We start from the raw sequence: 72,089 nt of genomic DNA, 5'->3' as shown, positions 1-72,089 counted from the left end.
TCTCTTAAGAAGCTAAAATGACATTTAATCTTTTCACAAATAGTTTAATATTTAAACATTTAAATTGCACAACAATTCCATGTGATTCTGATAACTAGAATGTGTCGACTCAAGTTGAATAATATCATAGAGGGGATTGTTTTCACTGCTCCACATGTCTGGACAAGTTCAGACGTGTAGTTCAACTTTTGTACTGCTGGGGTCAGTCTAGGACAGGTCATCACATTCCATGTTGAATAATATCATGGCGGGGACTGTTTTCACTGCTCCACATGTCTGGACATGTACGGACTGGACGTGTACCCATGACAATATTAGTATCTTTTCTTTCCTACAGCTTACATGGATACATGAATAAAGGCAACAGTTCACTTTTGTACTACTGGGGTCAGTCTAGGACAGGTCATTGAAAATTCAAGTTGAATAATATAATGGAAGGGATTGTTATCCTTGATGTTAATTAAAGAAAGTCTCACTGCCTCCTTCTTACAAATCATCCACAAAATATACAAATGTAATAAAACTTGGTTCAACACAGTGGCGGGTCATTTTGACCCGAGGACAGCGGGAGGGTTAAAGAATATCAAGAAACATTCTGTGGGACCCTGATTTAGCCCACTGCAGTAATAAGTTAAATGAGATCAAATTCAATCGTTTCTCTTTTCAAATTTTGAAGGCATGGATGTCTCATGGTTTGGTGGGGTATGCAAAGTGGGTCAACTTTGAGCACCTTTATCTCCTGAATGTTTTGACAGGTCCAAAACATGTTTTTTAAATGCTCAATATGCCAGGTTAACAGAATATTTTTATATTTAAACCAACTTGACTGACTGGACCTGAATTTTTCTACCACTAACTTCACACCTGTTTTGAAAATATGATTTTTCCTGTTCTCCTTCATTTAAGATCGTTGTGTTGTACATAGTTTTGTTGTTGTGAATACTGTCATTAGTATTGGTAGTAAATTGTATACTCAACATAGGTTGATTGTCGTGTTATTCATGTGACAGTTACATTGCAACTTATTAATGGACAATACTTAAGCTGTTTTTAATGATCTGTTACATTAAAGGGGCAATCTGGGATTCAAAAAATAACAAAGCCGTCACCCTGCCATTCTTTGGGGGAAACAGCCGAGGGATGGGGTACGTTATATTCTTCAAGAAGCAATGGCTACAATATATATCATTCATTTAAAAGCCCACAAATGCATGTACCAATCACAGATTTATGCTTTAAATGTCTGGATATATTATGGCAGAAAAATCCCTCAAAGAAGCAACAATGTCATTAATCACTAATTCAAAATACATTTTAGATAATTTTGTCAGAAGTAACGCATTTATTTGATTTTAGTTACATGTAAACTTTATCAAAGATGATGCCTATATCTATATTTAATACATTAAACTCATTGGTTATTTGTCATCCAATCAAATGAATGCACATTAAAAGACACTTGATTCAATCATATAACTGTATTTACCTGTTTTCAGTGGGCCGCAAGTTACTAGACTGGTGAATACAGTATGTAACACCTATTACTTGTTGATCCTTTCATGCAGCTGTCTTCAAATGTATAATATGTTTACTTGGGTGAGTATTAATGACCTGTTAATACAACCTCACCCTATCAGTGGTCTACTCTGTCACCAATATAACAGGTTATAACGTCACCGTGGATGACTAGACCTGTTAATAACACTACCCTATCAGTGGTCTACTCTGTCACCAATATAACAGGTTATAACGTCACCGTGGATGACTAGACCTGTTAATAATACTACCCTATCAGTGGTCTACTCTGTCACCAATATAACAGGTTATAACGTCACCGTGGATGACTAGACCTGTTAATAATACTACCCTATCAGTGGTCTACTCTGTCACCTATATAACAGGTTATAACGTCACCGTGGATGACTAGACCTGTTAATAATACTACCCTATCAGTGGTCTACTCTGTCACCAATATAACAGGTTATAACGTCACCGTGGATGACTAGCACCTGCTCTGCCCTACATAATGGTACATTATAATGAGATTAGTGGCACCCCACCCTACGGGCTGGAAATGAATGGATCTAATCATATGATTCAATTGAATTTCATCTTTGAGGACTGCCCATCTCATTAAACATATGTTATGGTTATTTTGCTCACTGCCAATTGCTCAGGCAAAATGTCACCCTATGTAAAATAAATAAAAAATGGTTACAAATGTGCGTGAAGAGTCTTCACTGAGTTCAGACTGGCTGTTGCTGGTTGGATGTATGGCTGTGGCTGAAAAGTATGAAGTATAGTTGTGTTGGAGAAATGGAGGATCTACAAGGGGATTGCTTGTGATGGGGACAGTTACGTGTCTGTTAGTGATGAGAGTCCCTCTCTGGTCCTCCTCCCCCAGCCATATTGTCTCCCAGCAGTCCCTCTCTGGCCCTTCTCCCCCAACCATGTTGTCTCACAGCAGTCCCTCTCCGGTCCTCCACCCCCAGCCATGTTGTCTCCCAGCAGTCCCTCTCTGGTCCTCCTCCCATAGCCACGTTGTGACTTCTGAAGGTAATTGGTTGCACCAGATCTTATTTAGGGGCTTCATAGCAAAGGGGGTGAAAACATACGCACCCACCACTTTTAAGTTTTAAATTTGTTTTAATTTTTTGAAACAAGTAATTTTTTTTCATTTCACTTCACCAATTTGGACTATTTTGTGTATGTCCATTACATGAAATCCAAATAAAAATATATTTAACCCTCCCGTTGTCCTGGCCCTGATCACAGGGTCCCCGCTGTCCTGGGGTCAAAGTGACCCGGGCGCCACTACCAAAAGGTGTATGTTATTTCTTTATTTTGCTGTGTAGCATCTTCGAGAGGGAGACAGCGAGAGCTGGTGCAAACATCTCCCCACTGGTTGAACCGGTTCCGCCACAGCCACTGTGCTACTATTGTCATGGGTATAAGTGCTTGCGTACATGTCGGGACGTGTGGGGCCAATGACCAGGGTGATATTATTGAACGTGTGAAAGGCTGAGCCGTCCTACACTGAGCCCCTTGGTACAAGGGCAGAGTTCACGTAAAGCCATTCCCATAAGACATGTGGCTCAGTGAACACAATAGCCTACTGTCGCTCAGTGAAGCCAATGTCATCCTCCAAGGTGTTATCGAACCTGTGATTGGGCAACCTGTCCTACACTGAGCCCAGTCCAGTCCAGTCCCTACATGTCCAGAAACATGGTCTTCCCTAAGGGGGCTGAAGCCATTAGCGAGAGGTTCACTGCAGAGCAGGTCCTAGAACAGCTTTCTTCAGATGTCCAGCAAGACTACTCGGATCCCAAAGAAGAAGAAGATGTGTCAGAAGACGAAGACGGGGAGGAATACGACGCCGAGCGGGACGCGTCCTCTTCAGAGGAAGACGAAGACGACAACATCAAATGGTCTTCTGTGGCCTATCACAACCAGGCCAGGCTGGCAGAGCGTAGGGGCCCGGGCATGACCCGGGAACCCACAACCTACGCCGTGTCCCATGCCCGTGACATGGAGTCGACATTCTCCCTGTTCATCACACCGGCAATACAAAGAATCATCTTGGACATGACAAATCTGGAGGGGGTCCGAAAATACGGAGACGGCTGGCAAGCCATGGACGGCACCGACCTGCATGCCTACATAGGGCTACTAATCTTAGCCGGTGTATACAGGTCCCGAGGTGAGGCCGCAGCCAGTCTATGGGATGCCGAGAACGGAAGGGCCATATTCCGTGCCACCATGCCGCTCAAGCTCTTTCACACCTACTCGAGACTGCTACGATTCGATGACCGTGAGTTGAGACCCGCAAGACGCGCCACGAACAAACTGACAGGCATAAGAGAGGTCTGGGACAAGTGGGTGGAGCGGTTGCCAGTCCTCTACAACCCAGGGCCTGACATGACAGTGGACGAGCAACTGATTCCATTCAGAGGTAGTGTGTGTGTGTATATATAATAAAGGTCATTTTCCACTACTGACTTGTGTGGCTGTTTCTGTGAAACCGATACTAATCCACACCCATCATCATCGTCATCATCGTGCTAAGCTCTTTTTTCCGTTTCCAAAGTTCGCTGTCCTTTCCGGCAGTACATGCCCAGCAAGCCAGCGAAATACGGGATCAAGTCATGGGTGGCTTGCGACGCCAAATCCAGCTACGTTTGGAAGATGCAAGTGTACACAGGGAAGGCGACCAGCGGAAGCCCAGAGAAGAACCAGGGGATGCGGGTTGTCCTGGATCTGACACAGGGACTGAGGGGTCACAATGTCACATGTGACAATTTCTAAACAGAGATCCAGCATGTTGGTTGTGGTTAACACAGTAACAACTAATTATTGAAGGTCAATTGTTCTATTTTATTTATTATCTCTTAGAAATAAAACATTTACTAACAGACACATCCAAACAGTCAGGTGATTTAATGCATCACATGAACATGTAGTTGTGATTTTACTTTACTTTATTTACTTCGCCACCATGGCCTTTTATTGCCTTTACCTCCCTTATCTCACATCATTTGCTCACATTGTATATAGTCTTAATTTTTTTCTACTGTATCATTGTTTGTATGTTGTTTTACTCCATGTGTAACTCTGTGTTTTTGTATGTTGTCGAACTGCTTTGCTTTATCTTGGCCAGGTCGCAATTGTAAATGAGAACTTGTTCTCAACTTGCCTACCTGGTTAAATAAAGGTGAAATAAATAAAATAAAAAAATTGATATTTTCACCTTTTCTCCATGTAGTGGAACTAATAATAATAATAATAACAATAATAATAATATTAATAATAATAATGTCTCACATTCTCTTTTAATAATTTCAAATTGTAAAATAACCACAATATATGAACAATATGTTTTTGAATTTGACTTGCCTACGCCCAGCTAGCGCCATTTTGTATGATTGAACTGTCACATAACTGTCCCAGGTGAAATGGACTTTTAGATCTGAGTGTTTTACTGTCAGTCACTATACTAAAATAACACCATACATTTAATTTCTCTACACACTTTACAATAATCCCTGGGAAGATTCTTACCTTGTAGCCTGAATTCACAACCAGAACATGTCAAGTCATTGAGATATTTTCCGTTGTGCTGAGAGAGCAGCTTCCTGATAACAAGTGGCTCTGTATCTATGTTCTAGGTACAGTTGATCTTTGGATGCAATAATATCTGGTCAAAGTCTAGTGACGCAACACCATAGTATATCATAAACATAACAGTAGTTTAACCTTTGGCCAGTAAAGGCCATGGCATAATATAAAATGTAGAATCATTATGATGGATCCAGGTTCATACTATAACATGTAGAATCATTATGATGGATCCAGGTTCATACTATAACATGTAGAATCATTATGATGGATCCAGTTTCAGCCTTTACCCATTGCCCTTCATTCTCTAGACTTCCAGGTAATACATAGATCTCCACCAGGTGAATCTCCTTGCTGGATTCATGTTGAAACAGCTATGAACAGGTGATCTTGGTTGGCCACTTGTATATTACTCTAAATTATAAAGCCTGTCTTGTTGTTCTTCTCTGCTGCAGATATAATGTCCAGCTTCTTGGACTTCTGAGACACGTGTGCTGTACAATGTATCACTGTGGCTTTAAATGCCATAAAATCCACTTTCTACACAAAGAGTGTATCCCAGTGCCGGAATTATGACATATATTGGGGGGACACATCCAATATTCAAATATGCTCAAAATATCCCCCCAATATATTGATATAAATAATATAAATAAATAAAAGATTTGCTGTGCTATTTCATTACTTTCAAATGTATTAAAAAGTGTAAAACTAGAATGTAATATGAGTGTTACGTAGGCTATATCACTGTCGATTGTGATGTTTTAACGTCAACGTCAATACGTCATTTTGCGCTGGAACTGTAATTGTGGAAATAAATAATATTTTGCTAAAAAGTGTCAGTAATTGCATGGAGTGGAAACAAAAGTTTTTGGTGAAAATGGACCGATTTGCGAGTGCTAATCAATCAACCATCACTAAAGTTAGCTATCATAGCTAAGTTACCTGGAACGTTAATTATCCACACATTCACCTAGCGACCACTAACGTTAGCTATCATAGCTAAGTTACCTGGAAAGTTAATTAGCCACACATTCACCCAGCGACCAACAATGGTGCTCACGGACGTATTCAACTAACGTTAATGTCTTTATTACGTTCTATTGGTCAGAAAGCCCAGGTGAAGTCTGAGTAAAGTGTCAATCATTTATGTTGTGCTGCATCTGTAATTTATGTAGACAGTAGTAGCTTTAATTTATTACATATTCCTATAGTATACTGTATAGCTGTTCTGTATAACTGTACTGTATAGGATACTGTATAGCTGTACTGTATAACTGTACTCTATAGTATACTGTATAGCTGTTCTGTATAACTGTACTGTATAGTATACTGTATAGTGTACTGTATAGCTGTACTGTATAACTGTACTCTATAGTATACTGTATAACTGTACTGTATAGTATACTGTATAGCTGTACTGTATAGGATACTGTATAGCTGTACTTCCTTATGATAAATAGCATTATTAGTGTTTGTTTGATTAAAGTGAAATCAGTTTTATTACAGTCAGCTTTCATTCACAGTGATGTCATCATGAGGAAGAGGAAGGGTGGCAGTGACCTTCATCAGTTTAGTAGAACAAGAGATGAGTCAACGTTTCTATAATAATCACCTGTCAGATGATAGAAGTCTACAGTAGAACAAGAGATGAGTCAACGTTTCTATAATAATCACCTGTCAGATGATAGAAGTCTACAGTAGAACAAGAGATGAGTCAATGTTTCTATAATAATCACCAGTCAGATGATAGAAGTCCACAGTAGAACAAGAGATGAGTAAATTTTTCTTGATATAATAATCATTGCCGTTCAGATTAGAAATGGTTAGTAATCCATTCCACATCATGGCAAGAAACACCACTTGTTTACTGATAATAATTATTTCATGTTCACTCTGGTGCGTTCAGAGAAAAGAGAGAGAGGGAGAGAGAGAGAGAGCATGAGGATGGTGACAGGGCAGGGAGAGAGAGAGCATGAGGATGGTGACAGGACAGGGAGAGAGAGAGAGCATGAGGATGGTGACAGGACAGGGAGAGAGAGAGCATGAGGATGGTGACAGGACAGGGAGAGAGAGAGCATGAGGATGGTGACAGGACAGGGAGAGAGAGAGCATGAGGATGGTGACAGGACAGGGAGAGAGAGAGAGAGAGCACGAGGATGGTGACAGGACAGGGAGAGAGAGAGCATGAGGATGGTGACAGGACAGGGATAGAGAGAGCATGAGGATGGTGACAGGACAGGGATAGAGAGAGAGCATGAGGATGGTGACAGGACAGGGATAGAGAGAGAGCATGAGGATGGTGACAGGACAGGGATAGAGAGAGAGCATGAGGATGGTGACAGAACAGAGAGAGAGAGAGCATGAGGATGGTGACAGGACAGGGATAGAGAGAGAGCATGAGGATGGTGACAGGACAGGGATAGAGAGAGAGCATGAGGATGGTGACAGGACAGGGATAGAGAGAGAGCATGAGGATGGTGACAGAACAGAGAGAGAGAGAGCATGAGGATGGTGACAGGACAGGGAGAGAGAGAGAGCATGAGGATGGTGACAGAACAGAGAGAGAGAGAGCATGAGGATGGTGACAGGACAGGGAGAGAGAGAGCATGAGGATGGTGACAGGACAGGGAGAGAGAGAGCATGAGGATGGTGACAGGACAGGGAGAGAGAGAGCATGAGGATGGTGACAGGACAGGGATAGAGAGAGCATGAGGATGGTGACAGGACAGAGAGAGAGAGAGCATGAGGATGGTGACAGGACAGGGAGAGAGAGAGCATGAGGATGGTGACAGAACAGAGAGAGAGAGAGCATGAGGATGCTGACAGGGCAGTGAGAGAGAGAGAGCATGAGGATGCTGACAGGGCAGTGAGAGAGAGAGAGCATGAGGATGCTGACAGGGCAGTGAGAGAGAGAGAGCATGAGGATGGTGACAGAACAGGGAGAGAGAGAGCATGAGGATGGTGACAGGACAGGGAGAACAGGTGACATGGAGGTGAGGGAGAAAAGGAGCAAATATTGATGGTTAAGACTGAATAATGACATCACAACAGTCTAATCCTAATGTTAATTTAAACTGAGATATTCCTCTAAGTATGGCTCCTCGTGTGTTTCAGATAATACATTCAAGCAGAGAGAGAGAGTTTGAGACAATGAGAGAGAGAGAGAGAGAGAGAGAGAGAGAGAGAGAGAGAGAGAGAGAGAGAGAGAGAGAGAGAGAGAGAGAGAGAGAGAGAGAGAGAGAGAGAGAGAGAGAGAGATGAAGGTGCAGGACAGGGAGGGGAGGAGCTAGTAATGGTATAACGATTATACTGGTCTCCATTACAACCTTGTCAAATAGGACACTCTACTTTCAGGAGTAATGGTACAAAGATTATACTGGTCTCCATTACAACCTTGTCAAATAGGACACTCTACTTTCAGGAGTAATGGTATAAAGATTATACTTGTCTCCATTACAAACCTGTCAAATAGGAATCTCTGCTTTCAGGGGAAATGGTTTAAAGATTATACTTGTCTCCATTACAACCCTGTCAAATAGGACACTCTACTTTCAGGAGTAATGGTATAAAGATTATACTGGTCTCCATTACAAACCTGTCAAATAGGAATCTCTGCTTTCAGGGGAAATGGTTTAAAGATTATACTTGTCTCCATTACAACCCTGTCAAATAGGACACTCTACTTTCAGGAGTAATGGTATAAAGATTATACTGGTCTCCATTACAACCCTGTCAAATAGGAATCTCTGCTTTCAGGGGAAATGGTTTAAAGATTATACTTGTCTCCATTACAACCCTGTCAAATAGGACACTCTACTTTCAGGAGTAATGGTTTAAAGATTATACTTGTCTCCATTACAACCCTGTCAAATAGGACACTCTACTTTCAGGAGTAATGGTATAAAGATTATACTGGTCTCCATTACAGCCCCTCCTTAAACGGGGTCATCTGTTTCTATTGTGCTAAATACACTGCTCAAAAAATAAAGGGAACACTAAAATAACACATCCTAGATCTGAATGAATGAAATCATCTTATTAAATACTTTTTTCTTTACATAGTTGAATGTGCTGACAACAAAATCACACAAAAATAATCAATGGAAATCCAATTTATCAACCCATGGAGGTCTGGATTTGGAGTCACACTCAAAATTAAAGTGGAAAACCACACTACAGGCTGATCCAACTTTGATGTAATGTCCTTAAAACAAGTCAAAATGAGGCTCAGTAGTGTGTGTGGCCTCCACGTGCCTGTATGACCTCCTTACAATGCCTGGGCATGCTCCTGATGAGGTGGCGGATGGTCTCCTGAGGGATCTCCTCCCAGACCTGGACTAAAGCATCCGCCAACTCCTGGACAGTCTGTGGTGCAACGTGGCGTTGGTGGATGGAGCGAGACATGATGACCCAGATGTGCTCAATTGGATTCAGGTCTGGGGAACGGGCGGGCCAGTCCATAGCATCAATGCCTTCCTCTTGCAGGAACTGCTGACACACTCCAGCCACATGAGGTCTAGCATTGTCTTGCATTAGGAGGAACCCAGGGCCAACCGCACCAGCATATGGTCTCACAAGGGCTCTGAGGATCTCATTTCGGTACCTAATGGCAATCAGGCTACCTCTGGCGAGCACGTGGAGGCCCCCCAAAGAAATGCCACCCCACACCATGACTGACCCACTGCCAAACCGGTCATGCTGGAGGATGTTGCAGGCAGCAGAACGTTCTCTACGGCGTCTCCAGACTCTGTCATGTCTGTCACATGTGCTCAGTGTGAACCTGCTTTCATCTGTGAAGAGCACAGGGCGCCAGTGGCGAATTTGCCAATCTTGGTGTTCTCTGGCAAATACCAAACGTCCTGCACGGTGTTGGGCTGTAAGCACAACCCCCAACTGTGGACGTCGGGCCCTCATACCACCCTCATGGAGTCTGTTTCTGACCGTTTGAGCAGACACATGCACATTTGTGGCCTGCTGGAGGTCATTTTGCAGGGCTCTGGCAGTGCTCCTCCTGCTCCTCCTTGCACAAAGGCGGAGGTAGCTGTCCTGCTGCTGGGTTGTTGCCCTCCTACGGCCTCCTCCACGTCTCCTAATGTACTGGCCTGTCTCCTGGTAGCGCCTCCATGCTCTGGACACTACGCTGACAGACACAGCAAACCTTCTTGCCACAGCTCGCATTGATGTGCCATCCTGGATGAGCTGCACTACCTGAGCCACTTGTGTGGGTTGTAGACTCCGTTTCATGCTACCACTAGAGTGAAAGCACCGCCAGCATTCAAAAGTGACCAAAACATCAGCCAGGAAGCATAGGAACTGAGAAGTGGTCTCTGGTCACCACCTGCAGAACCACTCCTTTATTGGGGGTGTCTTGCTAATTGCCTATAATTTCCACCTGTTGTCTATACCATTTGCACAACAGCATGTGAAATTTATTGTCAATCAGTGTTGCTTCCTAAGTGGACAGTTTGATTTCACAGAAGTGTGATTGACTTGGAGTTACATTGTGTTGTTTAAGTGTTCCCTTTATTTTTTTGAGCAGTGTACCTTGCAACACAAAGTCTAAGCTTGCATCAAAAGTAGATTCAGCTTTTGTCAAGACTGGCTTTCAAAATTGGAGGAAGGCACTGGAGAAATGTAGTGCTCATAAAGACAGGCAGTGTCATAAATGAGCTGTGATGACTCAGATTCAGGAGCCAAAGCCTGTTAATGTGCAACTTTTACGTGAGCATGAAAGACAGCAGCAACAAGCGAGGAGAAATCTGATGAAGATTGTTGGGGGTGTGAAGTACTTGGCGCGGCAAGGTCAGGCTTTTCGAGGCGTTGATAAGGAGAGTGGGAATTTCAGCCACCTTCTAAAGTACAAGGCAGAGGGCGATGCAGAGCTGACCACCTGGCTGAAAGGTCACTTTGATTTCACCAGTCCCCAAAGGCAAAACTACATTTTGAAGCTGGTGGGCAATACAATCGTCAAAGAAATTGTGTCGGAAACAACATCAATGCCAGTGTTCCAGTTCGCACGTATCATTGATGGAACCCAGGATATACCAGGAGTTGATCATTATTCTATATGTTTGAATCCACCCAGGATATATCAGGAGTTGATCAGGAGTCAATATGTTTGAATCCACCCAGGATACATCAGGAGTTGATCAGGAATCAATATGTTTGAATCCACCCAGGATACATCAGGAGTTGAACAGGAGTCAATATGTTTGAATCCACCCAGGATATGTCAGGAGTTGATCTGGAGTCAATATGTTTGAATCCACCCAGGATACATCAGGAGTTGATCTGGAGTCAATATGTTTGACTCTTTGTAGATGCAGATCTACAACCAAAGGAAGAATTCCTGGGACTCTACGAAGTGTCATCAACGACAGGGCAAAATATAGCCCAGATGGCATGTGATGTGATGATGCGTCTAGGCCTTCCTCTGTCCCAACTTCCAGGACAAACCTATGAGGGTGACACAAACATAGCTGGATGATTGCAGGGGGTGCAAGACATTTAAAGGAAAGAACAACCGCTGGCTATGTATTGTCACTGTGGTCCACACTGAGTTAACTTAGTTACGCATGCTGCCTGTGTAGCCTCTCCACTAGGAAGAGATTCAATGGGTCTGGTGCATGAATTGGGGGGCTTCTTTAATGACTGTCTCATCTCTGTACTCCACACATACAATTATCTGTAAGGTCCCTCAGTCGAGCAGTGAACACAGATGCGATCACAAAGACCAGGGAGGTTTTCCAATGCCTCGCATAAAAGGGCACCTACTGGTAGATGAAAAAAAGGGTGAAAAAAGACATTGAATATCCCTTTGAGCATGGTTATTACACTTTGGATGCTGTATCAATACACACAGTCACTACAAAGATACAGGCGTCCTTCCTAACTCAGTTGCCGGAAAGGAAGGAAACCGCTCAGGGATTTCACCATGAGGCCAATGGTGACATTAAAGCAGTTACAAAGTGTAATGGCTGTGATAGGAGAAAGCTGAGGATGAATCAACATCATTGCAGTAACTCCACAGAGTGAAAAGAAGGAAGCCTGTACATAATACAAATATTCCAAAACATGCATCCTGTTTTCAACAAGGCACTGAAGTAATACTGCAAAAACTGGGGCAAAGCAATTCAAATTGTCCTGAATTCAAAATATGTTTGGGGCAAATTCAACACAAAACCTTAACGGGTACCGCTCTCCATATTTTCAAGCATAGTGGTGGGTGGATCATGTTATGGGTATGCTTATAATCCTTAATGATTGGGGAGTTTTCCAGGATAAAAAGAAATGGAATAAAGCTAAGCAAAGGAAAAATCCAGCGTTCTACCAGACGCTGGGAGATGAATTCACCTATCAGCAGACAATAATCTAAAACACAAGGCCAAATCTACACTGGAGTTGATTACCAAGAAGACAGTGAATGTTCCTGAGTTGCAGAGTTCTGGGCTAGGTGGCACCAAATCGTCCCACCTACGTAACAGCCAGCTGTGGCGCGATTTTCAAATACCTTAGAAATGCTATTACTTCAATTTCTCAAACATATGACTATTTTACAGCTATTTAAAGACAAGACTCTCGTTAATCTAACCACACTGTCCGATTTCAAAAAGGCTTTACAACGAAAGCAAAACATTAGATTATGTCAGCAGAGTACCCAGCCAGAAATAATCAGACACCCATTTTTCAAGCTAGCTTATAATGTCACATAAACCCAAACCACAGCTAAATGCAGCACTAACCTTTGATGATCTTCATCAGATGACAACCTAGGACATTATGTTATACAATAAATGCATGTTTTGTTCAATCAAGTTCATATTTATATCAAAAAACAGCTTTTTACATTAGCATGTGACGTTCAGAACTAGCAAACTTCCGGGGAATTTACTAACAATTTACTAAATTACTCACAATAAACGTTCACAAAAAGCATAACAATTCTTTTAAGAATTATAGATACAGAACTCCTCTATGCACTCGATATGTCCGATTTTAAAATAGCTTTTTGGTGAAAGCACATTTTGCAATATTCTAAGTACATAGCCCAGCCATCACTGGCTAGCTATTTAGACACCCAGCAAGTTTAGCCTTCACCAAAATCAGATTTACTATAACAAAAATGTTATTACCTTTGGTGTTCTTCGTCAGAATGCACTCCCAGGACTTCTACTTCAATAACAAATGTTGGTTTGTTCCCAAATAATCCATCGTTATATCCAAACAGCGGCGTTTTGTTCGTGCGTTCTAGACACTATCCGAAATGGTAAATCAGGGTTACGAGCATGGCGCATTTCGTGACAAAAAAATTCTAAATATTCCATTACAGTACTTCGAAGCATGTCAACCGCTGTTTAAAATCAATTTTTATGCAATTTATCTCGTAAAAAAGCGATAATATTCCGACCGGGAATCTGCGTTTCGGTAAATAGAGGGAAAAAAAGAAAGACGGGGGCGACCAGTGCATGCGCCTAAGCCCACTGTCCCCTGATCGGCCACTTGACAAAGGCAATAATGTGTTTCAGCCTGGGGCTGGAATGACGACATTCAGCTTTTTCCCGGGCTCTGAGAGCCCATTGGAGCCGTGGGAAGTGTCACGTTACCACAGAGATCCTTTGTTTTGGAAAGAGATGTCAAAGAAAGCCAACAAATGGTCAGACAGGCCACTTCCTGTAAAGGAATCTCACAGGTTTTGACCTGCCATTTGAGTTCTGTTATACTCACAGACACCATTCAAACAGTTTTAGAAACGTTGGAGTGTTTTCTATCCAAAGCCAATAATTATATGCATATTCTAGTTACTGGGCAGGAGTAGTAACCAGATTAAATCGGGTACGTTTTTTATCCAGCCGTGTCAATACTGCCCCCTAGCCCTAACAGGCTAAGAAAAGGAATTACTTATAAAACATGTATATGTAGGATTGTTCAATAATAACGTGTAATATGTATGCATTTAGGAACTAAAGATTAAAAAAAATGTAATTTACATAGCCTGATATTTCATTCAATCTCTGTGTCTCTCTCTCTTTCTGTGTGTGTTGACAAGGATCTGTAGCGTCAGGGGGAGCTAATGACCTCTGTCACCCCCCAACATGTGGTTGTGTTGTAATGACCTGTTACCCCCCAACATGTGGTTGTGTTATAATGACCTGTTACCCCCCAACATGTGGTTGTGTTATAATGACCTGTCACCCCCCAACATGTGGTTGTGTTATAATGACCTGTCACCCCCCAACATGTGGTTGTGTTGTAATGACCTGTTACCCCCCCAACATGTGGTTGTGTTATAATGACCTGTTACCCCCCAACATGTGGTTGTGTTATAATGACCTGTTACCCCCCAACATGTGGTTGTGTTATAATGACCTGTTACCCCCCAACATGTGGTTATGTTATAATGACCTGTTACCCCCCAACATGTGGTTGTGTTGTAATGACCTGTTACCCCCCAACATGTGGTTGTGTTATAATGACCTGTTACCCCCCCAACATGTGGTTGTGTTATAATGACCTGAACCCCCCCAACATGTGGTTGTGTTATAATGACCCCTGTCACCCCCCAACATGTGGTTGTGTTATAATGACCTGTCACCCCCCAACATGTGGTTGTGTTATAATGACCTGTTACCCCCCAACATGTGGTTGTGTGTTGGGAGGTCGTTCGGTTACAAACAGAGAAACATGCTGATAACATTATTTTCTAAGAAAGGAATTAAAGAATATGTAAACATTTAAAGGATATAAATGGCATATATGTATTAACATTTCAGGGTTATAATAAAGGGTTTTAAAAAACACAAGTGTATTTATCTTCAATGAATGACCCTTCAATGAATGACCGCTCTTCCTGTTGCCCTATGTCACTTTCTCTCTCTCTCTCTCTGTGTGTGTGTGTGTGGGGGGGGGGGGGGGGGGAGGCCTTTGAAACAACTGTCTGAAAGCAGTAGGCTGTTGCGGCCAAGGACCTCATGACCTCTGAACCTCCGAAAGACTTCTCAGCAAAAACAAATGGGGGGTCAGAAAAAAATTATAATAAAAAAAAAAAATATGTCAGAATTGGTTCTCAGGAAGTGTCATGATGTGGTTGTTACAATCAATCAGATCATCCTCTTAAACAAAGATGATACCTGTCCCCTACTCCCCTATAAGCAGAGAGTCCCTACATTGTCTCATTGAGGACACTGGAGCTTTGCAGCTCTGAAGACAGAACAGCTAAAAGATGATCAGGGAATCCTTTATCCCCCCATGGAGAGTTCTGAAGGTGAGTTGAAATTACAATATAATGAATGCTTTTTATATTTAAATATGTCTGTTTATAAATACGTATATATTGTATATTATATAAGGAATGTTTTTCAATAAGGTATTATATAACCATATATATTTATATTAAATGAGAGGAGGGGTTATTGATACATGATTTATTTATGTGTTAAACCAGAATGGACTAGGGCCTACACAGGGGTTAATCCCAAAATATTTTGGATAAAACATATTTATCAGGCAGTTAAATAGCAATCACTAACTCAGGGAGGCTGGTGCCACCTAGTGGACCAATGGCGCCACCTAGTGGATGTTCAGTTACATAACCAAACACCACTGGTACCTGCTAGTGGATGTTCCGTTACATAACCAAACACCACTGGTACCTCCTAGTGGATGTTCAGTTACATAACCAAACACCACTGGTACCACCTAGTGGATGTTCAGTTACATAACCAAACACCACTGGTACCTCCTAGTGGATGTTCAGTTACATAACCAAACACCACTGGTACCTCCTAGTGGATGTTCCGTTACATAACCAAACACCACTGGTACCTCATAGTGGATGTTCCGTTACATAACCAAACACCACTGGTACCTGCTAGTGGATGTTCAGTTACATAACCAAACACCACTGGTACCTCATAGTGGATATTCAGTTACATAACCAAACATTACATTACTTTTCATTTTAGATGTGTGCGTGTTGAATGTAGATACAATGTCAGCATAATAATCTCTCTCGTTTTATATCTGGTAAAAAAAGGTATATATTTTTGTAAATAGATACATATATTTTATATTATTTAAAACATCTATAGGATACCCTACATTTACCCAGGTGTTACCAGCAATAATTGATTTGGATCATCAACCATCAGAAGTGATCATTATAGAAGACAATGATTTTGAGGACCAACAGACTGCAGGTGTATCTTTACTCAGTCCCACGCCATCAAGATGCTATAGACGTGAGTCAATAATAAAATGACTAATAACAGACTGCAGGTGTATCTTTACTCAGTCCCACACCATCAAGATACTATAGAGGTGAGTCAATAATAAAATGACTAATAACAGACTACAGGTGTATCTTTACTCAGTCCCACGCCATCAAGATACTATAGACGTGAGTCAATAATAAAATGACTAATAACCTTCATCCGTTAAGCATTAAACACATTGTGTACACTATTTTAAAAAGCTAATCTGGTGTTTACAGCTGACAGCCCCCAGACAAGAGCACCCGAGACATTATGGGCTCTAACCGTGAATGACTTCGAGGGTATTGAAAATGACGATATTCTACCGTTTTGTACGGCCGGCTTTGACAAAACTCAAAACAGCCCAAGAATAGAAGATTTATCACACATATACACACCTCCAATCAGCTCTAGGCATTAAGTATTTAATCAGGCCCTACACCATATCGTAGTCCTGCAAAGCTCCCCAGAACCCTAGACATTCAGTATTTAATCAGGTACCTACACCATATCATAGTCCTACAAGGCTCCCCAGAACCCTAGACATTCAGTATTTAATCAGGCCCTACACCATATCATAGTCCTACAAGGCTCCCCAGAACCCTAGACATTCAGTATTTAATCAGGTACCTACACCATATCATAGTCCTGCAAGGCTCCCCAGAACCCTAGACATTCAGTATTTAATCAGGTACCTACACCATATCATAGTCCTGCAAGGCTCCCCAGAACCCTAGACATTCAGTATTTAATCAGGCCCTACACCATATCATAGTCCTGCAAGGCTCCCCAGAACCCTAGACATTCAGTATTTAATCAGGTACCTACACCATATCATAGTCCTACAAGGCTCCCCAGAACCCTAGACATTCAGTATTTAATCAGGCCCTGCTGTTGTGTAGGTGGGAAGATTTCATCCCGCCTAGCCCAGAGAGGTTAATCAGGCCCTACACCATATCATAGTCCTACAAGGCTCCCAGAACCCTAGACATTCAGTATTTAATCAGGTACCTACACCATATCATAGTGCTGCAAAGCTCCCCAGAACCCTAGACATTCAGTATTTAATCAGGCCCTACACCATATCATAGTCCTGCAAGGCTCCCCAGAACCCTAGACATTCAGTATTTAATCAGGTACCTACACCATATCATAGTCCTGCAAGGCTCCCCAGAACCCTAGACATTCAGTATTTAATCAGGTACCTACACCATATCGTAGTCCTGCAAGGCTCCCCAGAACCCTAGACATTCAGTATTTAATCAGGTACCTACACCATACCGTAGTCCTGCAAGGCTCCCCAGAACCCTAGACATCCAGTATTTAATCAGGCCCTACACCATATCATAGTCCTACAAGGCTCCCCAGAACCCTAGACATTCAGTATTTAATCAGGCCCTGCTGTTGTGTAGGTGGGAAGATTTCATCCCGCCTAGCCCAGAGAGGTTAATCAGGCCCTACACCATATCATAGTCCTACAAGGCTCCCAGAACCCTAGACATTCAGTATTTAATCAGGTACCTACACCATATCATAGTCCTGCAAGGCTCCCCAGAACCCTAGACATTCAGTATTTAATCAGGTACCTACACCATATCATAGTGCTGCAAAGCTCCCCAGAACCCTAGGCATTCAGTATTTAATCAGGCCCTACACCATATCATAGTCCTGCAAGGCTCCCCAGAACCCTAGACATTCAGTATTTAATCAGGCCCTGCTGTTGTGTAGGTGGGAAGATTTCATCCCGCCTAGCCCAGAGAGGTTAATCAGGCCCTACACCATATCATAGTCCTACAAGGCTCCCCAGAACCCTAGACATTCAGTATTTAATCAGGTACCTACACCATATCATAGTCCTGCAAGGCTCCCCAGAACCCTAGACATTCAGTATTTAATCAGGTGCCTACACCATATCATAGTCCTACAAGGCTCCCAGAACCGTAGTTGAAGTACAACGAGCGGCGTCACCTCTGACCGAGAAGTACGACTGGTCTGAAAACCTTTGGATTGATGAGCTCTTTATGGATACGCCCTGTTTTTATTATAGTTATAATTTTTTGAAAGATTATCTTATAACATTTTCAAATATTGTTATTTCTTTCAGACTCCAATCTTGCCGAGTATAGACATCAAGAGGACAACGGGGTAGGAAACAACATCGACTCCTCTGAAAAACAGGCATCAAACAACCAAAGGTAATTTAACTAAAAAAGGTCTAACAGTGAGAAACAGAAACAGGGAGTTAGGATATATTGAAATGTTAATTTATTTTAAAACGTACTGTTTAAAAAAATATATAATAATTTAAAAAAAATTAAAAGCATTTTCTCGTTTATCACTATTATTGGTTATTTAATATTATTATTATAGATATTTTATTTTTAATACACTATTTTGTATGTATTTTTCTTTCAGACTCCTCCAAGCCCTATACAAACACAGAAGACCCAATACAACAAGAGGAAGAGGAGGAAGAGGACACTGATGACATACTGAGTTAAACACCTAAACCGGTTGATACATTCAATGGTGTTAATGTCAAGGATGATGAGGTCAATGATGGTTCTGATGAAGGGTTGAGCTATGATGAGGATGATCTGTTGATGAGGACGATGTGTTGATGATGATGATGCGTTGATGAGGACGATGTGTTGATGAGGACGATGTGTTGATGAGGACGATGTGTTGATGAGGACGATGTGTTGATGAGGATGATGTGTTGATGAGGATGATGCGTTGATGAGGACGATGTGTTGATGAGGATGATGTGTTGATGAGGATGATGCGTTGATGAGGACGATGTGTTGATGAGGACGATGTGTTGATGAGGATGATATGAGGATGATGAGGATGATGTGTTGATGAGGACGATGTGTTGATGAGGACGATGTGTTGATGAGGATGATATGAGGATGATGAGGATGATGTGTTGATGAGGACGATGTGTTGATGAGGACGATGTGTTGATGAGGACGATGTGTTGATGAGGACGATGTGTTGATGAGGATGATGTGTTGATGAGGTTGAAGTGTTGATGAGGATGATGTGAGGATGATGTGTTGATGAGTATGATGTATTGATGAGTATGATGAGGATGATGTGTTGATGAGGATGATGTGTTGATGAGGATGATGTGTTGATGAGGATGATGTGTTGATGAGGATGATGAGGATGATGTGTTGATGAGGATGATGTGTTGATGAGGATGAGGATGATGTGTTGATGAGGATGATGTGTTGATGAGGATGATGTGTTGATGAGGATAATGAGGATGATGTGGATGATGTGTTGATGAGGATGATGTGTTGATGAGGATGATGAGGATGATGTGGATGATGTGTTGATGAGGATGATGTGTTGATGAGGATGACGTGTTGATGAGGATGATGTGTTGATGAGGATGACGTGTTGATGAGGATGACGTGTTGATGTGGATGATGTGTTGATGAGGATGATGTGTTGATGAGGATGATGTGGATGATGTGTTGATGAGGATGACGTGTTGATGAGGATGACGTGTTGATGTGGATGATGTGTTGATGAGGATGATGTGTTGATGAGGATGATGAGGATGATGTGGATGATGTGTTGATGAGGATGACGTGTTGATGAGGATGAGGATGATATGTTGATGAGGATGATGTGTTGATGAGGATGATGTGTTGATGAGGATAATGAGGATGATGTGGATGATGTGTTGATGAGGATGATGTGTTGATGAGGATGACGTGTTGATGAGGATGATGTGTTGATGAGGATGATGAGGATGATGTGGATGATGTGTTGATGAGGATGACGTGTTGATGAGGATGATGTGTTGATGAGGATGATGTGTTGATGAGGATGATGAGGATGATGTGGATGATGTGTTGATGAGGATGATGAGGATGATGTGGATGATGTGTTGATGAGGATGACGTGTTGATGTATGATGCAGCTAAACAGCTTGATACAATCATTTCTGAGGTAGAGCCTCTACTGATTGAAGATATCATCAATGAGGACACTGATCAGGATACAGATCTTCAAGATAGGTTTCTCACAGCCTTTTACAGGGCTCTAAAAGACAGAGAGGTCCAGTTACTAGATAGGTTTCTCACAGCCTTTTACAGGACTCTAAAAGACAGAGGTCCAGTTACTAGATAGGTTTCTCACAGCCTTTTACAGGACTCTAAAAGACAGAGGTCCAGTTACTAGATAGGTTTCTCACAGCCTTTTACAGGACTCTAAAAGACAGAGGTCCAGCTACACAAACAAACGGTTGCTTTACTAAGACGTCAGTACAGTCAAGACCTATCCATCTGGCATAAAAACATACCATGCTTGATAAGCATCAATCTGATTAAAAAACACCCAAACAAACGATAAAAGCCATATGTAACATGGATACTTCTAGAATAACGCCAGAACTGATCTCCTTAATTAACCAAATTAATGAGCTCACCCCTCCTTCAACACCACCCCCCCCACACACAACACCCCCATCCTATAACTCATACACATGATCACACATTATCACAGGTCCCCCCACAACTGATCTCCTTAATTAACCAAATTATTTAACCAAATGAATGAGCTCACCCCTCCTTCAACACCACCCCCCCACACACATCCACATGGCCCCTACAACCCCAAATTAATGAGAGCACCCCGCCTTCAGCAGCCACACACACACATACACACACACCCAACTCCAATAACCCGTACACATGATCACACATTATCACAGATCCCCAATGAACTTATATCCTTAATTAACCAAATGATTGAGAGCACACTGTCTTCAGCCCCCCCCCCCACACTCCTATACCTATACCTATAACTCCTATACATGAGGACAATGAGCAACCACACACCTCCTATACATGAGGACAATGAGCAACCACACACCTCCTATACATGAGGACAATGAGCAACCACACACCTCCTATAACTCCTATACATGAAGACAATGAGCAACCACACACCTCCTATAACTCCTATACATGAGGACAATGAGCAACCACACACCTCCTATAACTCCTATACATGAGGACAATGAGCAACCACACACCTCCTATAACTCCTATACATGAGGACAATGAGCAACCACACACCTCCTATAACTCCTATACATGAGGACAATGAGCAACCACACACCTATAACTCCTATACATGAGGACAATGAGCAACCACACACCTATAACTCCTATACATGAGGACAATGAGCAACCACACACCTATAACTCCTATACATGATGACAATGAGCAACCTCACGTTGATTTTGATGAATTGGTAAATTGTGTAATCAATCAGATGGGGGACGGTCTTGATAGAAGTGTCCATGTTTTGCATCGCAATAAATTTAACAATACAGAGATTCGTCAGTTTTCTAATTTCACATGTATGAATCAGAGCCATGATTTTGCAGTTTTTTTATGTGATGATTTTGGATAGTCTAGGATAACTTTTAGAAAGGACTACAGATTTAGCTGAACCTCAGGATGTCTTACAGCTTGAAATATGTGGTGATAGTCTGCAGAACACAGTATCACTTGTTTTACCTCACGTCTTGTTCAATCTAATTTATCCATCATAGCTGATAGGACCTTAGAACTTGTTATACAAATAATCTGCCGACCCCTAGGAGGAGGGGGTCAGAGAAGGAAACTAGATAGTCTCACGCAATCAGAAATCATAAAAAATATGAAGACATATCTCATAAACGTTAACAATCCTGGTAATCAGTTATGTTTTGCAATATGTCTATCACATTTACTCCTTCCTGGATGTACTGCTCTAGAAGCTTTACAAAAGGCTAGTGACCTCCAAAAGGCTGTAGGTCTATCACATTTACTCCTTCCTGGATGTACTGCTCTAGAAGCTTTACAAAAGGCTAGTGATCTCCAAAAGGCTGTAGGTCTATCACATTTACTCCTTCCTGGATGTACTGCTCTAGATGCTTTACAAAAGGCTAGTGACCTCCAAAAGGCTGTAGGTCTATGTATACAGGAGCCTGTGGCTTCTCTGACATAGTCACATTAGAACATTTGATGAACATCCAGATTGTGGTTTTATACCATAGTAGAGTTAATTCAGCTCGCTTGAAATCCCAGAACAACCCTCATCCTCATATTCTGTACTTTTATGTGAAAAACAACCATTTGTTGTATGGTATTACCAACATCAGAGCTTTCTAAGGAGCTCCCTGTGTTTGTCCAACATGTCATTCAGGCTACACCAGACGGGGGGGGGGGGGGGGGGGGGGGGGCACTCTAGTCAGTATAACTGTTCAGTTTGTCAGGATGAAACATGTCTGATGCAAACCGTACAACTAACACCTTGTGAGGATTCTCATCTGACATGTCGTTCCTGCTACTGCTACGAAAAACACAAACTTGAAACATGGCATCCCAAGGCATGTAAATCTGTCAGCAGTTTTGACATTAACAAGAAATGTCCAAAATATCATCGCAATTACAACGTTAAAATAGACAACCCCCAACCTCACGTATGGGGTATCCTAAACTGCCCTGTCTGTAAAGGTATGTGGTATCCTACACTGCCCTGTCTGTAAAGGTATGTGGTATCCTACACTGCCCTGTCTGTAAAGGTATGTGGTATCCTACACGGCCCTGTCTGTAAAGGTATGTGGTATCCTACACTGCCCTGTCTGTAAAGGTATGTGGTATCCTACACTGCCCTGTTTGTAAAGGTATGTGGTATCCTACACTGCCCTGTTTGTAAAGGTATGTGGTATCCTACACTGCCCTGTCTGTAAAGGTATGTGGTATCCTACACTGCCCTGTCTGTAAAGGTATGTGGTATCCTACACTGCCCTGTCTGTAAAGGTATGTGGTATCCTACACTGCCCTGTCTGTAAAGGTATGTGGTATCCTACACTGCCCTGTCTGTAAAGGTATGTGGTATCCTACACTGCCCTGTCTGTAAAGGTATGTGGTATCCTACACTGCCCTGTCTGTAAAGGTATGTGGTATCTTACACTGCCCTGTCTGTAAAGGTATGTGGTATCCTACACTGCCCTGTCTGTAAAGGTATGTGGTATCCTACACTGCCCTGTCTGTAAAGGTATGTGGTATCCTACACTGCCCTGTCTGTAAAGGTATGTGGTATCCTACACTGCCCTGTCTGTAAAGGTATGTGGTATCCTACACTGCCCTGTCTGTAAAGGTATGTGGTATCCTACACTGCCCTGTCTGTAAAGGTATGTGGTATCCTACACTGCCCTGTCTGTAAAGGTATGTGGTATCCTACACTGCCCTGTCTGTAAAGGTATGTGGTATCCTACACTGCCCTGTCTGTAAAGGTATGTGGTATCCTACACTGCCGTATCTGTAAAGGTATGTGGTATCCTACACTGCCCTGTCTGTAAAGGTATGTGGTATCCTACACTGCCCTGTCTGTAAAGGTATGTGGTATCCTACACTGCCCTGTCTGTAAAGGTATGTGGTATCCTACACTGCCCTGTCTGTAAAGGTATGTGGTATCCTACACTGCCCTGTCTGTAAAGGTATGTGGTATCCTACACTGCCCTGTCTGTAAAGGTATGTGGTATCCTAAACTGCCCTGTCTGTAAAGGTATGTGGTATCCTACACTACCCTGTCTGTAAAGGTAAGTGGTATCCTACACTGCCCTGTCTGTAAAGGTATGTGGTATCCTACACTGCCCTGTCTGTAAAGGTATGTGGTATCCTACACTGCCCTGTCTGTAAAGGTATGTGGTATCCTACACTGCCCTGTCTGTAAAGGTATGTGGTATCCTAAACTGCCCTGTCTGTAAAGGTATGTGGTATCCTACACTGCCCTGTCTGTAAAGGTAAGTGGTATCCTACACTGCCCTGTCTGTAAAGGTATGTGGTATCCTACACTGCCCTGTCTGTAAAGGTATGTGGTATCCTACACTGCCCTGTCTGTAAAGGTATGTGGTATCCTACACTGCCCTGTCTGTAAAGGGGCTTTGAAAAGCAAAGACACTGAAGTGGTTCAGGAAGTGGAACATGAGTGCTACATTCAGCCATTGGATGAAGATGAACATTCAGAGACATTTGTGTTTTATGACTTTGAGAGTAATCAGCAACCAGGGGTTTATCTACCAATTGTTGTATCCACCATGACTTTCAAGGGTGAAAAGTGGTCAGCAGACAGACTCAACTGTGCTAACATTTATATAACCTCGGTAATAAAACACTGTGCTCTACTCTGTCTGAAACATTTATAAAACCCCCAGTACTAAAACACTGTGCTCTACTCTGTCTAAAACATTTATAAACCCCAGTACTAAAACACTGTGCTCTACTCTGTCTAAAACATTTATAAACCCCTGCTACTAAAACACTGTGCTCTACTCTGTCTAAAACATTTATAAACCCTGCTACTAAAACACTGTGCACTACTCTGTCTAAAACATTTATAAACCCCAAGTACTAAAACACTGTGCTCTACTCTTTCTAAAACATTTATAAAACCCCAGTACTAAAACACTGTGCTCTACTCTTTCTAAAACATGTATAAAACCCTGCTACTAAAACACTGTGCTCTACTCTGTCTAAAACATTTATAAAACCTCGGTACTAAAACACTGTACTCTACTCTGTCTAAAACATTTATAAACCCCCAGTACTAAAACACTGTGCTCTACTCTGTCTAAAACATTTATAAACCCCCAGTACTAAAACACTGTGCTCTACTCTTTCTAAAACATTTATAAACCCCCGGTACTAAAACACTGTGCTCTACTCTGTCTAAAACATTTATAAAACCCCAGTACTAAAACACTGTGCTCTACTCTGTCTAAAACATTTATAAACCCCCAGTACTAAAACACTGTGCTCTACTCTGTCTAAAACATTTATAAAACCCCAGTACTAAAACACTGTGCTCTACTCTGTCTAAAACATTTATAAACCCCCAGTACTAAAACACTGTGCTCTACTCTTTCTAAAACATTTATAAACCCCCGGTACTAAAACACTGTGCTCTACTCTGTCCAATACATTTATAAACCCCCGCTACTAAAACACTGTGCTCTACTCTGTCTAAAACATTTATAAAACCCTGCTACTAAAACACTGTGCTCTACTCTGTCTAAAACATTTATAAAACCTCGGTACTAAAACACTGTGCTCTACTCTGTCTAAAACATTTATAAACCCCCAGTACTAAAACACTGTGCTCTACTCTGTCTAAAACATTTATAAAACCCCGGTACTAAAACACTGTGCTCTACTCTGTCTAAAACATTTATAAACCCCCGGTACTAAAACACTGTGCTCTACTCTGTCTAAAACATTTATAAACCCCCAGTACTAAAACACTGTGCTCTACTCTTTCTAAAACATTTATAAACCCCCGGTACTAAAACACTGTGCTCTACTCTGTCTAAAACATTTATAAACCCCCGGTACTAAAACACTGTGCTCTACTCTGTCTAAAACATTTATAAACCCTGCTACTAAAACACTGTGCTCTACTCTGTCTAAAACATTTATAAAACCCCAGTACTAAAACACTGTGCTCTACTCTGTCTAAAACATTTATAAACCCCTGCTACTAAAACACTGTGCTCTACTCTGTCTAAAACATTTATAAAAACCCCAGTACTAAAACACTGTGCACTACTCTGTCTAAAACATTTATAAACCCCCAGTACTAAAACACTGTGCTCTACTCGGTCTAAAACATTTATAAATCCCTGCTACTGAAACACTGCTCAACTCTGTCTAAAACATTTATAAACCCCCAGTACTAAAACACTGTGCTCTACTCTGTCTAAAACATTTATAAAACCTCGGCCTAAGCCCACAGTCCCTTGATCGGCCACTTGAGAAAGGCGATAATGTGTTTCAGCCTGGGGCTGGGATGACGACATTCTGTTTTTTCCCGGGCTCTGAGAGCCTATGGAAGACGTGGGAAGTGTCACGTTAGAGCAGAGATGCTTTGTAAAAGATAGAGATGGCAAAGAAGTTCCAGAAATGGTCAGACAGGCCACTTCCTGTAAAGGAATCTCTCAGGTTTTGACCTGCCATTTGAGTTCTGTTATACTCACAGACACCATTCAAACAGTTGTAGAAACTTTGGAGTGTTTTCTATCCAAAGCCAATAATTATATGCATATTCTAGTTACTGGGCAGGAGTAGTAACCAGATTAAATCGGGTACGTTTTTTATCCAGCCGTGAAAATACTGCCCCCTAGCCATAACAGGTTAAATTAAAATAACTGGGTAATCCATTACCCACCGGGTCAACATAGTATAATACATAGTGGATAGAGATGGTGATTGTGTACCTAAAGTGGAGTCTAAAGTGGAGTTTTACTATCATTTTACCATAAGTAAATGCAATATTTTGGTTCTGATCCGTTTTAATCTCATCCTGAATGTTTTCAAAATATTTCTTGCTTACAGGTACATCGTGTAACTTCTCATAGTTAACAGTGATTCCGTCCCCATCCTTTCCATCTATATGAACTGTTCTCAGAACTGGTACATTACTGTCTCCTACACTTTGATAGGATATGATGTCAGTATACACCAACATGTTGTTGAACCCTGCATGTAGATCCACAGGGTATGTTGTTGAACCCTGCATGTATGTCCACAGGGTATGTTGTTGAACCCTGCATGTATATCCACAGGGTATGTTGTTGAACCCTGCATGTATATCCACAGGGTATGTTGTTAAACCCTGCATGTATATCCACAGGGTATGTTGTTAAACCCTGCATGTATATCCACAGGGTATGTTGTTGAACCCTGCATGTATATCAAAAATGAATTATAAATAAATATATACATATAATATAATAATATATATATAATAAATTACCACTGGTCTGTATAGCTAGCTCATCATCCCCAACATGTAGGATAAATTACCACTGGTCTGTATAGCTAGCTAATCATCCCTAACATGTAGGATAAATTACCACTGGTCTGTATAGCTAGCTAATCATCCCCAACATGTAGGATACATTACCACTGGTCTGTATAGCTAGCTCATCACCCCCAACATGCAGGATACATTACCACTGGTCTGTATAGCTAGCTAATCATCCCCAACATGTAGGATAAATTACCACTGGTCTGTATAGCTAGCTTATCATCCCCAACATGCAGGATACATTACCACTGGTCTGTATAGCTAGCTCATCACCCCCAACATGTAGGATACATTACCACTGGTCTGTATAGCTAGCTCATCACCCCCAACATGCAGGATACATTACCACTGGTCTGTATAGCTAGCTCATCACCCCCAACATGCAGGATACATTACCACTGGTCTGTATAGCTCGCTCATCACCCCCAACATGCAGGATACATTACCACTGGTCTGTATAGCTAGCTCATCACCCCCAACATGTAGGATAAATTACCACTGGTCTGTATAGCTAGCTAATCACCCCCAACATGTAGGATAAATTACCACTGGTCTGTATAGCTAGCCCTGTGATTTGTACATAGTTACAGGCGATATTTGGGTTCTATTCAAATTTAGAAAACCATTTTTTGGAGCATCATATATTGATGATTTAAACTCTTTATACTCCCTTTCTCTATGTTTTAGCCTGTGTCCTACTTCTGATGTAAAGGTCGTCACGGGCGTGTCAGTACTTAACAAATCCATGTTTTATTTCTTTCTTCTTTAGAGTTTTCTGGGGTTTATCTCTCTTGAGGTTTCTTGTCGCTTGTAGTGTTGACAGGACAAGTCTAACACTTACTTATACTCAGGCAGACCTACCCCGGAAACGAATTTTTCATTCTGCAGATGGTCACAAGCTCACTACACAGCAGCTCCATAAGTTCACTACACACATTATTCAAACAGTTCAAATGCAGGCCTCCCCCATTCACTACAAAAATTCCCAACTGTTCCCAAGATCACCACACATCAATTATCAGGCCATTACTTTTTATTGCAAACATTTGCTTTACTGCTGCACTATCGTGTTACATAAGCACACCCTAAATAGCATGAGGACATCTGGACAGGATGGCCTTGAAAGGGCATAAACATAAGACACATAAATAGATCATCAATCACTTTCTGACACATAGCGTCTATTATATTCTCTCTCTAGCTTTTAAATAATTTATTTTCAATCTTTCTTACCATTATCTGGGTACTTGCATTTCAATGCTAGTTAACCCATCATTTTTCTGTGGGATTGTACCATGTTTATTCTGGTGATAACTGGGATCGCTGGCTGTCTCATGGAGTGTGTGAGGGTGTCATGGTCGGGATGGCCTGAACTCAGAGCCTGATAGAATACCAAGGAAAACACCAGTAACTTACAGCAAATTTGACCCTCCATTTTCCCTGAAACAGAAGGTAATTAACCAGGACACTTTGTCCCCAGATATAACAGAAGATAATTGAACCAGGACACTTTGTCCCCAGATATAACAGAAGATAATTGAACCAGGACACTTTGTCCCCAGATATAACAGAAGATAATTGAACCAGGACACTTTGTCCCCAGATATAACAGAAGATAATTGAACCAGGACACTTTGTCCCCAGATATAACAGAAGATAATTGAACCAGGACACTTTGTCCCCAGATATAACAGAAGATAATTGAACCAGGACACTTTGTCCCCAGATATAACAGAAGATAATTGAACCAGGACACTTTGTCCCCAGATATAACAGAAGATAATTGAAGCAGGACACTTTGTCCCCAGATATAACAGAAGATAATTGAACCAGGACACTTTGTCCCCAGATATAACAGAAGATAATTTAACCAGGACACTTTGTCCCCAGATAAAACAGAAGATAATTGAACCAGGACACTTTGTCCCCAGATATAACAGAAGATAATTGAACCAGGACAATTTGTCCCCAGATATAACAGATACTAAGGCTGATTTCAGTCTGAACTCATCTCTGACCAAATGTTTAGCAGCAGTTTGGAACTGTACAGCAGAATAGCTGTGTACATAATCCTAATAATATGGACAACATTTAAACACTTAAACATTATCTTATTTTAGGGTGTGGTCAGATAGACTAGTGGTTAGAGTGTTCTTTAAGCCATCAAGGTAAAAATCTGTCGGTGCCCTTAATTTAAGGAAGGCACTTACACCTAATTTGCTCCAGGGGCGCCATACTACTATGGTTGACCCTGTAAAACAACACATTTCACTGCATCTATCATACTACTATGGCTGACCCTGGAAAACAACACATTTCACTGCACCAATCCGCTGTCTGTGACAATAAAACATTTTAAAAGCTAGCTAACATAGAAAATGACAGCATTGATTATTTTTAAATTACAACAGTAAATTTAACAATGCTGTTTATAAATATTGTTGACATTCATCCAAGGACAGTTTGACTTGCATTACACTCTCACTGCAGAAAAATATTCTCATGAAATCACATTTCATTTCTAGTTAGAGAAAAGGATTCCTGTAAACACGGCCTGCTACAAGCAGGAAACAAGTTATGGACGAAACAGAAAAATGTGACATATCTGTTTGATAGTTACCCTGAATGATGAATGTGTGAACTATCTTGTCATCTTTTTGGCTAACCACAATGGAACATTCGGACATGAACTGGCAGAACAGGTTTCAGCAAAGTATGGAGTCATTGTTTTCAGGAAGGTGCAACCATGGAGATAGGAGAGACAGGAGGCAGACTAAGGTACAAGGGAAGCCAACTACTGCCCTACAAAGACAAACAGCATCTACACAAACAGCCACCTGAACTACTGCCCTACAAAGACAAACAGCATCTACACAAACAGCCACCTGAACTACTGTCCTACAAAGACAAACAGCATCTACACAAACAGCCACCTGAACTACTGTCCTACAAAGACAAACAGCATCTACACAAACAGCGAACTACTGTCCTACAAAGACAAACAACAGTCTACACAAACAGCCACCTGAACTACTGTCCTACAAACAGCATCTACACAAACAGCCACCTGAACTACTGCCCTACAAAGACAAACAGCATCTACACAAACAGCCACCTGAACTACTGCCCTACAAAGACAAACAGCATCTACACAAACAGCCACCTGAACTACTGTCCTACAAAGACAAACAGCATCTACACAAACAGCCACCTGAACTACTGTCCTACAAAGACAAACAGCATCTACACAAACAGCCACCTGAACTACTGTCCTAGAAAGACAAACAGCATCTACACACACAGCCACCTGAACTACTGCCCTACAAAGACAAACAGCATCTACACAAACAGCCACCTGAACTACTGCCCTACAAAGACAAACAGCATCTACACACACAGCCACCTGAACTACTGCCCTACAAAGACAAACAGCATCTACACAAACAGCCACCTGAACTACTGCCCTAGAAAAGACAAACAGCATCTACACAAACAGCCACCTGAACTACTGCCCTAGAAAAGACAAACAGCATCTACACAAACAGCCACCTGAACTACTGCCCTAGAAAAGACAAGGAGCAGTCTACACAAACAGCCACCTGAACTACTGTCCTACAAATACAAACAGCATCTACACAAACAGCCACCTGAACTACTGTCCTACAAAGACAAACAGCATCTACACAAACAGCCACCTGAACTACTGTCCTACAAAGACAAACAGCATCTACACAAACAGCCACCTGAACTACTGTCCTACAAAGACAAACAGCATCTACACAAACAGCCACCTGAACTACTGCCCTACAAAGACAAACAGCATCTACACAAACAGCCACCTGAACTACTGTCCTACAAAGACAAACAGCATCTACACAAACAGCCACCTGAACTACTGCCCTACAAAGACAAACAGCATCTACACAAACAGCCACCTGAACTACTGTCCTACAAAGACAAACAGCATCTACACAAACAGCCACCTGAACTACTGTCCTACAAAGACAAACAGCATCTACACAAACAGTGAATCTGAGAAAAATGGCTTTAAAGTTGTTGTTTTTTAGTCCATGCATATCAACCATGACCACTGATCTGACCTATGACCCTTAAAATGCTGATACTGCACTCTGCCTTTGTAGGACCTTAAACAGCTGTCTGGGTAAGGAAAAAGCAAAGTGCAGCATCTAGAAATCTAAAGGTGTTGATCCAGCTTTCTGGTTGTTTTCTGTTTGATGGAAACAGTTTGAGAGTTCTAACTACATTCCAACTGTATTTAATGGTGTTATGTAGTTGTGTTGTCATGTTGTGAATGTTGTATTGTAGTAACCCTCAACTGTATTTAATGGTGTTATGTAGTTGTGTTGTCATGTTGTGAATGTTGTATTGTAGTAACCAACTGTATTTAATGGTGTTATGTAGTTGTGTTGTCATGTTGTGAATGTTGTATTGTAGTAACCAACTGTATTTAATGGTGTTATGTAGTTGTGTTGTCATGTTGTGAATGTTGTATTGTAGTAACCAACTGTATTTAATGGTGTTATGTAGTTGTGTTGTCATGTTGTGAATGTTGTATTGTAGTAACCAACTGTATTTAATGGTGTTGTGTAGTTGTGTTGTGATGTTGTGAATGTTGTATTGTAGTAACCCTCAACTGTATTTAATGGTGTTATGTAGTTGTGTTGTCATGTTGTGAATGTTGTATTGTAGTAACCAACTGTATTTAATGGTGTTATGTAGTTGTGTTGTCATGTTGTGAATGTTGTATTGTAGTAACCCTCAACTGTATTTAATGGTGTTATGTAGTTGTGTTGTCATGTTGTGAATGTTGTATTGTAGTAACCAACTGTATTTAATGGTGTTATATAGTTGTGTTGTCATGTTGTGAATGTTGTATTGTAGTAACCCTCAACTGTATTTAATGGTGTTATGTAGTTGTGTTGTCATGTTGTGAATGTTGTATTGTAATAACCAACTGTATTTAATGGTGTTATGTAGTTGTGTTGTCATGTTGTGAATGTTGTATTGTAGTAACCCTCAACTGTATTTAATAGTGTTATGTAGTTGTGTTGTCATGTTGTGAATGTTGTATTGTAGTAATCCTCAACTGTATTTAATGGTGTTATGTAGTTGTGTTGTGATGTTGTGAATGTTGTATTGTAGTAACCAACTGTATTTAATGGTGTTATGTAGTTGTGTTGTCATGTTGTGAATGTTGTATTGTAGTAACCAACTGTATTTAATGGTGTTATATAGTTGTGTTGTCATGTTGTGAATGTTGTATTGTAGTAACCAACTGTATTTAATGGTGTTATGTAGTTGTGTTGTCATGTTGTGAATGTTGTATTGTAGTAACCCTCAACTGTATTTAATGGTGTTATGTAGTTGTGTTGTCATGTTGTGAATGTTGTATTGTAGTAACCAACTGTATTTAATGGTGTTGTGTAGTTGTGTTGTCATGTTGTGAATGTTGTATTGTAGTAACCAACTGTATTTAATGGTGTTATGTAGTTGTGTTGTCATGTTGTGAATGTTGTATTGTAGTAATGCTCAACTGTATTTAATGGTGTTGTGTAGTTGTGTTGCCATGTTGTGAATGTTGTATTGTAGTAACCCTCAACTGTATTTAATGGTGTTATGTAGTTGTGTTGTCATGTTGTGAATGTTGTATTGTAGTAACCAACTGTATTTAATGGTGTTATGTAGTTGTGTTGTCATGTTGTGAATGTTGTATTGTAGTAACCAACTGTATTTAATGGTGTTATGTAGTTGTGTTGTCATGTTGTGAATGTTGTATTGTAATAACCAACTGTATTTAATGGTGTTATGTAGTTGTGTTGTCATGTTGTGAATGTTGTATTGTAGTAACCAACTGTATTTAATGGTGTTATGTAGTTGTGTTGTGATGTTGTGAATGTTGTATTGTAGTAACCAACTGTATTTAATGGTGTTATGTAGTTGTGTTGTCATGTTGTGAATGTTGTATTGTAGTAACCCTCAACTGTATTTAAAGGTGTTATGTAGTTGTGTTGTCATGTTGTGAATGTTGTATTGTAGTAACCAACTGTATTTAATGGTGTTATGTAGTTGTGTTGTCATGTTGTGAATGTTGTATTGTAGTAATCCTCAACTGTATTTAATGGTGTTGTGTAGTTGTGTTGTCATGTTGTGAATGTTGTATTGTAGTAACCCTCAACTGTATTTAATGGTGTTGTGTAGTTGTGTTGTCATGTTGTGAATGTTGTATTGTAGTAACCAACTGTATTTAATGGTGTTATGTAGTTGTGTTGTCATGTTGTGAATGTTGTATTGTAGTAACCAACTGTATTTAATGGTGTTATGTAGTTGTGTTGTCATGTTGTGAATGTTGTATTGTAGTAACCAACTGTATTTAATGGTGTTATGTAGTTGTGTTGTCATGTTGTGAATGTTGTATTGTAGTAACCCTCAACTGTATTTAATGGTGTTATGTAGTTGTGTTGTCATGTTGTGAATGTTGTATTGTAGTAACCAACTGTATTTAATGGTGTTATGTAGTTGTGTTGTCATGTTGTGAATGTTGTATTGTAGTAACCAACTGTATTTAATGGTGTTATGTAGTTGTGTTGTCATGTTGTGAATGTTGTATTGTGGTAACCAACTGTATTTAATGGTGTTATGTAGTTGTGTTGTCATGTTGTGAATGTTGTATTGTAGTAACCCTCAACTGTATTTAATGGTGTTATGTAGTTGTGTTGTCATGTTGTGAATGTTGTATTGTAGTAACCAACTGTATTTAATGGTGTTATGTAGTTGTGTTGTCATGTTGTGAATGTTGTATTGTAATAACCAACTGTATTTAATGGTGATATGTAGTTGTGTTGTCATGTTGTGAATGTTGTATTGTAGTAATCCTCAACTGTATTTAATGGTGTTGTGTAGTTGTGTTGTCACGTTGTGAATGTTGTATTGTAGTAACCAACTGTATTTAATGGTGTTATGTAGTTGTGTTGTCATGTTGTGAATGTTGTATTGTAGTAACCAACTGTATTTAATGGTGTTATGTAGTTGTGTTGTCATGTTGTGAATGTTGTATTGTAGTAACCCTCAACTGTATTTAATGGTGTTATGTAGTTGTGTTGTGATGTTGTGAATGTTGTATTGTAGTAATCCTCAACTGTATTTAATGGTGTTGTGTAGTTGTGTTGTCATGTTGTGAATGTTGTATTGTAGTAACCAACTGTATTTAATGGTGTTATGTAGTTGTGTTGTGATGTTGTGAATGTTGTATTGTAGTAACCCTCAACTGTATTTAATGGTGTTATGTAGTTGTGTTGTGATGTTGTGAATGTTGTATTGTAGTAACCCTCAACTGTATTTAATGGTGTTATGTAGTTGTGTTGTGATGTTGTGAATGTTGTATTGTAGTAACCCTCAACTGTATTTAATGGTGTTATGTAGTTGTGTTGTGATGTTGTGAATGTTGTATTGTAGTAATCCTCAACTGTATTTAATGGTGTTGTGTAGTTGTGTTGTCATGTTGTGAATGTTGTATTGTAGTAACCAATTGTATTTAATGGTGTTATGTAGTTGTGTTGTCATGTTGTGAATGTTGTATTGTAGTAACCAACTGTATTTAATGGTGTTATGTAGTTGTGTTGTCATGTTGTGAATGTTGTATTGTAGTAGGCCTAACCCCCACCAACAGAGACAGCAACAGACGACACAGAGAAAGTGATGGAGAGAGGCAGAGGATGGGAGTGTACAGTAGACTGGGATTCTAATTACTGCACTGCGCGCGCGTGTGTGTGTGTGTGTGTGTGTGTGTGTGTGTGTGTGTGTGTGTGTGTGTGTGTGTGTGTGTGTGTGTGTGTGTGTGTGTGTGTGTGTGTGTGTGAGAGAGAGAGAGGGTGTTTTGGTACTGTAGGATTCTTTAATCAATGTGGCTCATTGGACAGGTCAGAGTCTCAACACAATTGAAAACTTACCATCAATAAAACACCAAATGATGTAATTTCTTGTGGAAGAATGGTGTTACATCTCTCCAATAGAGTTCCAGACAGTTGTAGAATGTTTGCCAAGGCTCATTGTAAGAGCTGTAAAGAGAGAGGGACTCGGAGAGAGAACAGGTAGAACCTGATATGTAAATGAGCAGAGCAAACGAAAGTAACTTTCGACGACCGAATGATCATTCAGACTCTGTTTCTATTGAGAGATAAAAGGTAAGACGACGATTGTCATGTGTATTAATATAGTTGATGATATTGTAATGTGTATTAATATAGTTGATGATATTGTCATGTGTATTAATATAGTTGATGATATTGTCATGTGTATTAATATAGTTGATGGTATTGTTATGTGTATTAATATAGTTGATGATATTGTTGTGTGTATTCATATAGTTGATGATATTGTTATGTGTATTCATATAGTTGATGGTATTGTTATGTGTATTAATATAGTTGATGATATTGTTGTGTGTATTCATATAGTTGGTGATATTGTTATGTGTATTCATATAGTTGATGGTATTGTTGTGTGTATTAATATAGTTGATGATATTGTTATGTGTATTAATATAGTTGATGATATTGTTATGTGTATTCATATAGTTAATTATAATTTTGGTGGACAGTGTTATAATAGTCCTACTCTCCTTAAAATGTTTTGGATATAAATTAGATGCGTGGGGTGAATTCGTTCTGTGCCCATCTGTGTGCCCCAGGGTGATCGCTCCTACACTATCTACAATCTAAAAGGGTTCTTTGGCTGTCCCCATAGGAGAACCCTTTGTAGAACCCTTTTTTTGGTACTAGGTAGAACCCTTTTGGGTTCCATGAAGAACCCTTTCCACAGAGGGTTTTACACTGAAGCCAGAAGGGTTCTACCTGGAACCCCAAATAATCTCCTATGGGGACAGACGGAGGACCCGTTTGGAACCCTTTATTCTAAGAGTGTACTGGATCATAGGTCTATAGACAAGTCTTCTCAAAACATTTTAAAAACATTTTGTGGAAAGCCAAACAATAACTTACACTTCCTCAAAACAGGTTGTGTGTATTCATTAGTGCCGACCGTAGCAAAACGTTTGGCAACAGAAACCGTTTAGGTCACATTGTACAGTGTTTGGAGTAAACTGTTTATGCATCATTTTAGAACTGTTGGCTGTGGAGTAAACTAATGAATACAACCCAGTTTGTAGCCAACAACTCGGCTGTTTATACCTGATGCTGAAACCTGAACATAGCCTGGGGGTATACTAATATGCAAGCTAGATATTCTGGTTTTCTAAAGCTAGCCAGCTTCAGTTATCTTCACATTCCATCTCAGGCCTCACCCATCAGAATATACAGAGTGCTAGTCATCAGGAAGCTGCTCTCTCAGCAGAACAGAAAATATCTCAATGACTTGACATGTTCTGGTTGTGAATTCAGGCTACAAGGTGACAATCCTGTCAGGGATTATTGTAAAGTGTGTAGATAAATTAAATGTATGGTGTAATGTTAGTATAGTGAATGACAGTAAAACACTCCTAACAGTCTACTACAACTGAGACAGGTTGGTGTAATGTTAGTATAGTGAATGACAGTAAAACACTCCTAACAGTCTACTACTACTGAGACAGGTTGGTGTCAGTTTAATCAGACAAAATGGAGCTGACTGGATGTGGTCAAGTCAAATTCAATGTATCAATATTCAGATATTATACTTCTACATTTAACATTTCATATGATAATGTAATTGTATCATAGTTCCTCTATAGTGTAGTGATCCTCTACATTTCATATGATAATGTAATTGTATAATAGTTCCTCTATAGTGTAGTGATCCTCTACATTTCATATGATAATGTAATTGTATCATAGTTCCTCTATAGTGTAGTGATCCTCTACATTTCATATGATAATGTAATTGTATCATAGTTCCTCTATAGTGTAGTGATCCTCTACATTTCATATGATAATGTAATTGTATTATAGTTCCTCTATAGTGTAGTGATCCTCTACATTTCATATGATAATGTAATTGTATCATAGTTCCTCTATAGTGTAGTGAGCCTCTACATTTCATATGATAATGTAATTGTATCATAGTTCCTCTATAGTGTAGTGATCCTCTACATTTCATATGATAATGTAATTGTATCATAGTTCCTCTATAGTGTAGTGATTCTCTACATTTCATATGATAATGTAATTGAGCCACTTCACAATTCCAACTAAGTGACCCAATTGGTGCCAATGGCGCGATGCGTAGGTTGTTGGCCTTTTACATGTGAGACCTGGGTTCACTTCCCTGCCCAGCTGTTTGCTACATTGGTGTCAGAAGTGGTATGGTGTCTGTGAGGTCATCAGAATGGACCGGATGTGTGAGGGGTCTGAGTAGTCGAAGCACGGGACTAATTAACACTGATACTGGGTTAACCCTATTAATACTGACACTGGGTTAACCCTATTGATATTGATACTGGGTTAACACTATTGATACTGATACTGGGTTAACACTATTGATATTGATACTGGGTTAACCCTATTGATACTGATACTGGGTTAACCCTATTGATACTGATACTGGGTTAACCCTATTAATACTGACACTGGGTTAACCCTATTGATATTGATACTGGGTTAACACTATTGATACTGATACTGGGTTAACACTATTGATATTGATACTGGGTTAACCCTATTGATACTGATACTGGGTTAACCCTATTGATACTGATACTGGGTTAACACTATTGATACTGATACTGGGTTAACACTATTGATATTGATACTGGGTTAACCCTATTGATACTGATACTGGGTTAACACTATTAATAATGATACTGGGTTAACACTATTGATACTGATACTGGGTTAACCCTATTGATACTGATATTGGGTTAACACTATTGATATTGATACTGGGTTAACACTATTTATACTGATACTGGGTTAACCCTATTGATACTGATACTGGGTTAACACTATTAATACTGATACTGGGTTAACCCTATTGATACTGATACTGGGTTAACACTATTGATATTGATACTGGGTTAACCCTATTAATACTGATACTGGGTTAACCCTATTTATACTGATACTGGGTTAACCCTACTGATACTAGGTTAACCCTATTGATACTGATACTGGGTTGACACTATTGATATTGATACTGGGTTAACCCTATTGATATTGATACTGGGTTAACCCTATTGATATTGATACTGGGTTAACCCTATTTATACTGATAATGGGTTAACCCTACTGATACTGGGTTAACCCTATTGATACTGATACTGGGTTGACACTATTGATATTGATACTGGGTTAACACTATTGATCCTGATACTGGGTTAACCCTATTGATACTGATACTGGGTTAACCCTATTAATACTGATACTGGGTTAACCCTATTGATACTGATACTGGGTTAACACTACTGATACTGATACTGGGTTAACAGTATTGATACTGATACTGGGTTAACCCTATTGATACTGATACTGGGTTAACCCTATTGATACTGATACTGGGTTAACCCTATTAATACTGATACTGGGTTAACACTATTGATACTGATACTGGGTTAACCCTATTTATACTGATACTGGGTTAACACTGTTGATACTGATACTGGGTTAACCCTATTGATACTGATACTGGGTTAACACTATTTATACTGATACTGGGTTAACACTATTAATACTGATTCTGGGTTAACAATATTGATACTGATACTGGGTACTGATACTGATAACCCTATTGATACTGATACTGGGTTAACCCTATTGATACTGATACTGGGTTAACACTATTTATACTGATACTGGGTTAACCCTATTGATACTGATACTGGGTTAACCCTATTGATACTGATACTGGGTTAACACTATTTATACTGATACTGGGTTAACCCTATTGATACTGATACTGGGTTAACCCTATTGATACTGATACTGGGTTAACCATATTGATACTGATACTGGGTTAACCCTATTGATACTGATACTGGGTTAACACTATTAATACTGATACTGGGTTAACCCTATTGATACTGATACTGGGTTAACACTATTGATATTGATACTGGGTTAACCCTATTAATACTGATACTGGGTTAACCCTATTTATACTGATACTGGGTTAACCCTACTGATACTGGGTTAACCCTATTGATACTGATACTGGGTTGACACTATTGATATTGATACTGGGTTAACACTATTGATCCTGATCCTGGGTTAACCCTATTGATACTGATACTGGGTTAACCCTATTAATACTGATACTGGGTTAACAATATTGATACTGATACTGGGTACTGATACTGATAACCCTATTGATACTGATACTGGGTTAACACTATTTATACTGATTCTGGGTTAACCCTATTGATACTGATACTGGGTTAACCCTATTGATACTGATACTGGGTTAACACTATTTATACTGATACTGGGTTAATCCTATTGATACTGATACTGGGTTAACCCTATTGATACTGATACTGGGTTAACACTATTAATACTGATACTGGGTTAACCCTATTGATACTGATACTGGGTTAACCCTATTGATACTGATACTGGGTTAACCATATTGATACTGATACTGGGTTAACCCTATTGATACTGATACTGGGTTAACACTATTAATACTGATACTGGGTTAACCCTATTGATACTGATACTGGGTTAACACTATTGATATTGATACTGGGTTAACCCTATTAATACTGATACTGGGTTAACCCTATTTATACTGATACTGGGTTAACCCTACTGATACTGGGTTAACCCTATTGATACTGATACTGGGTTGACACTATTGATATTGATACTGGGTTAACACTATTGATCCTGATCCTGGGTTAACCCTATTGATACTGATACTGGGTTAACCCTATTAATACTGATACTGGGTTAACCCTATTGATACTGATACTGGGTTAACACTACTGATACTGATACTGGGTTAACAGTATTGATACTGATACTGGGTTAACCCTATTGATACTGATACTGGGTTAACACTATTGATACTGATACTGGGTTAACCCTATTAATACTGATACTGGGTTAACACTATTGATACTGATACTGGGTTAACCCTATTTATACTGATACTGGGTTAACACTGTTGATACTGATACTGGGTTAACCCTATTGATACTGATACTGGGTTAACACTATTTATACTGATACTGGGTTAACACTATTAATACTGATTCTGGGTTAACAATATTGATACTGATACTGGGTACTGATACTGATAACCCTATTGATACTGATACTGGGTTAACACTATTTATACTGATTCTGGGTTAACCCTATTGATACTGATACTGGGTTAACCCTATTGATACTGATACTGGGTTAACACTATTTATACTGATACTGGGTTAACCCTATTGATACCGATACTGGGTTAACCCTATTGATACTGATACTGGGTTAACACTATTGATACTGATACTGGGTTAACCCTATTGATACTGATACTGGGTTAACCCTATTTATACTGATACTGGGTTAACACTGTTGATACTGATACTGGGTTAACCCTATCGATACTGATACTGGGTTAACACTATTTATACTGATACTGGGTTAACACTATTAATACTGATTCTGGGTTAACAATATTGATACTGATACTGGGTACTGATACTGATAACCCTATTGATACTGATACTGGGTTAACACTATTTATACTGATTCTGGGTTAACCCTATTGATACTGATACTGGGTTAACCCTATTGATACTGATACTGGGTTAACACTATTTATACTGATACTGGGTTAACCCTATTGATACTGATACTGGGTTAACCCTATTGATACTGATACTGGGTTAACACTATTGATACTGATACAGGGTTAACCCTATTGATACTAATACTGGGTTAACCCTATTGATACTGATACTGGGTTAACCATATTGATACTGATACTGGGTTAACCCTATTGATACTGATACTGGGTTAACACTATTAATACTGATACTGGGTTAACCCTATTGATACTGATACTGGGTTAACACTATTGATATTGATACTGGGTTAACCCTATTAATACTGATACTGGGTTAACCCTATTTATACTGATACTGGGTTAACCCTACTGATACTGGGTTAACCCTATTGATACTGATACTGGGTTGACACTATTGATATTGATACTGGGTTAACACTATTGATCCTGATACTGGGTTAACCCTATTGATACTGATACTGGGTTAACCCTATTGATACTGATACTGGGTTAACACTATTGATACTGATACTGGGTTAACCCTATTGATACTGATACTGGGTTAACCCTATTGATACTGATACTGGGTTAACACTACTGATACTGATACTGGGTTAACAGTATTGATACTCATACTAGGTTAACCCTATTGATACTGATACTGGGTTAACCCTATTGATACTGATACTGGGTTAACACTATTGATACTGATACTGGGTTAACCCTATTAATACTGATACTGGGTTAACACTATTGATACTGATACTGGGTTAACCCTATTTATACTGACACTGGGTTAACACTGTTGATACTGATACTGGGTTAACCCTATTGATACTGATACTGGGTTAACACTATTTATACTGATACTGGGTTAACACTATTAATACTGATTCTGGGTTAGCAATATTGATACTGATACTGGGTACTGATACTGATAACCCTATTGATACTGATACTGGGTTAACCCTATTGATACTGATACTGGGTTAACCCTATTGATACTGATACTGGGTTAACCATATTGATACTGATACTGGGTTAACACTATTGATACTGATACTGGGTTAACCCTATTGATACTGATACTGGGTTAACCCTATTGATACTGATACTGGGTTAACCCTACTTGGGGCGGCAGGTAGCTGCGCTCCAACGCTCTAGTGGTTAGTTAGAGCGTTGGATTAGTAACTGAAAGGCTGCAAGATCAAATCCCTGAGCTGACAAGGTAAAAATCGGTTGTTTACCCCTGAACAAGGCAGTTAACCCACTGTTCCTAAGCCATCATTGAAAATAAGAATTTGTTCTTAACTGACTTGCCTAGTAAAATAAATAAATAAATACTGGGTTAACCCTATTTGTGCGATGCATAGGGTGTTTTCCTTGTTCACCAGCGACCTGGGTTCACTGCCCTGCACCACTGTTTGCTACAATATTAATATCATAGACTATCTGTTAAACGAAGAGACACCACAATATGAGTGAAAGGATTTCAGGATAATATCAGTGAGTGTTGATTTAGAGGTGTCTTCTGGGTTCATCCTTGTAGCCGCCTTTATCAACAGGGTGAAATGTAACAAATGACATCAGAGTTGGGAGGTAACCAGGTCCCAGTTTAAATCACCATGACGACCATTTCATTATTTCTCCAGAGCAGCAAGGGAATCTAGAGACTCAACCTTTGTAGAATCACAATCACCTTTATTCACAATGTACATTTGCACGTACATATGTAGGATCTTAATTTGAGCCAGTTTACTACAGCAGGAAAATATTCCTGCAGCAACAGAAAATGTGAATTATTATGTGAATTATAATTAATGGACATTTTTGTAGGGTTTACTACATTTTTCGTAAGGAAAACTCAAGTCTGAAATATCTAAGTGGAAATTACAAACTTCAGAAGCCTTTTTAAACCTCAAATACACTACAAGTTTTACATTTCCTGCATTGCTTGAAAGTTCTTCTGCAGTGGGGGGGTGATCAAATTAAGATCCTACATCTGTACACATAATTGTACATGGGGATATGTATGGGGTATATAACATCCAATCACAGAGGTTTACATCAGCTGACAGTTGCAATGTTATTGCTAATAACTCAAACTGCCCTTTTCAGATAAAGACATAAACTCTGTACAGATGTAGGATCTTAATTTGATCACCCTGTTGCAGAAAAACTAAACTTGTAGTGTATTTGAGTGTAATTAAACTTTAGAAAAGGTTTCTGAAGATGATAAATTCCACTTTTCCATTTTAAAACTGTTCATTAATTATAATCCACACAATAATTCAAATGTCCTGTTTCTGCAGGATTATTTTTCTGGTGTAGCAAACTGGCTCAAATTAAGATCCAACATCTGCAGCAATATACCCCTCTCTAATGTATATGACTATATCAGGATTCACTTTTGTCCATTTGACATCTTGTATTTACTGTTGTTTAGGCTGGTTGAATGAGTTGGCTGTGAAAGCTACTTCATCTGCAAGAAAACAGGCGGCTGCACCAGTGACTGTCAGAAGTTTTGTGATTTCCTCATATGAACGTGAAAGTAAGTGTGTAGTCTACGCAGTTACAAAAATGGCTGTTGAAACTGTGGCACATATTTCTCGGTAACATTGAATAAATGTGTTGGTATGTAGGAAAGACGGTCAGACTCTCGTACTGTTGGTCTAGACTACCTACAAACTATTATAAGGCTATGATCACTTATCATGCCGACAAACCTGATGGTCTCTGTGAACTGATCTGAACAGGTTTAGGCTGGTCATCTATGATATGTAGGTTATATACAGTACATTCTCTGTCCTGCTACTGGTAGGACTATAACATTATGTTGATCTGAATAGGTTTAGACTGGTCATCTATGATATGCAGGTTATATACAGTACATTCTCTGTCCTGCTACTGGTAGGACTATAACATTATGTTGATCTGAACAGGTTTAGGCTGGTCATCTATGATATGTAGGTTATATACAGTACATTCTCTGTCCTGCTACTGGTAGGACTATAACATTATGTTGATCTGAACAGGTTTAGACTGGTCATCTATGATATGTAGGCTATAGCCGAGGTATAGACCTTGATCTGCATGTCACTAACAAACTGCTATTATACATTATAACCTAGTCTACTTTACATAATATAACATCTCTCACTTGATGCAAAAAAACCTTTCTGAATGGATCAACAATTTCCTCCTCGGATCAATCATGTCCGTTTTAGCCCTTCTGTCTACATTCTCAGATACGTTTAGAAAAGAACAGATTGAAAGACAATAAATAGTCAACTGTTAGTGAATACAAATACGTGTGAGACATGGCCTTGTGTTGCTGTACTGTCTATAACTACCTTAACAAACAGTGACTTATTATTATTACTATTATTATTATTATTGTTGTTGTTCTGTCTATAACTACCTTAACAAACAGTGACTTATTATTATTATTATTATTATTATTATTGTTGCTGTTCTGTCTATAACTACCTTAACAAACAGTGACTTATTATTATTATTATTATTATTATTATTATTGTTATTGTTGTTGTTCTGTCTAGAACTACCTTAACAAACAGTAAATTATTATTATTATTATTATTATTATTATTATTATTGTTATTGTTCTGTCTAGAACTACCTTAACAAACAGTGACTTATTATTATTATTGACGGTTACCATGGAGATGAAATGTCACAACAACATGTTCATGTGATGCTTTAAATCACCTGACTGTTTCTATGTATCTGTTAGTAAATGTTTTATTTCTCTAAGAGATAATGAATACATGAGAACAATTAACAGTCAAGAACTAGTTGTTACTGTGTTAACCACAACCAACATGCTGGATCTCTGTTTAGTTGTCACTGTGTTATCCACAACCAACATGCTGGATCTCTGTTTAGTTGTCACTGTCTTAACCACAACCAACATGTTGGATCTCTGTTTAGTTGTCACTGTGTTAACCACAACCAACATGCTGGATCTCTGTTTAGTTGTCACTGTGTTAACCACAACCAACATGCTGGATCTCTGTTTACAGGGGTCAGTGCTCTAAAATGAGTCTCTCTGGGGAGAGAGAGGAGGGGGGCCCTGACTCTAAAATGATTCTCTCTGGGGAGAGAGAGGAGGGGGGCCCTGCCTCTAAAATTAGTCTCTCTGGGGAGAGAGAGGAGGGGGGCCCTGACTCTAAAATGAGTCTCTCTGGGGAGAGAGAGGAGGGGGGCCCTGCCTCTAAAATGAGTCTCTCTGGGGAGAGAGAGGAGGGGGGCCCTGTCTCTAAAATGCATCTCTCTGGGGGACATAACACCAAAGCTAAGAGGTGAGATAACAATTTTATGAATAATTCATTAAGTTTATTTCCTAAATAAATAGCTATCTTAAGGTGAATGCTCTTACTGTAAATCTCTCTGGATAAGAGCATCTGCCAAATCAGGGGTTCTCAATCTGGGGTCTCCAGAGGTACTGCAGGGGTTCTGCGGCACCCTGACTGTACTCTTTAACCCTCCCGGTTAGTAAATTTACCTCAACATTTTACCTTTAAATTCAATTTACCTCCACATGCCCCTGGCTTGCTCGAGAAGGCAGAGCAGGTGGATGCTGGTTGATGAGTTAGAGAATGAACGTACTGGGAAAATATATTTTTCTCGACCAGAGGTGACTGAATTAATGTTCAGACTTATTGTTAATCGTTATGTTAATGAAGTGTAAAACATGAGCATAAAAACAGGTAATAATAAACATGAATCATCATTATATTACTTCACAGTAATCTGTTCAATGCTTTTTCAGTCTCTCCTCTTGCGTTAGCAGTGTGGAAAGGGACAGAAAGAAGCGCGGGGAGTGGTGGTGTATCCAGGGAGAAAACTAAACTTATCTTCTGAAATATCATTTGTGGTCTTATGCTGCCATCGATTGGAATTATTTAGCAACTGAAGTAGTACTGAATAATGTGTAATTCCTTACTAAAGTAGTAATTACTCAGAATTGCAAAATAAAAAAAATTCAGGTTCATTTTACCACTTACAACCATAAAATAACCATTCATAGCATAACAAACAATGAAACTGACATCAACCAAAAATACCATACATTTAGTTCATTATTCAAAAAAATAAACTACTTATTTAGATGGGTGACATTATCTGCCAAAGTAACAGCCCTGTAGACAAAGAAGAGCTCTCCAGTAGGTACCAAAACATTCAATGGCCATTTTCTCAAAAGTGAGGTTACAAGTTAATCAACATTCAAAGCAGAATTACTTTCCCATTGTTCCTCAACCATACCCTCTCCGCTGTGCAATCCGGTTTCCCAGCTAGTCACGGGTGCACCTGAGCCACGCTCAAGGTACTAAACGATATCATAACCGCCATTGATAAAAGACAGTTCTGTGCAGCCGTCTTCATTGACCTGGCCAAGGCTTTCGTCTCTGTCAATCACCGTATTCTTATCGGCAGACTCAACAGCCTTGGTTTCTCAAATGGCAGCCTCGCCTGGTTCACCAACTACTTCTCAGATAGAGTTCAGTGTGTCAAATCAGGAGGGCCTGTGGTCCGGACCTCTGGCAGTGTCTATGGGGGTACCACAGGTTTCAATTTTCGGGCCGACACTTTTCTCTGTATATATCAAAGATGTTGCTCTTGCTGCGGGTGATTCCCTGATCCACCTCTACGCAGACGACACCATACTGCATACATCTGGCCCTTCTCTGGACATTGTGTTAACAAATCTCCAAACGAGCTTCAATGCTATACAACACTCATTCCGTGGCCTCCAACTGCTCTTAAACGCTAGTAAAACTAAATGCATGCTTTTCAACCGATCTCTGCCCGCACCCGCCCGTCAGCATCACTACTCTGGACGGTTTTAACTTAGAATATGTGGACAACTACAAATACCTAGGTGTCTGGCTGGACTGTAAACTCTCCTTCCAGACTCATATTAAGCATCTCCAATCCAAAATTAAATCTAGAATCGGCATCCTATTTCGCAAAAACCTCCTTCACTCACGCTGCCAAACATACCCTTGTAAAACTGACCATCCTACTGATCCTCGACTTCGGCGATGTCATTTACAAAATAGCCTCCAACACTCTACTCAGAAAACTGGATGCAGTCTATCACAGTGCCATCTGTTTTGTCACCAAAGCCCCATATACCACCCACAAACTGCGACATGTATGCTCTCGTCGGCTGGCCCTCACTACATATTCGTTGCCAGGCCCACTGGCTCCAGATCATCTATAAGTCTTTGCTAGGTAAAGCTCCGCATTATCTCAGCTCACTGGTCACCATAGCAACACCCACCCATAGCACGCACTCCAGCAGGTATATCTCACTGGTCATCCCCAAAGCCAACACCTTTTTGGCCGCCTTTCCTTCCAGTTCTCTGCTTCCAATGACTGGAACGAATTGCAAAAATCGCTGAAGTTGGAGACTTCACTAACTTTAAGCATCAGCTATCTGAGCAGCTTACCGATCACTGCAGCTGTACACAGCCCATGTCACGAGCGGAATGAACAGTTTAAGGAGTGAGTCAAACGCAGGAGACTGAGGTCCGTTGGAACAATCTTAATTTAATAAATCCACGGGTAAGTTTCACATACGGCTGGGAGCATAACAGTCAGAAAAATGGACAAAAAGAAGCTCCGTTCAAAAGGCAGACGGGGCGCAGCCCGGCAACCCTAATGCCTAGATAATAAAAGTAACATCACACGTAACAACGAACAATCCCGCACAAAATCCTAGCTAAACACAGACAGACTAAATAACCCCCCCACTAATGACAAAACACAAAACAGGTGCAAACAAAACCCAGACATAACTAATAGACACTGAAACACAGATCGGTGGCAGCTAGTAGGCCGGCGACGACGATCGCCGAGCGCCGCTCGACCGAGGAGAGGCGCCCCCTTCTGTGGATGTTGTGACAGCCCATCTGTAAATAGCCCATCCAATCAACCTACCTCATCCCCATACTGTTTTTATTTACTTTTTTGATCTTTTGCACACCAGTATTTCTACTTGCACATCATCATCTGCACATCTATCACTCCAGTGTTAATTTGCTAAATTGTAATTACTTCGCTATCATGGCCTATTTGTTGCCTTACCTCCTCATGCCATTTGCACACACTGTATATATATTTTTCTATTCTGTTATTGACTGTATGTCTGTTTACTCCATGTGTAACTCTGTGGTGTTGTTTGTTTTGCACTGCTTTGCTTTATCTTGGCCAGGTCGCAGTTGTAAATGAGAACTTGTTCTCAACTGGCCTACCTGGTTAAATAAAGGTGAAATAAAAAAAAAATACAATTTTCTACCTCTGAGTTTCTATTTTAATCCAATGTAAATAACACCATTTCAAATGTTGCTACATAAGACAGAATTGAGCCATTCGGTCACATTTGAGAGTAAGGAAAATATATAGCATTTAGCAAAAAAATCATGATTATTTGTCTCTCTGAAATGAAACCATCAAGTAATAGATTTAAACAAATACAAGTCTGTCATTGAACAACCCCATGATATGGTTAGTGAAAAACACACCAATCTCTTTCAGAATTGTTTTAAACAATAAAAGGTAATTTACCAACATTTCTGTAAAGTGATATGTTGCGTTTTGGAACTCTTCTTATGTTTCCCATCTGAGCTCAGAGTAGATGAGAGATGTAATGTTTGTCTCTGTTGTGTTGAAGACCAATCAAGCGGAAGAGACCAGCCTCCCCTGTACCCAGCTGTGTGTCCATGAAGAGTGACCGGTCTATGGATCCTCTTATAGACTTTAGAGAGGGAGACTTTTCTACTGAACAAAGGTAAGAAGAACTCATGGGTCATGGTCAGTGAGTTAAACAACACTGTCTCTAGTCATTTCTCCTCTCCCATTTTCACATTTCTTTTAGTTGTTTTCATAATCCATAGGCTAATCCTTTTGTCCATTTTCATAGTCCTAAAACAATATTAAACAAACACCACATTCCCTCTCTCTCTCTGTGTGTGTGTGTGTGTAAATGTGTGTGTGTGTGTGTGTGTGTGTGTGTGTGTGTGTGTGTACTCTCCCTGGATGAGGAGATGTAATCTCTATCCTGATTGCCTAGTCACTTTTACCCCTACTTACATGTACATATTACATCAACTTTCCTCAACTACCTGGTACCCCTGCACATTGACTCAGTACTGGTACTCCTTATAGTCTCATTATTACCTCAACTACCTGGTACCCCTGCACATTGACACAGTACTGGTACTCCTTATAGTCTCATTATTAGCTCAACTACCTGGTACCCCTGCACATTGACTCAGTACTGGTACTCCTAATAGTCTCATTATTACCTCAACTACCTGGTATCCCTGCACATTGACTCAGTACTGGTACTCCTTATAGTCTCATTATTACCTCAACTACCTGGTACCCCTGCACATTGACTCAGTACTGGTAATCCTTATAGTCTCATTATTACCTCAACTACCTGGTACCCCTGCACATTGACTCAGTACTGGTACTCCTTATAGTCTCATTATTACATTTACATTACATTTAAGTCATTTAGCAGACACTCTTATCCAGAGCGACTTACAAATTGGTGCATTCACCTTATAATATTCAGTGGAACAACCACTTACAATAGTGCATCTAAATCTTTTAAGGGGGGAGGGGGGGGTTAGAAGGATTACTTTATCCTATTCCAGGTATTCCTTAAAGAGGTGGGGTTTCAGGTGTCTCCGGAAGGTGGTGATTGACTCCGCTGTCCTGGCGTCGTGAGGGATCTTGTTCCACCATTGGGGTGCCAGAGCAGCGAACAGTTTTGACTGGGCTGAGCGGGAACTGTGCTTCCTCAGAGGTAGGGAGGCGAGCAGGCCAGAGGTGGATGAATGCAGTGCCCTTGTTTGGGTGTAGGGCCTGATCAGAGCCTGAAGGTACGGAGGTGCCGTTCCCCTCACAGCTCCGTAGGCAAGCACCATGGTCTTGTAGCGGATGCGAGCTTCAACTGGAAGCCAGTGGAGAGAGCGGAGGAGCGGGGTGACGTGAGAGAACTTGGGAAGGTTGAACACCAGACGGGCTGCGGCGGTCAGGATGAGTTGTAGGGGTTTAATGGCACAGGCAGGGAGCCCAGCCAACAGCGAGTTGCAGTAATCCAGGCGGGAGATGACAAGTGCCTGGATTAGGACCTGCGCCGCTTCCTGTGTGAGGCAGGGTCGTACTCTGCGAATGTTGTAGAGCATGAACCTACAGGATCGGGTCACCACCTTGATGTTAGTGGAGAACGACAGGGTGTTGTCCAGGGTCACGCCAAGGTTCTTAGCACTCTGGGAGGAGGACACCTCAACTACCTGGTACCCCTGCACATTGACTCAGTACTGGTACTCCTTATAGTCTCATTATTAGCTCAACTACCTGGTACCCCTGCACATTGACTCAGTACTGGTACTCCTTATAGTCTCATTATTACCTCAACTACCTGGTACCCCTGCACATTGACTCAGTACTGGTACTCCTTATAGTCTCATTATTACCTCAACTACCTGGTACCCCTGCACATTGACTCAGTACTGGTACTCCTTATAGTCTCATTATTACCTCAACTACCTGGTACCCCTGCACATTGACTCAGTACTGGTACTCCTTATAGTCTCATTATTACCTCAACTACCTGGTACCCCTGCACATTGACTCAGTACTGGTACTCCTTATAGTCTCATTATTAGCTCAACTACCTGGTACCCCTGCACATTGACTCAGTACTGGTACTCCTTATAGTCTCATTATTACCTCAACTACCTGGTACACCTGCACATTGACTCAGTACTGGTACTCCTTATAGTCTCATTATTACCTCAACTACCTGGTACCCCTGCACATTGACTCAGTACTGGTACTCCTTATAGTCTCATTATTACCTCAACTACCTGGTACCCCTGCACATTGACTCAGTACTGGTACTCCTTATAGTCTCATTATTACCTCAACTACCTGGTACCCCTGCACATTGACTCAGTACTGGTAATCCTTATAGTCTCATTATTACCTCAACTACCTGGTACCCCTGCACATTGACTCAGTACTGGTACTCCTTATAGTCTCATTATTACCTCAACTACCTGGTACCCCTGCACATTGACTCAGTACTGGTACTCCTTATAGTCTCATTATTACCTCAACTACCTGGTACCCCTGCACATTGACTCAGTACTGGTACTCCTTATAGTCTCATTATTACCTCAACTACCTGGTACCCCTGCACATTGACTCAGTACTGGTACTCCTTATAGTCTCATTATTACCTCAACTACCTGGTACCCTGCACATTGACTCAGTACTGGTACTCCTTATAGTCTCATTATTACCTCAACTACCTGGTACCCCTGCACATTGACTCAGTACTGGTACTCCTTATAGTCTCATTATTACCTCAACTACCTGGTACCCTGCACATTGACTCAGTACTGGTACTCCTTATAGTCTCATTATTACCTCAACTACCTGGTACCCCTGCACATTGACTCAGTACTGGTACTCCTTATAGTCTCATTATTACCTCAACTACCTGGTACCCCTGCACATTGACTCAGTACTGGTACTCCTTATAGTCTCATTATTACCTCAACTACCTGGTACCCCTGCACATTGACTCAGTACTGGTACTCCTTATAGTCTCATTATTACCTCAACTACCTGGTACCCCTGCACATTGACTCAGTACTGGTACTCCTTATAGTCTCATTATTACCTCAACTACCTGGTACCCCTGCACATTGACTCAGTACTGGTACTCCTTATAGTCTCATTATCGTTATTTTATTGTTATTATTATTATTAAAATTTTTTTATCAAATACAATTTGATTTGATTTGAAGCTCATTGGCAGAAACACGTCATTGGGTCTAACGATCGTCTCGTGCTGAACAGATCATGTTCGGATGTTGAAGCCCAGTGGCTGGAAAAACTCCCTAGAAAGGCAGGAACCTAGGAAGAAACCTTGAGAGGAACCAGGTCCTGAGGAGTGGCCAGTCTTCTACTGGCTGTGCTGGGTAGAGAGGAACCAGGCTCTGAGGGGTGGCCAGTCCTCTTCTGGCTGTGCTGGGTAGAGAGGAACCAGGCTCTGAGGAGTGGCCAGTCCTCTACTGGCTGTACTGGGTAGAGAGGAACCAGGCTCTGAGGGGTGGCCAGTCCTCTTCTGGCTATGCTGGGTAGAGGGGAACCAGGCTCTGAGGAGTGGCCAGTCCTCTTCTGGCTGTGCTGGGTAGAGAGGAACCAAGCTCTGAGGGGTGGCCAGTCCTCTTCTGGCTGTGCTGGGTAGAGAGGAACCAGGCTATGAGGAGTGGCCAGTCCTCTTCTGGCTGTGCCTGGGTGGAGATTGTAAGAGTACATGGCCATTAAGGCCAGATCGTTCTTCAAGATGTTCAAATGTTCCTAGATGACCAGCAGGGTGAAATAATAATCACAGTGGTTATAGAGGTTGCAACAGGGCAGCACCTCATGAGTAAATGTCAGGTTGCTTTTCATAGTTGAGCATTCAGAGGTTGAGGGAGGGAGAAAGAGGGATGGATTGGGAGGGAGGGAGAGAGAGAGGGAGGGGGTTGAAACTACAGTTTCGGGACAAGGTATCACGTCTGGTGAACAGGTCAGAGTTCATATCCTCAGTCAGACCAGTAGAAACTGGATCAGCAGCACAACAAGGTATCACGTCTGGTGGACAGGTCAGAGTTCATATCCTCAGACCAGTAGAAACTGGATCAGCAGCACAACAAGGTATCATGTCTGGTGAACAGGTCAGAGTTCATATCCTCAGTCAGACCAGTAGAAACTGGATCAGCAGCACAACAAGGTATCATGTTTGGTGGACAGGTCATAGTTCATATCCTCAGTCAGACCAGTAGAAACTGGATTAGCAGCACAACAAGGTATCATGTCTGGTGGACAGGTCATAGTTCATATCCTTTTATGAAGATTTTTTTTACGTTTATTCCCCAAATAAATATTAAGATGAATGCACTTACTGTAAATCTCTCTGGATAAGAGCATCTGCTAAATCAGGGGTTCTCAATCCGGGGTCTGTGGAGGTACTGCAGGGGTTCTCAATCCGGGGTCTGTGGAGGTACTGCAGGGGTTCTCAATCCGGGGTCTGTGGAGGTACTGCAGGGGTTCCACAGCACCCTGACTGTACTCGTTGCAATGTAACACATTTGATAGAATTTTCACATGACACGACCACTTTGTCTACTCTTAATTATTGCCTAATATAATGGAATTAATATTTTCTTTACCAATTCTGATCGTTGTTACAATAAGAATTTTGACAATATTACCGTTATATCAACACACTCTTCACACCCGTTTAACAACTCTAAATAGCTTTGGCATAGTAGGCATCAAGTCCCTTGCCAATAATGTTGCCTACAACGTTGCATACAATGTTCATTTTCATCGAACACATATTACGCCCTAGATGCCTTCAAATTGCCTAATTTATAGCCACGCCCAATTTAGGATTATGTTTTAACAACGTGATGTTGCGCTCTAAAGGGATATCTTGAAATAACATGATGTAGATAATTAAATAATCAAAAGAAAAACGTGTTAATTTTACACTCTTAGAAAAGAAGGTTCCTTATAGAACCAAAAAGGCTTCTATCACTTCCTTAATATATGGAACCACTAAAAGTGATATATATTTTGGGGTTCAGTGAAGAAGAACCTCTAGAGTTCTGATCAACGAATGGTGATTGTTTTGAGGATGTGAACCCAGCAGCCCTCCAGTGGTCAGATCAATTCCTCCCGTTTTTTCCAGCGCCCGGCCCGGTGTCACGTCCTGACCAGTATAGAGTATATTTGGTTATTGTAGTTTGGTCAGGACGTGGCAGAGGGGAGTTGATGTATGTTTATGGGGTTTGTCACTGGTCTATGTCTGTGTTTCTATGTCTAGTTAATTGGAGTTGGACTCTCAATTGAAGGCAGGTGTGTTGAGTTGCCTTTGATCGGGGGTCCTATATAGTAGGGTGTGTTTGTCTTTGTGTTTCGTGGGTAGTTGTTTTTTGCACTGCTAGTTATAGCCTGCGAAACTGTCTCCTGTCGTGTTGGCTGCATTTATTGTTTTTTTCTTGATCAACGTGTTTCATAAACATGATGTTGAGCACACAACCTGCTGCGTATTGGTCCACGTTCTCCGACAGTGATTTTTGTCAGAAGACGAGGATCGTGACACCCGGGATATAAACCAGCCACCTTTCAGCCACAGGTCCAACTCCTGCCACAGCTCCAACTCCTTAGCCACTGGGCGAAAACCTGAGTTAATCTTGGGAAATTTGCATAAATTAATCTGCCAAAATGAAGACAAAATGCTTTGGAGACATACATGGTATCACTTGTTATACATAAGTATTATACATAAATCATTGCCAAAAGCACAAGACATATATTATTAATGGATTGATCATATAGAAATATAAAACATTATTTTTAACTACTACAAAGCAATTACATGTGGCTCAGGAACCACTGACTCACTGCATTATTCTATAGTATTATCAAGACACCTGCTGTTAACTCTTAACTTCTTAGGACAGCTCACGATGTGTCCTAAATATCTGCCAACTAGGTGGGACTAGAGACTTCATGCATAGCTTTAATTTATACCCAGAAGTGTAAAATGTCTTTATTCTCAGCACTTATTCGACCAATTTTCTACTCTGAGACGCTTTGTGGATATGGGCCCAGATCTCAAAATATTGTTATAAAAAAAGTGGAATGTTTATCTAACATAATAATAAAAAATTAATATTACTAATGTAACCCACTGTAAAGACTGGGTTTAGAGGATTGTGTTGCACTGCTCATGTCCGCGTTCTGGAACTGCCCGCATCCCTGTACAGAACTGTCCACGTTCTGGAACTGCCCGCATCCCTGTACGCGTTCACGTACGGTGTGGCGCCAATACTGATGGCCAGTGATTGGTGTTAAAAAAATTATATTTCAATTATTAAATGAACTCACTCTACCTGAACCACAATGTATTTAAAAATGCATTGGTTTGTTATGAAAAATAATGCTATTACACATGTGGATTTAAAGTATAACTTTTTAATGTATATAAACAAAATACATATAAATCTGACCATTCAAAACGAATACAATCTGAACAGCATAATAGAATATTGCACCATATCAAATAAAAATAAATAAAAACGTGAAAAACGGCAGCACCCCACTTAAAACATTAAACTGTTCCCTCTCTTCTCTCTCTTCTTTATTGCCATGTTATAACCAGCAGCACACAGCAATGCTGACCATATTTTGCTTTTATGAGAGATTTGCATTCAGAAATGCAAGCTGCCTCTTTCAGATGCGGTTTCTTCTCTCAGTAATTATTTGTCATCATCACAATATTACCACCCATTCCTCTTGGGTCAGAGCATCAACAGGTGCAATGACAATGGCCAGGGTAGAGATGATGGCATACTTTGACTCAAGAAACCGCTTCAACATATTTAAAGTATTAGAAGTATTAGAAGTATTCCACAGCTGATTTCACTTTGTCCACAGTGGGCTTCATCACCTTCAGAGCATCTCTTACAATCAGGTTGATTGTGTGGGCAAGACATGGATGATGGGTTCATTTAAACATTTTCATGGCTTAAATTATGTTAGCTGCATAACACAACAGACCACTTTTCCATCTACTTGCCATTCTCTGGCCACTCTCAACAGTTCCTCTGCCAAGTTCTCTGAGGTGTGTCTGTCGCTGAACTCAAAGCAGTCCAGAAGACAGCTAGACATCGAAAAATCTTCAATGAAGTGACATGTAACCGACATGTATGAAGTTGATGTCCAGTGGTAAGGCAAACTGCAGTAGCTTTTTGGACTCTTTCCCGCACTGAAGCCTGTGTGCTCTCGTACAGTTGTGGAAAAAGTTATTTTGAAAGGGTTTTCCTGCTTGGAATAGTGTACATTGGATTTAGACTATTGCTATAATTTCTAAAACCTCTGTCCTTCACAATCTAAAATGGCTGGAAATCGGTGGCAATCATTTTAGCCAATGCAATATCAATTTGGCCTTGTTTTACTACAGACATAGACTTTGGAATAAACTGGTCCATAGAAGACTGCGCTGCTGTGTGTCGCGGAGCAGGTCTACTGGACTGAGTGGATACATCTCCACGTGTGGAGGTGCTGGCTCCACCACTATCACTAGCAGGCCTACTGGACTGAGTGGATACATCTCCACGTGTGGAGGTGCTGGCTCCACCACTATCACTAGCAGGCCTACTGGACTGAGTGGATACATCTCCACGTGTGGAGGTGCTGGCTCCACCACTATCACTAGCAGGCCCGCTAGTTTCTCCAAGCTCCACTACAGCTAGCTTCACCGTTCACAGATCACATATGCCGGTGCAGATTGTGCGTAGAACCGGCTTTATATGAGGTTTTTTTTTGGCAAATTCTACACTGTGCTCTAACATTGTCTACATTATTAAAATGCATCCAAATGCTACTGTGCTTCTGACTCATATTCCAGCTGTTGTTTTCACAGCTGTCCTTCCTCTCTCCTCTTCTACTAAGTGTGTGACTGTGAGTGAGTTGGCTCAGCCCTCCCTCACGCATCTTTGGTTCACTGATTGACACTGCGTGTCTGATTGACAGGAACAACAAGTGAGGCTGTTAGTCTGAGCAGACAGTCAGAACGAATGTGTGCGCGTGAGCGTTTAGGCCTATATTATTTTATTTCTTTTTTCGTTCTTTGAATTAGTTAATTCTATTAATTTAAATCTTTTGATTATCCATATGTTAATTTTTAGATATTTTTCTAAATAGATTTGGCTCTTCCGATATGCGAGCCGGCTCTTAGAGCCAACTTGTTTGTGGACGACCCATCACTACCAAGCATATTGTCCGGTTATATGCAGAGTGGGCTGAGGTGATCTTGGGGAATAACAGAGTTAGCAACAGTTCTGAGACACCAAAGTTTATTGTTCAGTTAGCTTTATGCTTTATTATCAAACTTTATGCTACTTGGTGCACAAGCTCAATGTTTGCCTGTGAGACACCACAATGTTGTGGTGACTCTCAGTCTTGATGATGGCTGGCACATACCCATCAAACGTTAAACATTTTCTGGTCATGGTTAACCATATGTGTTTTCAGAAAAAGGTATACAACCCAAGCAAAACGCATGTCCCTGTCTTCTTTTTCCAGATGTGGCTGATTTAAACAGACAGAATATTTTTTTAAATTAAGAAATAACACCTTTTTTGACTACTTGTTGTCCCTAAATGGCTGCTGGGTAATTTGATATGCATCTAAATCTTCATTCGTAGGCATCGAATTGAGCGAATGCTGCGCAGATTCACTGAGTTGCAAACCAAAAGGATAGGTCTAGCTCATTGATTTGAAGATCTGATGCATTTGCTAATGAATTATGTAGTACCTGCAGAAGGCCATAGGGAGGAGGAAGAGAGCTATAAACCCACACTGTTTTTACCTTAAAAACCCTAAACCTAACAATTTATCAAATGTATTTATAAAGCCTGTTTTACATCAGCACATGTCACAAAGTGCAATACAGAAACTCTACCCCTACATATGACCTATTTTAGCCTTAACCCCTAACCCTACATATGACCTATTTTAGCCTTAACCCCTAACCCTACATATGACCTATTTTAGCCTTAACCCCTAACCCTACATATGTCCTATTTTAGCCTTAACCCCTAACCCTACATATGACCTATTTTAGCCTTAACCCCTAACCCTACATATGTCCTATTTTAGCCTAATCCTTAACCCTGTTTCTACATTAAACTATTATAGTTATAATATTATGATAGTAAATACCATTATAGCACTAAATAGCATGTTGATTATTTTGTTAATCAAAACCTGTCTAAACATTTTGCTGTTTTGTTTTGTTATATTATTATATTTATTGTTTCAAGGCAGAACACTTGATAAACAAGCCACATTAGTTTTATTTTCAAATGTGGTTTGAACTGGGTAACCTAGTAACCTCTATGTGAAAGTCCAGGAATTGGTGTGGGATAGGTGGGGCAGGTTTGAGACTGATCTAAGGAATTAATGTGAAAAATACACTTTATTTCTCAGCTGCCTCACCAATGTATGTACATTTACATTTTAGTCATTTAGTAGACACTCTTATCCAGAACGACTGCATACATTTCATTTTCTTTTTTTCTCTCCGTACTGGTCCCCTCATGGGAATCGAACCCACAACTCTGGCATTACAAACACCATGCTCTACCAACTGAGCCACACAGGAATTAATCACTTTTAATTGCTAAATATTTCCAATAGATGGTAGCATAAGACCACAAAGCATCAGTTATAGGCTACAAGCAGCAATATGATTGACATAAAATAGCATGCAACCCCAGACTATATGTCCCATGATTTTCTAAAATGGTCACTCATTACTTTAGTTAGCTATATATCTGGTATTAGGGCTGTGTTGCTTTTGGGAGAGCAAAAAATAGTGATTATATCAGGTATTGAACCCTGGGTAAAATATCATTAGTCAGAACCTCAACCTCAGTATACATGCATTTTAAAATATTTTCATAATATCTCATATTGGGACTAAACAACCTCGAAATAGAAAAGACAAGAGTGCGTCTTCCAGCCCGCCAATAAATGACATCATGCAACCGTCCTATTTAGTAAATTTACCTCAGCATGCCCCTCGCTTGCGGGAGAAGGTTGAGTGACGACACCAGCTTTTCAATGGGGCTGAGTTGACTACTAGAGAGAGAAGGCAGAGTGGGTTGATGCTGGTTGATGAATTTGACAATGAATGTGCTGGGAAAATACGTTTTTCTCAACCAGAGATGACTGAATTAATGTTCAGGCTTAATGATAATTGTAACAGTAATGAAGTATAATTTCAAAACATGAGCATAAATACAGGTAATAATAAACACGAATCATCATTATATTACTTCACAGTAATCTGTTCAATGCTTTTTCAGTCCTTCCTCTTGTGTTAGCAGTGTGTAAAGGGACAGAAAGAAGAGTTTTCCTGTGAGGGGGAGTGGTGGTGTATCCAGGGAGAAAACTAATCTAATCTTCTGAAATGTCATTGTGGTCTTATGCTGCCATTTATTGGAATCATTTAGCAACTGCAGTAGTACTAAATAATGTGTAATTCCTTACTAAAGTAGTAATTACTCAGAATTGCAAAATAAAAAAAATTCTAGTTCATTTTACCACTTATAACCATAAAATAACCATTCATAGCATAACAAACAATGAAACTGACATCAACCAAAAATACCATACATTTTGTTCATTATTTAAAAAAATAAACTACTGATTTAGATGGGTGACATTATCTGGCAAAGTAACAGCCCTGTAGACAAAGAAGAGCTCTCCAGTAGGTACCAAAACATTCAATGGCCATTTTCTCAAAAGTGAGGTTACAAGTTAATCAACATTCAAAGCAGAATTACTTTCCCATTGTTCCTCAACCATACCCTCTCCGCTGTGCAATCCGGTTTCCCAGCTAGTCACGGGTGCACCTGAGCCACGCTCAAGGTACTAAACGATATCATAACCGCCATCGATAAAAGACAGTTCTGTGCAGCCGTCTTCATCGACCTGGCCAAGGCTTTCGTCTCTGTCAATCACCGTATTCTTATCGGCAGACTCAACAGCCTTGGTTTCTCAAATGACTGCCTCGCCTGGTTCACCAACTACTTCTCAGATAGAGTTCAGTGTGTCAAATCAGAGGGCCTGTGGTCCGGACCTCTGGCAGTGTCTATGGGGGTACCACAGGGTTCAATTTTCGGGCCGACACTTTTCTCTGTATATATCAAAGATGTTGCTCTTGCTGCGGGTGATTCCCTGATCCACCTTTACGCAGACGACATCATTCTGCATACATCTGGCCCTTCTCTGGACATTGTGTTAACAAATCTCCAAACGAGCTTCAATGCCATACAACACTCATTCCGTGGCCTCCAACTGCTCTTAAACGCTAGTAAAACTAAATGCATGCTTTTCAACCGATCTCTGCTCGCACCCGCCCACCGGCTTAGCGTCACTACTCTGGACGGTTCTGAATTAGAATATGTGGACAACTACAAATACCTAGGTGTCTGGTTAGACTGTAAACTCTCCTTCCAGACTCATATTAAGCATCTCCAATCCAAAATTAAATCTAGAATCGGCATCCTATTTCGCAAAAAACCTCCTTCACTCACGCTGCCAAACATACCCTTGTAAAACTGACCATCCTACTGATCTTCGACTTTGGCGATGTCATTTACAAAATAGCCTCCAACACTCTACTCAGAAAACTGGATGCAGTCTATCACAGTGCCATCTGTTTTGTCAACAAAGCCCCATATACCACCCACCACTGCAACCTGTATGCTCTCGTCGGCTGGCCCTCGCTACATATTCGTCGCCAGGCCCACTGGCTCCAGATCATCTATAAGTCTTTGCTAGGTAAAGCTCCGCATTATCTCAGCTCATTGGTCAGCATAACAACACCAAACAGTAGCACGCGCTCCAGCAGGTATATCTCACTGGTCATCCCCAAAGCCAACACCTTTTTGGCCGCCTTTCCTTCCAGTTCTCTGCTTCCAATGACTGGAACGAATTGCAAAAATCGCTGAAGTTGGAGACTTCACTAACTTTAAGCATCAGCTATCTGAGCAGCTTACCGATCACTGCAGCTGTACACAGCCCATCTGTAAATAGCCCATCCAATCTACCTACCTCATCCCCATATTGTTTTTATTTACTGTGCTGCTCTTTTGCACACCAGTATTTCTACTTGCACATCATCATCTGCTCATCTATCACTCCAGTGTTAATTTGCTAAATTGTAATTACTTCGCCATCATGGCCTATTTGTTGCCTTACCTCCTCATGCCATTTGCACACACTGTATATATATTTTTCTATTCTGTTATTGACTGTATGTCTGTTTACTCCATGTGTAACTCTGTGGTGTTGTTTGTTTTGCACTGCTTTGCTTTATCTTGGCCAGGTCGCAGTTGTAAATGAGAACTTGTTCTCAACTGGCCTACCTGGTTAAATAAAGGTGAAATAAAAAAAAAATACAATTTTCTACCTCTGAGTTTCTATTTTAATCCAATGTAAATAACACCATTTCAAATGTTGCTACATAAGACAGAATTGAGCCATTCGGTCACATTTGAGAGTAAGGAAAATATATAGCATTTAGCAAAAAAATCATGATTATTTGTCTCTCTGAAATGAAACCATCAAGTAATAGATTTAAACAAATACAAGTCTGTCATTGAACAACCCCATGATATGGTTAGTGAAAAACACACCAATCTCTTTCAGAATTGTTTTAAACAATAAAAGGTAATTTACCAACATTTCTGTAAAGTGATATGTTGCGTTTTGGAACTCTTCTTATGTTTCCCATCTGAGCTCAGAGTAGATGAGAGATGTAATGTTTGTCTCTGTTGTGTTGAAGACCAATCAAGCGGAAGAGACCAGCCTCCCCTGTACCCAGCTGTGTGTCCATGAAGAGTGACCGGTCTATGGATCCTCTTATAGACTTTAGAGAGGGAGACTTTTCTACTGAACAAAGGTAAGAAGAACTCATGGGTCATGGTCAGTGAGTTAAACAACACTGTCTCTAGTCATTTCTCCTCTCCCATTTTCACATTTCTTTTAGTTGTTTTCATAATCCATAGGCTAATCCTTTTGTCCATTTTCATAGTCCTAAAACAATATTAAACAAACACCACATTCCCTCTCTCTCTCTCTGTGTGTGTGTGTGTGTGTGTGTGTGTGTGTGTGTGTGTGTGTGTGTGTGTGTGTGTGTGTGTGTACTCTCCCTGGATGAGGAGATGTAATCTCTATCCTGATTGCCTAGTCACTTTTACCCCTACTTACATGTACATATTACATCAACTTTCCTCAACTACCTGGTACCCCTGCACATTGACTCAGTACTGGTACTCCTTATAGTCTCATTATTACCTCAACTACCTGGTACCCCTGCACATTGACACAGTACTGGTACTCCTTATAGTCTCATTATTAGCTCAACTACCTGGTACCCCTGCACATTGACTCAGTACTGGTACTCCTAATAGTCTCATTATTACCTCAACTACATGGTACCCCTGCACATTGACTCAGTACTGGTACTCCTTATAGTCTCATTATTACCTCAACTACCTGGTACCCCTGCACATTGACACAGTACTGGTACTCCTTATAGTCTCATTATTAGCTCAACTACCTGGTACCCCTGCACATTGACTCAGTACTGGTACTCCTAATAGTCTCATTATTACCTCAACTACCTGGTATCCCTGCACATTGACTCAGTACTGGTACTCCTTATAGTCTCATTATTACCTCAACTACCTGGTACCCCTGCACATTGACTCAGTACTGGTACTCCTTATAGTCTCATTATTACCTCAACTACCTGGTACCCCTGCACATTGACTCAGTACTGGTACTCCTTATAGTCTCATTATTACATTTACATTACATTTAAGTCACTTAGCAGACACTCTTATCCAGAGCGACTTACAAATTGGTGCATTCACCTTATAATATTCAGTGGAACAACCACTTACAATAGTGCATCTAAATTTTTTAAGGGGGGGGGGGTTAGAAGGATTACTTTATCCTATTCCAGGTATTCCTTAAAGAGGTGGGGTTTCAGGTGTCTCCGGAAGGTGGTGATTGACTCCGCTGTCCTGGCGTCGTGAGGGATCTTGTTCCACCATTGGGGTGCCAGAGCAGCGAACAGTTTTGACTGGGCTGAGCGGGAACTGTGCTTCCTCAGAGGTAGGGAGGCGAGCAGGCCAGAGGTGGATGAATGCAGTGCCCTTGTTTGGGTGTAGGGCCTGATCAGAGCCTGAAGGTACGGAGGTGCCGTTCCCCTCACAGCTCCGTAGGCAAGCACCATGGTCTTGTAGCGGATGCGAGCTTCAACTGGAAGCCAGTGGAGAGAGCGGAGGAGCGGGGTGACGTGAGAGAACTTGGGAAGGTTGAACACCAGACGGGCTGCGGCGGTCAGGATGAGTTGTAGGGGTTTAATGGCACAGGCAGGGAGCCCAGCCAACAGCGAGTTGCAGTAATCCAGGCGGGAGATGACAAGTGCCTGGATTAGGACCTGCGCCGCTTCCTGTGTGAGGCAGGGTCGTACTCTGCGAATGTTGTAGAGCATGAACCTACAGGATCGGGTCACCACCTTGATGTTAGTGGAGAACGACAGGGTGTTGTCCAGGGTCACGCCAAGGTTCTTAGCACTCTGGGAGGAGGACACCTCAACTACCTGGTACCCCTGCACATTGACTCAGTACTGGTACTCCTTATAGTCTCATTATTACCTCAACTACCTGGTACCCCTGCACATTGACTCAGTACTGGTACTCCTTATAGTCTCATTATTACCTCAACTACCTGGTACCCCTGCACATTGACTCAGTATGGGTACTCCTTATAGCCTCATTATTACCTCAACTACCTGGTACCCCTGCACATTGACTCAGTACTGGTACTCCTTATAGTCTCATTATTAGCTCAACTACCTGGTACCCCTGCACATTGACTCAGTACTGGTACTCCTTATAGTCTCATTATTACCTCAACTACCTGGTACCCCTGCACATTGACTCAGTACTGGTAATCCTTATAGTCTCATTATTACCTCAACTACCTGGTACCCCTGCACATTGACTCAGTATGGGTACTCCTTATAGTCTCATTATTACCTCAACTACCTGGTACCCCTGCACATTGACTCAGTACTGGTACTCCTTATAGTCTCATTATTACCTCAACTACCTGGTACCCCTACACATTGACTCAGTACTGGTACTCCTTATAGTCTCATTATTACCTCAACTACCTGGTACCCCTGCACATTGACTCAGTACTGGTACTCCTTATAGTCTCATTATTACCTCAACTACCTGGTACCCCTGCACATTGACTCAGTACTGGTACTCCTTATAGTCTCATTATTACCTCAACTACCTGGTACCCCTGGACATTGACTCAGTACTGGTACTCCTTATAGTCTCATTATTACCTCAACTACCTGGTACCCCTGCACATTGACTCAGTACTGGTTCTCCTTATAGTCTCATTATTACCTCAACTACCTGGTACCCCTGCACATTGACTCAGTACTGGTACTCCTTATAGTCTCATTATTACCTCAACTACCTGGTACCCCTGCACATTGACTCAGTACTGGTACTCCTTATAGTCTCATTATTACCTCAACTACCTGGTACCCCTGCACATTGACTCAGTACTGGTACTCCTTATAGTCTCATTATTACCTCAACTACCTGGTACCCCTGCACATTGACTCAGTACTGGTACTCCTTATAGTCTCATTATTACCTCAACTACCTGGTACCCCTGCACATTGACTCAGTACTGGTACTCCTTATAGTCTCATTATTACCTCAACCACCTGGTACCCCTGCACATTGACTCAGTACTGGTACTCCTTATAGTCTCATTATTACCTCAACTACCTGGTACCCCTGCACATTGACTCAGTACTGGTACTCCTTATAGTCTCATTATTACCTCAACTACCTGGTACCCCTGCACATTGACTCAGTATGGGTACTCCTTATAGTCTCATTATTACCTCAACTACCTGGTACCCCTGCACATTGACTCAGTACTGGTACTCCTTATAGTCTCATTATTACCTCAACTACCTGGTACCCCTGCACATTGACTCAGTACTGGTACTCCTTATAGTCTCATTATTACCTCAACTACCTGGTACCCCTGCACATTGACTCAGTATGGGTACTCCTTATAGTCTCATTATTACCTCAACTACCTGGTACCCCTGCACATTGACTCAGTACTGGTACTCCTTATAGTCTCATTATTAGCTCAACTACCTGGTACCCCTGCACATTGACTCAGTACTGGTACTCCTTATAGTCTCATTATTACCTCAACTACCTGGTACCCCTGCACATTGACTCAGTACTGGTACTCCTTATAGTCTCATTATTACCTCAACTACCTGGTACCCCTGCACATTGACTCAGTATGGGTACTCCTTATAGTCTCATTATTACCTCAACTACCTGGTACCCCTGCACATTGACTCAGTACTGGTACTCCTTATAGTCTCATTATTAGCTCAACTACCTGGTACCCCTGCACATTGACTCAGTACTGGTACTCCTTATAGTCTCATTATTACCTCAACTACCTGGTACCCCTGCACATTGACTCAGTACTGGTACTCCTTATAGTCTCATTATTACCTCAACTACCTGGTACCCCTGCACATTGACTCAGTACTGGTACTCCTTATAGTCTCATTATTACCTCAACTACCTGATACCCCTGCACATTGACTCAGTACTGGTACTCCTTATAGTCTCATTATTACCTCAACTACCTGGTACCCCTGCACATTGACTCAGTACTGGTACTCCTTATAGTCTCATTATTACCTCAACTACCTGGTACCCCTGCACATTGACTCAGTACTGGTACTCCTTATAGTCTCATTATTACCTCAACTACCTGGTACACCTGCACATTGACTCAGTACTGGTACTCCTTATAGTCTCATTATTACCTCAACTACCTGGTACCCTGCACATTGACTCAGTACTGGTACTCCTTATAGTCTCATTATTACCTCAACTACCTGGTACCCCTGCACATTGACTCAGTACTGGTACTCCTTATAGCCTCATTATTACCTCAACTACCTGGTACACCTGCACATTGACTCAGTACTGGTTCTCCTTATAGTCTCATTATTACCTCAACTACCTGGTACCCCTGCACATTGACTCAGTACTGGTACTCCTTATAGTCTCATTATTACCTCAACTACCTGGTACCCCTGCACATTGACTCAGTACTGGTACTCCTTATAGTCTCATTATTACCTCAACTACCTGGTACCCCTGCACATTGACTCAGTACTGGTACTCCTTATAGTCTCATTATTACCTCAACTACCTGGTACCCCTGCACATTGACTCAGTACTGGTACTCCTTATAGTCTCATTATTACCTCAACTACCTGGTACCCCTGCACATTGACTCAGTACTGGTACTCCTAATAGTCTCATTATTACCTCAACTACCTGGTACCCCTGCACATTGACTCAGTACTGGTACTCCTTATAGTCTCATTATTACCTCAACTACCTGGTACCCTGCACATTGACTCAGTACTGGTACTCCTTATAGTCTCATTATTACCTCAACTACCTGGTACCCCTGCACATTGACTCAGTACTGGTACTCCTTATAGTCTCATTATTACCTCAACTACCTGGTACCCCTGCACATTGACTCAGTACTGGTACTCCTTATAGTCTCATTATTACCTCAACTACCTGGTACCCCTGCACATTGACTCAGTACTGGTACTCCTTATAGTCTCATTATTACCTCAACTACCTGGTACCCCTGCACATTGACTCAGTACTGGTACTCCTTATAGTCTCATTATTAGCTCAACTACCTGGTACCCCTGCACATTGACTCAGTACTGGTACTCCTTATAGCCTCATTATTACCTCAATTACCTGGTACCCCTGCACATTGACTCAGTACTGGTACTCCTTATAGTCTCATTATTACCTCAACTACCTGGTACCCCTGCACATTGACTCAGTACTGGTACTCCTTATAGTCTCATTATTACCTCAACTACCTGGTACCCCTGCACATTGACTCAGTACTGGTACTCCTTATAGTCTCGTTATCGTTATTTTATTGTTATTATTATTATTTTATTTTTTATCAAATACAATTTGATTTGATTTGAAGCTCATTGGCAGAAACACGTCATTGGGGTGGCCAGTCCTCTTCTGGCTGTGCTGGGTAGAGAGGAACCAGGCTATGAGAGGTGGCCAGTCCTCTTCTGGCTGTGCTGGGTAGAGAGGAACCAGGCTATGAGGGGTGGCCAGTCCTCTTCTGGCTGTGCTGGGTAGAGAGGAACCAGGCTATGAGAGGTGGCCAGTCCTCTTCTGGCTGTGCTGGGTAGAGAGGAACCAGGCTATGAGAGGTGGCCAGTCCTCTTCTGGCTGTGCTGGGTAGAGAGGAACCAGGCTATGAGGGGTGTCCAGTCCTCTTCTGGCTGTACTGGGTAGAGAGGAACCAGGCTATGAGGGGTGGCCAGTCCTCTTCTGGCTGTGCTGGGTAGAGAGGAACCAGGCTATGAGGGGTGGCCAGTCCTCTTCTGGCTGTGCTGGGTAGAGAGGAACCAGGCTATGAGGGGTGGCCAGTCCTCTTCTGGCTGTGCTGGGTAGAGAGGAACCAGGCTATGAGTGGGGGCCAGTCCTCTTCTGGCTGTGCTGGGTAGAGAGGAACCAGGCTATGAGGGGTGGCCAGTCCTCTTCTGGCTGTGCTGGGTAGAGAGGAACCAGGCTATGAGTGGGGGCCAGTCCTCTTCTGGCTGTGCTGGGTAGAGAGGAACCAGGCTATGAGTGGGGGCCAGTCCTCTTCTGGCTGTTCCGGGTGGAGATTATGGCCATTAAGGCCAGATCGTTCTTCAAGATGTTCAAATGTTCCTAGATGACCAGCAGGGTGAAATAATAATCACAGTGGTTATAGAGGTTGCAACAGGTCAGCACCTCAGGAGTAAATGTGAGGTTGCTTTTCATAGTTGAGCATTCAGAGGTTGAGGGAGGGAGAAAGAGGGATGGATTGGGAGGGAGGGAGGGAGGGAGGGAGGGAGGGAGGGAGGGAGGGAGGGAGGGAGGGAGGGAGGGAGGGGAGGGAGGGAGGGAGGGGATTGAAACTACAGTTTCGGGACAAGGTACAAGGTATCACGGCTGGTGGACAGGTCAGAGTTCATATCCTCAGTCAGACCAGCAGAAACTGGATCAGCAGCACTACAAGGTATCACGTCTGGTGAACAGGTCAGAGTTCATATCCTCAGTCAGACCAGTAGAAACTGGATCAGCAGCAATACAAGGTATCACGTCTGATGGTCAGGTCAGAGTTCATATCCTCAGTCAGACCAGTAGAAACTGGATCAGCAGCACTACAAGGTATCATGTCTGGTGGACAGGTCAGAGTTCATATCCTCAGTCAGACCAGTAGAAACTGGATCAGCAGCACTACAAGGTATCACGTCTGGTGGACAGGTCAGAGTTCATATCCTCAGTCAGACCAGTAGAAACTGGATCAGCAGCACTACAAGGTATCACGTCTGGTGAACAGGTCAGAGTTCATATCCTCAGTCAGACCAGTAGAAACTGGATCAGCAGCACTACAAGGTATCATGTCTGTTGGACAGGTCATAGTTCATATCCTTTTATGAAGAATTTTTTACGTTTATTCCCAAAATAAATATTAAGATGAATGCAGTTACTGTAAATCTCTCTGGATAAGAGCATCTGCTAAATCAGGGGTTCTCAATCCGGGGTCTGTGGAGGTACTGCAGGGGCTCCACGGCACCCTGACTGTACTCGTTGCAATGTAAGACATTTGATAGAATTTTCACATGACACGACCACTTTGTCTACTCTTAATTATTGCCCAATATTATGGAATGCATATTTTTTTTTACCAATTCTGATCGTTGTTACAATAAAAATGTTGACAATATAACTGTTATATCAACACACTCCTCACACCCGTTTAACAACTCTAAATAGCTTTAGCATAGTAGGCATCAAGTCCCTTGCCAATAATGTTGCCTACAACATTGAATACAATGTTCATTTCCATCGAACACATATTACGCCCGAGATGCTTTAAATTTCCCAATTTATAGCCACGCCCAATTTAGGATTATGTTTTAACAACGTGATGTTGCGCTCCAAAGGGATATCTTGAAATAACATGATGTAGATAATTAAATAATCAAAAGAAAAACGTGTTAATTTTACACTCTTAGAAAAGAAGGTTCCTTATAGAACCAAAAAGGCTTCTATCACTTCCTTAATATATGGAACCACTAAAAGTGATATATATTTTGGGGTTCAGTGAAGAAGAACCTCTAGAGTTCTGATCAATGAAAGGTGAATGTTTTGAGGATGTGAACCCAGCAGCCCTCCAGTGGTCAGATCAATTCCTCCTGTTTTTTCCAGCGCCCGGCCCGGGATTCAAACCAGCCACCTTTCAGCCACAGGTCCAACTCCTGCCACAGCTCCAACTCCTTAATCGCTGGGCGAAAACCTGAGTTAATCTTCAGAAATAAGCATAAATTAATCTGCCAAAATGAAGACAAAATGCTTTGCAGACATACATGGTATCACTTGTTATACATAAATATTATACATAAATCATTGCCAAAAGCACAATACATATATTATTAATGGATTGATCATATAGAAATATAAAACATTATTTTTAACTACTCCAAAGCAATGACGTGGCGCAGGAACCACTGACTCACTGCATTATTCTATAGTATTATCAAGACACCTGCTGTTAACTCTTAAATCCATGGAGGGCTTCTCCCTCTCTCGTTGACCGATGGAGCTCCCCGGTTGTTTCTTCCACCTGTTAAATCCCGTGGAGGGCTTCTCTCTCTCTCATTGACGGATGCTGGCTACCTCTGTCCAGTTCTCCTCTCTTCACTAGATGGACGGTAACTTTAATGTTTAACCCTTCTGTGTCCAAGGACCAAACTTTTGAATATTATTTTCGGGCGCAAGTAGGCTGGACACATTTCCATTTTTAACAATGTTTTATTTTCTGATAAAACTAGTTCATTGCATCCGCCATGGAGCCCAGTTTCATAATATTACCTTATGTCCCTAATTGTGAAGTTATAGTGAAACAACATGCCATATTTTAGGTCATTTTTCACCCTGCCAGCTCCTACTAGTTCTATTGAGCATCGTGGCACCAACTCACCTTCTGAACGTTCTATTCCCAGATTGTTGTTCTGCTTTTCTATTGTTATCAATGAGACCTGTCTGCATTATCCGTTGAACGCTGACCTCAGGTAACTTATTATTAACAGTATTACAGTTACTTTTTAGCAATACCACTATTCGCCTGGGTTCATGTTGTGGTGACCCACAGTACTAAATGTTAAACATTTTCTGGTCATGGTTCACCATATGTGTTTTCAGAAAAAGGTTTACAACTTAAACAAAACACGTCCCTGTCCTCTTTTTCAAGAAGTTGCCGATTTAAAACAGACAGAAGACATTTTTTAATTAAGAAATAACACTTTTTTTGACGACTTGTTGTCCCTAAATGGCTGCTGGGTAATTTGATATGCCTCGAAATCTTCGTTCGTAGGCATCAGTTTGAGCGAATGAAGCGCAGGTTCACAAACCAAACGGATAGGTCTAGCTCATTAATTTGTAGATCTGACGCAGTTTGCTACCTCAGATTATGAGTTTAGCAGCTGTCGTGAATGAGTTATGTAGTTCCCACAGAAGACCACAGGGAGGAGCAAGAGAAATATAAACCCATACAGTTTATCTCTTTAAATACCCTGAACCTAACAATCAATCTAATGTATTTATAAAGACCTTTTTACATCAGCAGATGTCACAAAGTGCTGTACAGAAACTCTAACCCTACGTATAACCTGTTTTATCCTGAACCCTAATTCTAGGGTAGGGTAGCCTAGAACCCCTTTAGAAACTATTTTAGTTATACTATTACGTTAGTAAATACCATTATAGTACTAAATAGCATGTTGATTATTTTGTTTATCAAAACCTGTCTAAACATTTTGCTTTTTTGTTTTGTTATATTATTATATTTATTGTTTCAAGGCAGAACACTTGATAAACAAGCCACATTAGTTTTATTTTCAAATGTGGTTTGAACTGGGTGACCTGGTAACATCTATGTGAAAGTCCATCAATTGGTGTGGGATAGGTGGGGCAGGTTTGAGACTGATCTGAGGAATTAATGTGAAAAAATACACTTTATTTCTCAGCTGCCTCACCAATGTCTGTCAGTGAATTAATAACTTTTAATTGCTAAATATTTTCAATAGATGGCAGCATAAGACAACGAAACATCAGTTATAGGCTACAAGCAGCAATATGATTGACATAAAATAGCATGCAACCACAGACTATATGTCCCATGATTTTCTAAAATGGTCACTCATTACTTTAGGTAGCTATATATCTCGTATTAGGGCTGTGTTGCTTTTGGGAGAGCAAATAAACAGTGACTATAGCAGGTATTGAACCCCGGGTAAATTATCACTACTCAGAACCTCAACTTTAGTATACATGCATTATAAAACATTTTCTTAATTCCGAACTGAATTTGGTAAAAGGGCTTTTATGTACTCTGCGCCATCGTCTTGGATGTCATGCATGTTTTGTTCAATGAAGTTCATATTTATATAAAAAAACAGCTTTTTACATTAGCATGTGACGTTCAGAACTAGCATACCCCCCGCAAACTTCCGGGGAATTCACTAACAATTTACTAAATTACTCACGATAAACGTTCACAAAAAGCATAACAATTATTTTAAGAATTATAGATACAGAACTCCTCTATGCACTCGATATGTCCGATTTTAAAATAGCTTTTTGGTGAAAGCACATTTTGCAATATTGTAAGTACATAGCCCAGCCATCACGGGCTAGCTATTTAGACACCCGGCAAGTTTAGCACTCACCAATATCAGATTTACTATTATAAAAGTTTGATTACCTTTTGTTGTCTTCGTCAGAATGCACTCCCAGGACTGCTACTTCAATAACAAATGTTGGTTTGGTCCAAAATAATCCATCGTTATATCCGAATAGCGGCGTTTTGTTCGTGCGTCCCAGACACTATCCGAAATGGTAAATCAGGGTCGCGCGCATGGCGCAATTCGTGACAAAAAAAATCTAAATATTCCATTACCGTACTTCGAAGCATGTCAACCGCTGTTTAAAATCCATTTTTATGCCATTTTTCTCGTAAAAAAGCGATAATATTCCGACCGGGAATGTCCATTTAGCTAAACAGAGGAAAGAAAACAAAGCTTTCGGTCGACGCGGGCACGAGCCTGAGTCTCACAGTACTGTAACCAGCCACTACCCAAACGCGCTACTTTGTTTCAGCCAGAGCCTGCAAAGCCACGATTCAGTATTTTGCCGCCTTCTGAGAGCCTATGGCAGCCATAGGAAGTGTCACGGGACAGCTAAGATCCTCACTCTTCA

The 72,089-nt window shown here is 40.9% G+C and overlaps 2 long non-coding RNA genes across 3 annotated transcripts in view; one reads left to right on the top strand and one right to left on the bottom strand.

The window, feature by feature from the left end:
• LOC123733070 (uncharacterized) overlaps positions 1-5,333 on the bottom strand; it is a 21,888-nt gene extending 16,555 nt beyond the window's left edge. Inside the window, exon 1 of one of the 2 annotated variants that reach the window (XR_014391682.1) lies at positions 5,059-5,333. This is a non-coding gene — a long non-coding RNA (uncharacterized LOC123733070). The remainder of the gene's footprint in view (positions 1-5,058) is intronic. The other variant, XR_014391683.1, reaches the window with a different exon arrangement.
• Positions 5,334-45,023: 39,690 nt separating this feature from the next.
• LOC145877399 (uncharacterized) lies at positions 45,024-63,669 on the top strand. The gene is made up of 3 exons (XR_014391687.1): positions 45,024-45,296; positions 48,674-48,790; positions 61,439-63,669. It is a non-coding gene; the product is annotated as an uncharacterized LOC145877399 (long non-coding RNA).
• The last annotated feature ends 8,420 nt before the right edge of the window (positions 63,670-72,089 follow it).

Source organism: Salmo salar, unplaced genomic scaffold (genome assembly GCF_965601325.2).
Source record: "Salmo salar unplaced genomic scaffold, fSalSal1 ptg001067l, whole genome shotgun sequence".
In the NCBI taxonomy this organism is placed as follows: domain Eukaryota; kingdom Metazoa; phylum Chordata; class Actinopteri; order Salmoniformes; family Salmonidae; genus Salmo; species Salmo salar.
Note: the sequence above shows the minus strand (reverse complement) of the source record. Positions and strands in the feature narration are given on the sequence as shown.